Source organism: Cydia amplana, chromosome 5 (genome assembly GCF_948474715.1).
Source record: "Cydia amplana chromosome 5, ilCydAmpl1.1, whole genome shotgun sequence".
NCBI classification, from domain to species: Eukaryota; Metazoa; Arthropoda; class Insecta; order Lepidoptera; family Tortricidae; genus Cydia; species Cydia amplana.
The window spans coordinates 5,803,741-5,859,828 of record NC_086073.1 but is presented as its reverse complement, the minus strand read 5'-3'; the positions used below and the strand labels follow the sequence as shown (position 1 = coordinate 5,859,828).

At 36.6% G+C, this 56,088-nt stretch overlaps 2 protein-coding genes across 2 annotated transcripts; both read right to left on the bottom strand.

Moving 5' to 3' along the window:
* Window positions 1-15,861: 15,861 nt before the first annotated feature.
* Window positions 15,862-19,859, bottom strand: LOC134648431 (class E basic helix-loop-helix protein 22). Its single transcript, XM_063502950.1, has 4 exons — window positions 19,319-19,859; window positions 16,897-16,993; window positions 16,378-16,517; window positions 15,862-16,088 (listed from the first exon to the last, which is right to left on the bottom strand). Exons 1-4 carry the CDS (start codon window positions 19,516-19,518, stop codon window positions 15,941-15,943), a joined length of 585 nt encoding a protein of 194 aa, XP_063359020.1. The 5' UTR covers window positions 19,519-19,859; the 3' UTR covers window positions 15,862-15,940.
* Window positions 19,860-25,093: 5,234 nt separating this feature from the next.
* Window positions 25,094-49,773, bottom strand: LOC134648428 (ras-related and estrogen-regulated growth inhibitor-like protein). The gene is made up of 7 exons (XM_063502949.1): window positions 49,368-49,773; window positions 36,445-36,536; window positions 35,586-35,642; window positions 35,400-35,500; window positions 31,562-31,756; window positions 26,029-26,206; window positions 25,094-25,404 (listed from the first exon to the last, which is right to left on the bottom strand). The coding sequence occupies exons 2-7, from the start codon at window positions 36,515-36,517 to the stop codon at window positions 25,301-25,303; spliced, it is 708 nt and encodes a 235-aa protein (XP_063359019.1). The 5' UTR covers window positions 36,518-36,536; window positions 49,368-49,773; the 3' UTR covers window positions 25,094-25,300.
* Window positions 49,774-56,088: the final 6,315 nt, after the last annotated feature.

The window sequence follows — 56,088 nt, the reverse complement described above, 5'->3', positions numbered from 1 at the left end:
ACTACAAATTATATCCCTACTTTACGCAGTAATTTATGCAACTTGCTTAATATCTGCGTAAGTTGCTATCAGAAAGTTGTGTCATAGGATAATTTTATCAGCCTTATTAATATTTGATTGCAACGTGTTTGCAATACGCATTCCTTACACAAGCGATAAAAAGTGCATATTTTTTAATGATCAGAAACGTATACTCCGATTATTCCTTAAAAATTCGGGAAATACAGTAGAAATATGGCAACCCTAACAGCAATCGCACACAACCTTTAGCTGTTACTTGGTTGGGCGAGCTCTACATAAACATACTTACTCCATCGCACCATGCCAGCACCAGCTACGTCATTGTCGTTCTATACCTAATGCTATTGCTATATGTATGGAACATAATAGGTACAGGTAGAGCTGAATAAATATAGTAATTGCTTTAGCATTCAGATTCTTTACAACAAACATACGTTTTTATCCATGTTGCAGTACCTACTTTAATTTGTTAATAATATTGTACCTACCTATTGTCTAAGGAGCCAGTCAAAACATTTAGCACAAGCAATCATTGTTTTCTTTTGTTCAATTAATAATGTTCACAAAACTTATGTGATACTACCTAAACCTTTCCTGTCGAATATTCAGGCAGTTTAAATAACTTTTTCATATTTTAGAGCACTGCCTCAAAAGGTCTGTAAGCAATTTTACCAATAGGTATAGGTTACGAATGAATCATACTTGTTTTTAGGGTTCCGTACCCAAAGGGTAAAAACGGGACCCTATTACTAAGACTTCGCTGTCCGTCCGTCCGTCCGTCTGTCACCAGGCTGTATCTCATGAACCGCGATAGCTAGACAGTTGACGTTTTCACAAATGATGTATCTCTGTTGCCGCTATAACAACAAATACTAAAAATAAAATAAAATAAATATTTAAGGGTCCCATACAACAAACACGATTGTTTTGCTCTATTTTTTGTTGATGGTGCGGAACCCTCCGTGCGAGTTCAAAAGCTTTCGGGCATGGCTGGCAGTCGAACTGTCGATGGGGAAACTCCCTCCTGGGGCCTCCGCGCCGTGCTTAACGTAGGTACTCTGCCCGCTAGTTAAGTCGAGTTTCTACCCTCAATTCACCCCAGACCTGCTAGCATGAGTTACGTTATCGCGCGCGACTCCTTACATCTAGCTCGGCTTCAAGTATGGACTCGCGCGCGACAACGCAACTTATGCTAGACTAAGCTGCCAGATTACGATATAAAAATTATCCTATATTATTAATGCAAATCGCACCAAAAACGTGTTCATGTAAAATGTTGCCAAAACAAAACCGGCTCGCACTGTCAAACAGTTATCAGATCTCATGTAGAGCCAAACTTTTAACTCTACACGCCCTAACTCTACAAGCCCTACCTTCTTAAACCTTAGTTAAAATATGTGGCTTGGCCGTTTCGCTACCGTTACATGGGCCATGGACGACGGGTGGACCATAATTACTTTGTAATAATGATTTAGAATTTCTCAGAGCTTGTGTGAACTTAAAAGTATGAACGATAGTACAATCACTTAGAAGCTTACAAAATATCTCTAACAGCAATAAGATTAGGTCTGGTCCATTTACACGAAACCAGAAGCCGCGATTATCCGCATAAAATCGATGCGGAGCTCATGCGTATGCGGATGTCGACCAAGTCGGTAACAGGAAGTACCAAATCTTGAGATCTGCATCCGCAACATCCCTGGTTGAGACATCTACTTGGGCTTTCTTAAGGAATTAAGAACTATGGGACATATTTTTGAGCAAGTTGTATGCACCCATATTTTTACACTTGACCAGGTACATTCTTTTGTAGAGCCCGGCCAATTCTGCACAGGCTTTGCAATAACAGAATGTGAAAGTCATACTTATTTGACGGCCTGTCTCTACGGGCTACGGGGTTTTGAAATGTTCAAACTTTGTATGTTCGCCAATGAAGACGACCTATATCTATATCCGCAGTGGCCTGCTCTGGTTCAACGCTTATGATTATTTCTAGGTATCAGGTAACTGTTTGTTGCCTAAATAAAATAAAAATAAAAAAACAGTGCATGGTGGGTAATATTATCACATGCGACACCAATCGTCCATAGCCTATCTATGGTTGGTTGCTTTTTATTCTACTGTCATTCAGGTTTGGTTGTGTGTTTGTTTTCCACCTACGAAGCACCCTTACCTGTATATTTTTACAAGTTTCAACCTCGGATACCTATGAAATACTTATGGGAGTTATGGTGACGGTGATGATAATTTGAGTTCGTTTTCAAACAACGTGAATTACAAGAAATCACGGCATCTAGTGATAAAAGCCTGAGCTACTTGGAAATAAAACGTAACATAGAGGGCGTTCCGACCAATCCTATTCGAGAAATACGGAATAGACGCAAAGATCCCGTAGTTACCTAGTTGTATTTATCCCGGTTGTACTTTTACCTAATCAAATTTATTAGTGACTATTGAGTGAATGGTAAAAAAGAAACAAAATAATCATTACTTTCATTACTTATACATTGTATGTCACATAAATGACTTATTGACTTATCTTTTGAAAATAATCATTTTTTCGAGGATATTGTAACATTTAGGTACAGTCTGTTCGTCATTTACATCAGCATCATCATCTTTGCGTACATTTTAGAAAACTATGAACTAGGTAAATAAAGACTATTAGAATATTGAATTAAATATTCTTTATAAAGGCACCTACTATATACCTACCTACTTGCAGTAGAACTATAACTTTTTAATTTATGTTCTTAATACCAGCCGTACATAATATGTAGAATACAAAGCCTAAAACATTAAGTTTCGAGCACTAGGTACACTCAGCAACACAAAATGTCGATCGTCGATTGCTATGTTACTTTCGCTCTCCATATATCAAAGCATTCCCTGAAAGAGACGGCATCACCGTGATACTACAATCCTCGTTAACAGGACCTACTGCCGTATTCGAACTTCAAGATATTCACAAGAGACGACACGTACTAGATCCATTCTAGATACGTTATAGTTTAGATTTCAACTACGAGGGGCGTTCAAAATATTCTCGGTATTGATATCTTACGACCTCTTCTAAAATTTCTTTCGTTACTGGCCGCTAAGGTTTATTCATTGACATTAAAAAAAAGTATAATTCGAACCGAGATAGTCTTTTGTTTTTCTGCAATTGCTGAACAAACATGAACATCATGTGCGAATTGACAATGTTAACTAAATTAGAACATCGATGCGTGATAAAATTCTTGACAAAACAGGGTAAAAATCAAAAAACCATAAAAGAGGAAATGGATTGTGTTTACCGTGAGTCTGCTCCTTCTTTATCTACCATTCAAAAGTGGTCAAGCGAGTTTAAACGCGGAAGGGAGAGTATTGAAGATGACCCTAGACCTGGCCGGCCTGTAGTAGCTACTTCACAAGAAAATATTGATAAAGTGGAAAAACTTATATTGGAAGATGGTCGAGTGAAGGTAAAATCTATAGCACAAGTAACCAATCTCTCTATTGGTACCGTACATGATATTATACATGACCATCTTAATATGTCAAAAGTAAGTGCAAGATGGGTTCCGCGAATGCTGACTCGGCTTCAAAAAGACATGCGTGTAGCTTGTTGTTCCGATTTTATTGACCTGAGCGGTGAAAATCCTGATGAGGTGCTGCAAAGAATAGTTACTGGAGATGAAACCTGGGTTCATCATTATGACCCAGAGAGTAAACAAGAGTCCATGCAGTGGCACATTAAGGGTTCAGCTCATCCCAAGAAGTTCAAGGTCATCCCTTCAGCTGGCAAGGTCATGGCCACGATTTTTTGGGATTGTGAAGGAGTATTACTAATCGATTATAAAGAAAAAGGTGTAAATATCACAGGACAGTACTACGCTAACATTCTACGTCAATTAAAGGATGTAATTAAAGAAAAGAGGCGAGGAAAGTTAACCAAAGGTATTCTGCTTCTGCATGACAACGCCCCCGTCCATACTGCTCATATTGCCAAGGCAGCTATTGTTGAATGTGGGTTTAAAACTGTTACTCACCCACCGTATAGTCCGGACTTAGCACCCAGCGACTTCTTTTTGCTCCCCAATCTTAAAAAGGATCTGCGTGGAAATAAATTTTCTGACGATGAAGCATTGAAGGCGGCAGTGGAGGAGCATTTTTACACGAAAGATAAAAAATATTTTTACGAGGGATTAAAAAAAAATAATTGATCGATCTTTTAAGTGTATGAACATAGGGGGGGAGTAAATTGAAAAATAAAAATATCAAACTTTTCGTACTTGTTTGTTTTCATTCTCATACCGAGAATATTTTGAACACCCCTCGTAGTTCTCTTTTGCAGCGCAATTCGGGCAACCAATGTCATTTTTACGATAGATCGTGTTAGATATCTATTAGATGTGAGTAATATCTTGTGCAAATCGTTCAAGAGTAGCTCCAGAATCGCGGAAATGTCAAATTTGACAGGTTAGATCTTAAAAATATCGTTATCGTATCTTGGTGATGTCTAAAAGATATCTAGTACCTAGATGTCTATTTCAAAATCAGAATCGGGCCCTGAGTATACTCCTACATAGAATGAATATGGATAGGTGTTTGAACAAAAAAGATTTTTAGGTCAGAGTTCAATAACACCCGTAGAACTGAAAAGCTTTGTAAATAAATACCCACTAATAAAATTAGTTCGTGCCAAACTGAAACAGAAATTACTATTTTTCACCGTCACCGCAACTATTTTTAACGTGAACGCGCTCGTGGGAGTCGATGACGTTTGCCATCGCCATTGCAGCGGATAGTTAGTCCGTTGAACGTACCTACTTGAAATAAATTGGCACTCCACGGTACCTAGCCGCCGTAGCGTACCTACCACAGGGCTAAGAGCCCGCTATACGTACCGCCTTGTACGTATACGATAATCAATAGATATTTTCAGGAGGCTTTCGCGGAGGGCGAAAGCGACGCTTGCATAGCACCCTTCTCGCTCACTCGTAATTTACTTGACACGCGAAAAAGCTCGAAGAAACATTTACTGGAATTGGTTTCTTGATTACTTATGTGGTATACTTTACTTAGAATTGAACATAGGAATCACAAAATAATGTTTTACTTCGATGAATTACAATATAATACAACACAGAAAACTTGATTAAGATGTCGTAATAGCTTAAAATGTACGCCTAAAACGGTTTTGTGTTCCGTTAGTTATTAAAAATAACAACGTTTTTTCATCCCGTCCGTCCGTAACGGTAAGCTACGTCGCCGCTGCCGCTACTTGTGTAGCAACTTGTATACTCGTATTATAGGTACCTAGCTACGTCGTGCGCATGTAGTGGTGCTCTCATATCTACTGGGTATAGACAGGGAGCCGCGTGTCATTTCCCACCACTTTCTGGAATTTGAAATACCTATCTAATGTGTTGAAACAAGGTCATAATGCGTCAAGAAAAAAAAATATTTTGGAGGTTAATTATTCAGAGCCCACTGTGTCCCCCTGCTGGGCAAAGCCCCCCCCCCTTCCTCTTCCTCCACTCGTCTCTATTTAGTGCAATAGTGCAATATCTGGAGGTTAAACCAACGGTTTATTTGAACACTGATTATTTATTATTTTCATAAGTACGCATACCAGAGCGTCCAGAGCCCGTACCATGAGTCATTGACAGTGTCAAAACTGACATAAACGCTTTCGAGAACGTAATTTACTTTCTACACATCTCGCTTGCACTAATATGCGAGTACGAGTGAGATGCATAGTAACTAAATTATGTTCTCGATGACGTTTATGTCAGTGCCAAACTGGTGGACTACCACCAGTGGTGGTGTACCACTAGGTACAGGCCATTCCACGGGTTCGTCACGACATCTGTGGGTAGTTAAATTTGAACCCTAAACAATAACAAAGTGTAGTTAACATTAGGTACTTAACACGCTGTAAGCACTTGCGCACTCGGGTATGGTATGGTAGCTGTTGCAAAATTCAATCTAGTAAAGTCTCATTGTTGCCAGACTCGAATTGCGTAGTGATAAGTTACAGGAGGATCTCCCAGCCTACACGCTCTCACACACGCAGGTCACGTCTAGCCCTAAGCTCGCTATAGTTACGTATCACCAAGCGCTAGAAAACGTAATCGTTCACATGGAAACGTTGAAAACAAACTCACCGTAACCTTATTACAGTAATAACCCTATAAGACCTGGCCACAACCATGAATAAATTATAGGAGAGTGCACAAAGCTCATATACATAGATACACATAGGTACATCTAATCTATTATGTGTGAGTAGGTAGGTGCTGTAGGTAGGTAGTCGCTAGGTCGTCGGGCGGGCGCAGGGCCGCGTGGGTGGCAGACAGGGGGGTAGATTAAATTTCGTACCACACCGCTAGCTGCCTCAAGCTCGCTTATATTCATCACCGTTAGGGTTGCAATTGCTTCCCTGTATATTCCAGATACAATGGTCCCCGCATACATCCATACTATCCCTACATACGTCGTGGGTGCCCCTGCGATGCAGGCTGTATAAACGTATCTACATGGTTGCTGGATAGCTTACGGAATCAACATCTCATTTCATTTTACTTACAGTCAGGGTAACGTACGAGTACAGGGACCAGGGCCGGATTAAGCATGTCGGGGCCCCTAGGCAGTGCAATGCTCGGGGCCCCCGTACAGTTAATTCTGCATACATAAGTTCAGTTGTTCAGTACAGGCAAGTAAGTTTGCGTTTTTAATTTCAACCTTCAGGTGTCGGTTGAGCCGATCCGAACATGCCGAATGTTTTTTTCGCTCTTGCGTGGACATAAAGGTTTTTTATATTAGTTTTTGCCGATTTCTTCTTGCGTCCAGTGTGGGGAGAGCTCTTTTTTCTCAATAAGTAGTTAAATATTTGAGGCTGAACAGCGATTGTCCGACCATATGAGCCACATGATTAAAATTAACCTAATAATAAAGATTTTACATGTGTTTAAATGATTATTCATTAACCAAACTAGCATGTAAGTACAGGGTAAATCGGAAAAGCAATAAAAATCGCGAACGCAGCGAGCGCGAAATTTTTTGTGATAAAATTGTGAAAGCGTGTTAAAAGGCCTAAAAATCCGAAGTTATTACCCAGTGAGGTGAGCTTTCATGCGAGGTCAAAGCCGTGCTTCAGGATAAGCTCAGCTAGATCACAGACGACAACCAATGTCCATTGTATTAATAAGCGAGACCGCAGGCCGAGCTTGGCGCAGCAAGGCCAAAGGCTAAGCTGAAGAAGAGATTTGGTAGGCGAACCAAAAATTGAGGTAAAAAGTGAGGCTGAAGGTCGAGCTCAGCAATCTCCACATAATTAACAAGCCCGAAGCGTACTTCACCAGCGAGGTAAGCTTTCATGCGAGGCAAAAGGCTAAGCTTCTGAAATCAATGAATCAAAGCAGCGCTCTGATACGAACCAATCGTCAAATGTTACTCAACAATAATATATGTGTCATACACGAGTTACTCGGAGGGCCGAAGTTTCATTAAGGAGGTTTTAGGACCTCGGGAGCCTGAAATTCGAGCTCGATTTACAGACTTTAAAAGCTGTAAAATAACATAATTTACATAATCATTTGATGATTGTGTGTCTGAGAAACTGATATTGGACATTAGGTATAAGTAGGTAACATAAAAAATTATTTGTGAATTTTGGCCATATGCCAAACTTGGCAAACACATTTTTTTTTGGCGCGCGCGGGGCCGCCGGGGCCCCCTAGTCGAGGCGGGGCCCATAGGCAGTTGCCTACTCTGCCTTAGGGTTAATCCGGCCCTGACAGGGACTATTCTATTTTTGGTGTATACAAGAAGAGTGTTCCATTCCATTTATCGCAGTTTATACATATGTAGTTGGTATATAGATGTGATTTATAAGTAGGTACATATTTGGCCTGTTTTGGAGTTAATAAGAATTGCATTTACAGATTCGTGATTTTATTCATCGAAAGACAAAACGCACAGTGCACGGTGCCCCAAAGCCGCAGTCGAAACATTTTAGCACTTAGAAAAATCTACTTCTGTTTTTTTTTTATTTTTAAGCCTCCCAAGAACAAATGTAACTGTTTCTTATTATTTTTGATTTAAAGTGCCATCTTACCTATTTTAATGCCACCACTAAACATGATCTGCTTCTACTCGTAATCTTGGGACGGATCATTTTACTTGAAGCCAATAAAATCCTCAATCACCTCCCGATACCTACACATATGAAGCCTATCGTTCGTATAGATTGCCAAGTCGGTGTATGTATAGTTGACGGACTTCTTAAGAACGTACAAACCATTCGTACAAAGCGTTTTTTTAGCATTAGAAAGAACTTGAAAGAAGGTAAGCGATTTTGACATGTCTTTTAATTGAAAAACACTTTTTAAAAATCAATAACTATTACTTATGAAAGCAGAAGACTATAAAAGATCGTATTAGATTCATAATTGTTACATATTTACCGTAACTTATTTTTAAAATGTGTTTTTCAATTAAAAGACACATCAAGATTGTTTACCTTATTTCTAATGCAAAAAAAAACGAACTATAATATCAGTGCATCTTATGCGGTCAGCGCCTATTTACTTTACTTACTTTTATTTACGTGAAAATCGAATTCTCATCACATGTTACGTTTCTGAACACGCCCCAAACACAAGGATGATCGCGGAGTGTTTGTCAGACTCGAAGTCTACATTGTAGGCTTCAGTAATCTCTTTGAGGAGCAGTCAAGCTTTATGCATGGCATCGCATAGAACGATAGTAAAGCTTTCATATAAAACAAATGAATGAATATTTTACTCGCACTGGCGATTAATACGTCAAACAAGTTGTGTTCTAAAATTTGTAAACACGACTCTATTTTCAAGTTATAGAGTCCATGTTGACATCCATCCACATTCCGTCTATGTCCACGAATACTTTAGAGTATGCTGTATAGTATAAATTTGAATTGCTTCATAAATAGCATAATTATTCTATTCTGAGGGCCTACCGCGAAAACCGAAATTCGCAAATTGCGGGGATCTTTCTCTTTTACTCCAATGAAGGCGTAATTAGAGTGACAGAGACAGATGCCCGCAATTGGCCAACTTCGATGTTCGCGCGGTACCTACTGTAAAGTTCTATTCTAGCCCTGTACCGTAAAGTTCGAATGTTGTTTATGAAACGAATTTACATGTGACATAAGTTCTTACATTTTTCGAAAGCAATGATCCTTATGACGCTTATTATTATGACACGAAAGTTCATTATCGTTAAACTCTCTCGCCTTCGCCAGGTTCCAAAGTTAGCTACCTGCCCAAAGGCGCCAGTAAGGATCATTTAGAAAAAAAATTAAGGATGAGTAACGCTTAGCAGGTAGTTATTATTTATGTGGATGGGCGTGCGAATCTTAGTTTTGATAAGGATATTATTTGAGTCAATATTCAAGAAAAAAACCGTAGGTACTTAAATCTAGCGTAATAAGATGATTGAACTTTGCTGTGATCTGTGACCATCAAAACATAAAAGAGATAATAATTACTTGTACAGTCAGCAGCAGAAAGGGGTTACCCCCTCTGCATAGAAATTTGTTTGCAGGGGGGTCACCTCTCTCTGTAGCTAACTGTACAACTGACTGACACCATGGATCTTTAAAGCTTTTGTATAATTTACGCTAATCGATTTTGTCCTAGCTGCACCTTTTGCCTAGACTTTGAGCACTGATTTATTATGTACCTAACATTTGCAGAATAAAATTATGTGTCTTTCACAATGTGTTATGTACAAGAGAAATATGGCTTGTACAGGCCATATTTCTGTTGAAAGAAACGCTACTAACCAGGAGTGTGCAGACCCGTGCAGTAGCGTGACTCGTCGCGATGTGCGTGTAGAGGTGACGTCAGCGCAGAAGCATGTACAGACGGAGCTCTTTTTGTTCACAGACATTCATGCATTCGTTATTATTGGCTCTGAAGCCTTTCTATCTTGAATTCAGCTGGATCAGACATCTTCATGTATCTCAGAAGAATAGGTTCATGGCACGAAAGCCATGCATATAGTATCACACAGGAGGCTATCTAAAGTATCTAAAGGTCCCTTACTATATGGAGTACAGGGCTTATGCTGTTACTTCCTGGCCCATAACATGTACCGTGTATCCAAATCCAGCCGTCTTTGAGGAACACCACTCATAACAAACATAAAAAAGATTCAGACGAATTGAGAATCCTTTGAAATTATGAAAATAGTTACAACGTAGGTACTTTTTACGTTGCTTTTTGAAAATTGATCCCCGGCTATACAAATCTCATTATAGCTACAACCGAGTTCAAGAGCCTCAAAGAATCTACAACAACGAGTGAAACACCTAAGTATTAAACCAGGCAATGTCGAAAATGTTCAATCAATAATCAGCAGCCACACCTACCATTATCCGGCAGACTCTACGTACCTGCCTGCGAGACTGTTCAGTACATAATTCTATGTGCTTGCTTGCGACCTTATACCTACGCTGTTTAGCAGCTGTGGTTCGGCTGCGGAATATGGTATTTTTGATCATTGTAATAGACTGCAAAACATTCCCTTTCGGTCGAAGCGAACCGGAACGCTGGTAAATGGATAGTATATAAGGTAGGTACCGACCCGATTTTTATCTCGTCTTGCTTTTTGCAATAATTAGGTACAAAACTCTTTCGGAACAGGAATATCATGCCTCGTGTTACTAAACGACCATTTACTCTCGACCTTTTATATCACACTCGACGTGTACACCTTTCCCATTTTTGGTTATGGTACCTGGAGGTTTCAGAAAAAGTTTATATTTTTCGAAAAATTAATAACTCTTGGGTTATTTGAGCTCAAAATCACGAGGACTGTTAATTAGAACAAAGAAACAAGTGTCCCCAAAATATTATACAAATTGTCCATTTTTTGACTGTCCCCGGATTATAGGTGCAAGCGGCACAAAACTGTAAATTCTTTCGGTTTTTTTTGGTACCTATAACTCCCGCTAACCCTGCGTGAAATAATCCTTTATGGTAATAAACAGTGTGATGAAATAGTTATTTGTACAACAAGAGATCAAAGTTTGATATTTCTTCGAGTGCTTATTTTGAGTCCCGTGCAAGCGAAAGATTTTATACTAATTTAGAATCTTGAGCGTAGTAAGGGACTCAAAAGCGCACGAGATGTAAATAACTTTGATCTCGTGTAGTTCACAAAACTTTTCACCTCAGCAGTGAGAACATAATTAGAGAACCCGAAAAATGTATTCCTTCTTAATTTAGAATCTTGAGCGTAGTAAGGGACTCAAAAGCGCACGAGATGTAAATAACTTTGATCTCGTGTAGTTCACAAAACTTTTCACCTCAGCAGTGAGAACATAATTAGAGAACCCGAAAAATGTATTCCTTCTTCATCACTTACCTCTATTCACACATGTTTTCTTAAGATATACCAACAATTAAGATTTCACCTCAGCAGCTCGAACAAGGGTATTTTGCTACTTAAAAACAGTGAGCAAAATCGCATTTTGCTCACTGTTTTTTAAGTAGCAGAGTACCCTTGTTAGAGATGCTGAGGTGAAAATTTAATTGTTGGCATATCTTAAGAAAACATGAGTGAATAGAAGTAAGTGATGAAGAAGGAATACATTTTTCGGGTTCTCTAATATGTTCTCACTGCTGAGGTGAAAAGTTTTGTGAACTACACGAGATCAAAGTTATTTACATCTCGTGCGCTTTTGAGTCCCTTACTACGCTCAAGATTCTAAATTAGATTCACTCGCTACGCTCGTGAATCTATTATAGAATCTTTCGCTTGCACGGGAATCAAAATAAGCACTCGAAGAAATATCAAACTTTGATCTCTTTTTGTACAAATAACTATTTAAATCACTTTCTAATCGCAACATAGCTCTATTAAATACTTTACTACCTTTAACTGCCAGATGTCGTAATTCGTGTCATGGCTTTTAATAGTGACTAATTCCTATATATTAGATGTCCTGAGATCGCTACATTGTTTGTATTTTTTTTAATACCACATCGGTGGCAAACAAGCATACGGGCCGCCTGATGGTAAGCAGTCACCGTAGCCTATGGACGCCTGCAACTCCAGAGGTGTTACATGCGCGTTGCCGACCTTTTTAAAAACCTGTACACTCCTTTTTTGAAGAACCCCATACTGTAGACCCTCGGGAAAACCTCGGAAGGGAGCTCATTCCACAGCCGGAGCGTCCGCGGGAGGAAATTCCTGTTAAACCGCACAGTACGCGACCATTTAGGTTCTAGGGTGTGTGGATGAACACCCTGCCGATGGCGAGCGGTGCGGTGATAGAAAGCTGCCGTTGCATATCATGTCAAACAATTCTTCAGAGCACAGCCCCTTGTACAAGCGGTAGAACACACATAAGGAGGCAAGGTCTCTCCTCAGACTTAAAGGTTCAATACCGCTTGTGAGTTTGGGATCATCGACGATTCGTACAGCGCGCCTTTGGATTGAGTCGAAGGGTCCAAGCTGGCATCCAGGTGCTCCTGCCCAAAGGTGACAGCAGTACTCCATATGGGGTCTGACTTGCGATTTATAAAGCAGCAGTCTTTGCCCCGGAGTAAATGTTTTGTTATTGTTAATTAGTGATATAACGGTAATAGAAGTTGCGGTCGCAACGTAACCTTTACTTGCTGAGCATGTTGTGATAACCGAGATTGCGTAGGACCGATCTAGTGAGGAAATATAATATTAACGGCGCCATTTAGGTACGTGTAATCGCTTATCACTTATCAGATTAAATACCCAGTCATAATAATAACTTTTTTAATAATTTTAATAACAAAACTTCCGTGAGACAAAGACATAGTAAATATATTAAAAGCATAGTAAATATATTAAAATAATAACTTGACGTAAAATCTGTAGTCCGAGGCTTCCGTGAAGCGTACTACCTATAAATTGTATGTTCTCTTCAGAAGGCCTCTCACTTGTCGAAATACAATTGCACAAATTTCTTGTTCAGGCGTTTTGGTCTCTGGTATCCATACACCTGACTGAGAAACCCTCGCCTTTGCTTGCTCGTTTGCTTGACCACGAGCAGACTCCAGACTCCAGACTTTCCTGAGTGAGCCGTGTACATATTCCCATAGTAAGATAAATGATGACTGAGTAAACCATGCCTGGCGACTTTGGATTCTCAATCTTTAGTTATAAGTTAAAGATTCTTTGCTCCGAAGGCAACATTATTTTTGCTGCTGTTATTTACGTATTAATTTAAACTTTATTTTGCAAATAGCGGACTTTATGCCAACCGGCCTGCTCTTCCAGTCAACCATAAGACAAATGTTGTAAACTACATAATAATAGGTACCGGTATTAAACTAATTAATTTGTTTTCTGTCCCTTAATATGCGAAGGAGTGAAATGTTTGGTTTACCACACTATTTTTCAGTATATAGTATAGTATAGTAGATAATAGGTATGCTTTGTTTAACTATTGATCAAAACAGGGTGCTTTTCGACAGCACAGACTTTAAGCGCCATCTTTCAACGAGGGCTGGAACTTTATGACGACAGCATACATGTGGCCGTCGCTAAAGTTAAGTGGTTTCCACTTTTTCCACTGCATGGCGTGATAGTTAAAATGATTTCTAAAGTTCAAGTTTTGTGACATGATTTACACCCTACATTAATTGGCCATTCATCATTGGCTATTAGGTTTTTTTGTTATTAAAATGTACTGTAGTACTTTTTCCACAAATACAAAGGATTTTTTTTAAGTCAAAAAACTTCAAAAACCAATGAAAAACCCGTGATTGACTGGTGAAATTATTTCAAAAAAAGCTGTAGAATAACCTATTTTAAGGAATACGTCTAATTAAAAATCTCTTTGTAAATTTGCAGTATTTTGTTGCCAGTATTTAATTTCGGATTAAATTGGGCTTCAATTAATGTCTAAGTATACGTTTTTTATTAGTATTTCTATCCATGTTTTATAATCACTCCAGGTGTACACCTGTCGTGATTATAATTGTTGAGTGTTCAGGTGAAATAGTTTTATTCGTCTCGTATAGAAACAAATAGAAATGTTTCATCAAATCTCAAAAATATAAGTGTGTAATTGCCATAAACTCATATTCGTAAACTGGTAGAGTCCATAGATTCTATCTGTAGCTTGTAGTTCCTGGAGATATGAATTAACACTTTAATCCTGGAAGGTACTCACAGGAAACTTACATAAAAACAATAAAAATATACAGATACCTTTATTTTTATGTCACCTAAATTAAAATAATATATTAAATAAATAATTATTGCTATTAACAATCACAATTTCACTTTGGCTTATCAACATAGTGTGTTGAGCTTATTACCTATGATGGCTTACAATTAAATGTAACTATATACCTAGGTATGAAATAAAACAATAGAAAATTAAATCAAATTAAGTAAATATACAATCCACAATCTTGTTAGCTAACACACATATACGAAGTCTACAAAACTATTGAAACTTCTTACAACAATTTTCATCGTCGCTAAAATTACCTAGACGGTCCTTAATTATTTTGGCACGTTGATTCACAGTCCTCTCTTGTCTTCAAGAAGAGTAATAACATAATTTACTCGTATATCTAATGGTATTTTACCTCCAACTTCTTTAAAATATACATCTAAAAATATGGAGGGTTAAGTAACTAATACTAGCTACATATGTAATTAATTATACAGCCCGAAATTAGATAGCTGCAAGAAAATACTGACAAAACATTAGACAGGTATATCTGATGCTTGTAGCAGTTATAGGTTTAACAGTATTACAACAATGTATTCACTCATTTATGCTGTCAATATACATCATAGTTTATACATAATCTAATCAAAGGAATAAGGTAGTTATACCTAAATACTGGCAATGTACAGCGTCTTATTAGTTTTACTTGACAGACATTTAGGTATATTCTAGTCTGTAAACTTTAGAACTTGAGTACATTTAATTTCTTTATTACTATTGATAAAATTACTCATTACTTTACTATCTACCTAAATAAATACATTTAGAGTCAAAACTTACTTAACGAATAGATTGAAATAGTCGACATCAGACGGTTTGGATTAATCCGTAAATATTATTCTAATATCAAATACTATTAATTTATCCTGTATGTATAATACTGCCTATTTTGTATTTGCCCGTCTACAAAACCATCTGCTAGCCCTTTTTAAACATAAATAACTAGATATTATAAAACATGTTTAAAGAGGCAATTGGTTCATAAATAGGTACCTATATCAAATGTATGACAATATAAGTATTATGAGTAGGTACCAAAATGGGGGTCCGGAAAAACTTCCCAAAATATATTTTCACTGGTTCTGGGTTTCTCCTTGTGGCCGTCCACTGAGCGGCGCGCGCCGGCACTTAAGGATCCCCTTTGGTTTTCTTTAATATTCTTACTATTTTGTATGCACGCGATCGTATAATCGAATATTTTTCATTGACATAATAGTACAAAATGTATATTTCGCGAGAGTTCGGTCTGTTAAAAAAACCATGTTGCATTGCCATATTCGGGACATACTCGTAAGTGTACTATCTTATACACAAGGAATTGTCATTTATATAGACATCTTTCAGGTAAGCATGCTTCATCCCAGACTGAATCGGCATTTACCACCAGATGAGATTGTGGTGAAACGCTTACCTTTATCCAATATTTTTTTGTTTTTGTCATAAATCAAAGTATGGAAAACCACATTTATAACTTGTCGATTCGCGAGATACCTAAGTGCCGTAAAAATAACAAAATCTAGAAAAGAGGAGCTCTCTTCACATTTAAAGTCAAAGTTTACAGTTTAGGGGTTGGCACTACTGCGCCTCTAACATATTCGTATTATGTAACTAAGGGGGTGATGCGATGGGTTCTAGTTTGACGGGCGGAGGCAGATCTCAAGATGGTGGGTCGGGCGGAGCTGGCGGGCCGAGCGTTGGCGGTTGCAGCAACTTAGCGGCGGCTGGTAGCCCGGTCAGATCGAAGCCAGGAGGTGGCACCACTATGCCTGCTGCTGTCGCTGTGCCTTGAAGATATGCTACTAACCTGTAAAATATCGCGATTTAAAAACATTCTAAACGCACTTTGTTTGGTCCTCGTTTATAAGTACCAGGTGCCTAAGATTTTGCGTTTTTCCAAAAGTTAGTTACATCATATGTGTGTCACCTCCGAGAATCAATCGATAAAAAAACCAACAAAAAACAGACAGTGAGAAAATTCTGCCTGGGAAACTACCGCGTACCTTTTTACATCTTAAATATGCGAGGGGCATAGACAGGCAAATAAAGAAAATTTTGAAGTTCGTAAACATTGTAGTTTTACCCTGTGGTTTTACCTTCGCAATTCGTCCAAGGCGCTGGCCTGCATAAGGATGTAGTTCTTGGCTAATAGCAGAGTCGCGATCTTGGACAGTTTGCGGACGGAGGGTGAGTGAGCGTACGGGATCACGCTTCGTAATTCGTCGAGGGCATCATTCTGAAAAATCAACAACAGATATTAAGTTCCTAGCTTCTTTACTAGTGTCTAATGAACAGAGTAAGTTCTACATTTGACAACAAATAAAATCAGATTGAAAGATGCGTACATAAATTATATCGAGAACGTAACTTACTTTCTATGCATCTCGCTCGTACTCGACTACCACAAGTCACTGACAGTGTCAACACTGACATATACGCTAACGTCTACGTAATTTAGGTACATACTTTCAGTACTTTGAGTACCATATGCCAGTACGAGCAAGATGCATAGAAAGTAAGTTACGTTCACGCCAGCGTTTATGTCAGTGCCAAACAGCTGTACTTGAATAATTTTCATCATTTGAGTACAAAAAACATTGTAATCGATTTCTTACCAAGTCGTGCATTCTTCTCCGTTCCCTAGCGTTGATATTGAGTCGTACTGTTTTCCCTTGTCGCATTTTCTGTTTTGATTTTCCTTCGCCCATAGGTCTGCAAATAAAGAAGTTTCATCAGTAAATAAAAATAATACATACCTAAATGAAAAGTATTATTTACAATAAATTTCATCTTTATTCAATCATATTCATTCAATCTTTAAACATAATTATGTTTCCATGAAATACCAATATTTATTAATTTCTTACATACAAAAGAGTCTTTGAGTAGGCTAAAAATCAGTAAACGTCACAGAAATAAGTGTCTACGAGTACTTATACCTATTATTTAATGACGCCATCGCCATTTGTTCAGTTTTAACTTTTGATAAAAGGTTTCGTATAGTACGAGACAAGTGGCCGATTTTAGCAATGAAATTTGAACGAGTGCTATTCCCCAGGCTGACGCGCTTCCTCTCCGACGCAGGCGGCAGGGTCGAAGGCGAAGAGCATATGCTCGCCTCGAGCCCTAGTGGGGCCGGCGGGTACCGAACCTGCATTGCACGGCTCCACACACGTCGTAGGGGTGGGGATCAAGCGTTTCTGTTCCCTTCTGCATTGTGAGGGTGCCCTGGCGATAAGCCGGGGCTGCCGGAGGGCGCCGTGGTGGAATGATATCGATCCCAGTGTGCCCTCACGAACGGCAAAGAGGATGAAACGCCGGAGTGGGTTTAGTGGGTAGGGCCAAATTCTCCCCCCTTCTCGCCAAGAGAGGGACAAGGAGCGGCGAGTCCCACACACCGTGCGTAAATGCATTCCCACTCCGTAAAAAAGGGTATCTAGTGGGTATATTCTATGAAAAACCGTCTAACTATATTTAATCAAAGAAGATTCAATTTAAATGTATGCGTACGTTTAAATCTAGAATAGCTATTCGAAGTTCCTAATCTATTTTTCTCACATGAATCGTGTTAAACACTGAAATACTAATAATCGAATTTTTAACGACGTGCTGTATATCGCCTAAACCTAGAACCACAAAATCACATCGTTTTTAAAAATCTTATTCAGTCAATATGGTCTTGAACTAAATACTAAATAAATAAATCAGTAAACGGGCTATGATTGATTCCTGGACAACTATTGTCGTGTAGTGAACTGGCGAGCAGGCACTTGACAGGGGTGCGTAGTGGCTTTTGTGTACAGATGCTAACTCCATTAGAAGCACATCATTGTGCTACCCTTTGTATTTGCTACACATGTGCACATGTGGTAGGATTTATACGTGCAATCTGTGCATATTTATCAGATATACACTGCTATAATAAAAAAAAAAGTGAAATAAAAGGAACACGACAGTCTGTCTTCAGGATATTTTTTCTAACGGATGCCGTTGCTCGGAGATCACAGCCTGTATAGCTTAGCAAGGCGAGAAAGGAGCCCCTGATTATTTTAACAACAAAGACAACCGGTAGATGTTTAAAATATTTGTATAACGCAAAAATGATTTTTTTTAATCAGTAGAGGCTTGGCACAAAAAAGGCAAGACAGCCCTCCTCTAGCATAATACCTAATGAAGCTTTCTGTAGAGATTTCCCCAAGGGATTGCAGTACCTATGCGGTCACTCAAGTAATTAACAAGGTTCCCGTAGATTAATTAAATCACATTCAAAACATTATAATTTATAATTTACGTCTGAATCAGAATCGGTCTGATTATTCCGTTTAAAAACGCATACTTACGTATTTAAAAAAACGCATAAAAAAAAACTGCACTTTGTTATAATTTGATTGTTTATTTTTTTAAATACATTTTAGGTTAAAAGTTTTTTACCGTGCACAAACAAAACTAATGTATGATGTTAACATATTAAATAAAAAAATAAGAATAAATAAAATGCTTATTTTATACTGAAATATTTCCGCGTTTGGTTGAGTAAAAATCATTGTAGCCAATCAAGATAATAGTACCCATTTATTTCAAACTAATTGCCAAATACCCTAAGACGCATGCGCCATTGGTTGAAGAGATACAGCCGAGTTTGTAAACTTATGAGCCTAAACTTCATACAAATAAGATTGAAATTTGTCAGTGATGTGATGCTGGAGTTTCAAACGTCAAAACAGACTCGATTATGCAAATGTAGGCTATCTAGTTATGCTACGTTGGTTTTGTTTTAGCTGAGACACATTTGAAAATGATATGCACTACGAAATAATTCCGACATTATTAGAATTCTAAAAAGTGCGTGTACTAAATGATATCTTCGACTCTCTAACCTTACTGTTTCTTGGCGTGTTCGACTATAAACTTATCTCATGTACTACCCTATTTAAAATTTAATTGCGAACTTTAGCTATAAATAAACAAATACATATTTTGAAGTATAATAATATTAATAATGCCTTGTTCACTTCTTTGTTAAGCAGTTGCACGTACCTTTGACCGTAACTGGTCCCCGGTTCCGGCTGGTTCTCGTCAGTCTGATAGCAGTGCTGCGGCGGCGGGGGCTGCCCACCCTGCATGTAGAATCCTCCAAGCCCCACGGCTCCCAGCGGCGTCCGTCGCCCCGGCACCGACTGCGGTGGCGAGTGCGACTCCACCGGCACGCCATCCCAAGCCCTTCGCCCCTCCATCATTTAAAAAATTAACACATAACACTGGCCGAAAAAATATCTGTCACCACTTTGAGCTGGCAGGTTATTGCCTAGTACGGTCGGGATAGGTTAATTAAACAAATAAAAAAATAAACAAACACTGGTTGAAAGATCGGGACGTTTGAATTGGGAACCGCGTAGTCGGATAGTGCAGCGTGGCGAGAAGTTGGCGCGGTCCACAATCGATCGCGGTACGCAGCTGGGGTGCGCACCCCTCATCTCGCATTGTTCGAGATGCGATTGTGATTTGTTGTCGCGTGGACGATATCAAATTGGTTTTAAACGCTTATGATATTGATCGGTGGCAGCTATTGCATCTGGTCATTTTATGGTCATAAAATCTTTTTTAAACAACATTTGTTTTGGGCAACGATTTACGAGTAAAAGCCATATATTTATATTCTAATACAATGTTTTTTTTAAACTTTGTCAATAATGCCGTCAACATCTTAAACGTTTGTACAGCTTAACTTTATTACTGAGTATAAAGATTCATCCTAGAACTAGCTAATAACAAGTTAGAGTTTTCATACTTACAATCTGACTGAATACTAACAACTGTCTGAATTAAATAAATGAATTGAATTCAATTGAATTGAAATTGACCGAATCTTAAATACATCCAAAGTTTATAACTCTCTACTATTGATTTACTAATGATTATTTAACAAGGTTGCAGTTTTTAATCTTTTACTGACTTCCACACTAGGAGAGGAGGAGAGAACCTACCCTCAATGTTTATTTAAGTTTAAATACCGGCGCTATACGGAAGTGTTTCTTTATTAACGACCTAAATGACCTTGTTTCAAATATAATAAGGCGAATGAGCAGTTAGCCCACACATTCTTATACCCATTCGTAAATATCACCGATAATCCCTAGCTGGTATCTCAAAACGGCGCGGTCATTGCCCTCTAGCGCGGGTTCATCTCTATCTGAACATTATCCCGGACTAATTTATGGGCGCGCCAGCAAGTGGGTTAACTCTGTAGAGCCCATCAGCATATATCTTTGGCGTAATGATAGCAATGATGTTAAGGATCGAGAACGGGGTATGGTTATATTGGTTATGTTCTTTATTGCTCAATTTATGTGAAGTATGTGGCAGTAAATCATTTTAGCGAATTCTTAAATGTGAAATGTGTTCAGTACCACACCGTTGTAAAAGTAAGTACACACACGAAACACGTACACGTACGAAATTCTTAAATGATTTTAAAAATAATATTTTCATAAGTGTAAGGCCTGAGTGGACGCTCGAAGCGGAGCGTTCGGCGGGGCGTGCAGCGTGGCGTCGAGCTCCCAAAGGATTTGAGCAGCGTGAACTAACGCCGCTCCTATACGTTTGCATTTGTTTAACTTGCACGCCGCACGCCCCGCCCCGCTGCACGCCCAACTCGAGCGTCCACTCAGGCCTTACACTTGCACTTGTTCATATCATAAAGTATGTTATCCCACGGAGGCGTATGCAGCTATTCAACCCCGTCCCATAACTGATTTTACCGGCAAGGGAGTTATAGATTATTTAAAATTATTTCTTTAAAGGAAGCCAAGCTAAGCTAAGGATACAGTAGCATATTGTTTTATAATCAAGCTGTAAATAAATTTCACTGTAAAGATAGGTACATAATATACTCCTAATTTTCTAAAATTCATTTATTAAATTCGATTTCGATGTCATTATTGTCATTAGGCATCGCGCGCGCGCAAATTAACCGAGCGAGATGCCTAATGACACGACCGTGCTTGCATTTCGCGAACACCTATCAGCGACAGCGATTTTCACGGTCGTATCAAAACAAGATCCTTAACGAATTGTTAAATCAGCATCAGCCTCCTTGAATGTCGGATTGTAATAATTAATGGCGCTATTCATAAACGGCTGCAACTTGATCAGTTGATGATCGTCGTTCGTCCCTATCTGTCGTTATGCCATAGAGAGGGACAATAAACGACGATCATCAACTGATTAACTTAGCAGACGTTTATGAATAAGGGGGTAAGTCTTTAGCAATTTAATAGCTATTTATTTTATATAAAATATTTTGGACACTATTCTCACGTTTGTATGACGAATGGATTTTTAGGGTTCCGTAGCCAAACGGCAAAAAACGGAACCCTTATGGATTCGTCATGTCTGTCTGTCTGTCTGTCTGTCTGTCTGTCTGTCCGTCCGTATGTCACAGCCACTTTTTTCCGAAACTATAAGAACTATATACTGTTGAAACTTGGTAAGTAGATGTATTCTGTGAACCGCATTAAGATTTTCACACAAAAATAGAAAAAAAAAACAATAAATTTTGGGGGTTCCCCATACTTAGAACTGAAACTCAAAAAAAAATTTTTCATCAAACCCATACGTGTGGGGTATCTATGGATAGGTCTTCAAAAATGATATTGATGTTTCTAATATCATTTTTTTCTAAACTGAATAGTTTGCGCGCGAGACACTTCCAAAGTGGTAAAATGTGTCCCCCCCCCCCTGTAACTTCTAAAATGAGAGAATGATTAAACTAAAAAAAATATATGATGTACATTACCATGCAAACTTCCACCGAAAATTGGTTTAAACGAGATCTAGTAAGTAGTTTTTTTTAATACGTCATAAATTACGGCACCCTTTATGGGCAAGTCCGACTCGCACTTGGCCGCTTTTTTAATAATATATGATATTGGCTACCCCGAGATATGACATATATATGCTTAATTAAAAATTATTTTTGGCTACATTGTGTTGATTTCCTCCATTTTAATGTTAGGATTCTGTTTGCCTGTCCGTTACCTATTCCTCTTAAGCCACTAGTATTATTCATCCAAGCGTAACCTTAGGAAACTGATCTAATACTTATTTAAAAAAAAAATAGTATGTATAAACGTTATAGCAAATGTTTCGGTCTCATGTGTCGCTTAAAGGTTTTGGCCTTACATTTTTTTATATTAATATGAGATAAGTAGGTAATTAAGTTCTGCGATACTTCGTAAGTTCGTAACTCACTGTAGGTAATCTTATATGACCAAGGTTTCAAAGTCTTATATCCTTTTAAAATTAAAACGAATCAAATAATTCAATAATGTTTATTTTAAATATGTCATATTAAAGCTAGACAATTCAAAATTATTTACAACTTATTCCAATCAGTTCCGACTTTTTAGTCTATAATATATCATAATATCAACACATAAATGCAATGCACGCCCATGGAATTTGTACGTACTGGCGCCATATTATTTCCTGACGTTTTATGCCAGCTCACCATAATATTGTTATTCTTATGACCAAATTGTCACTGATGACAAAAAAGTTTATTTGAAGACTTGCATATTTTTTGGTATATTTTGAAAATAACATACATCAGAAGATTAGGCGATGTCATAAAATCGGCAGCAAATAATCACTTTTAATGACGACAACGTCAGTGGTCTGTCATGCGTTGTCTTATTTCATATCGATAATGATATTAATGATTCTCGATCAGTTGACAGAGTTTTAGTACCTACTTATACCGTTTAACATTTCCATTCCAAATCTCAACAGAACTTAGGAACAAACAAAGAGATCAAAAGAAACCCAAACTGTCATGATTGTTGGTATTATGTTGAGAAATATAGATACTTACTCATAATTTATAAATAAATATAGCTAACTATAAGCTTTATATTTAAATATTATTAACATTTGCCTTCTAGCATTCGTCAGGACTATTTTATGGGTTAACAACACTAGTTTTAATCTTGCAATTTACCAACAACACCAACATCTAGTGTAGACTAATGATGAATGTAGACAGTTTGACGTTTATTTTTATTTTTGAAGTAAATATATAGAGTCAAAGTAATTATTTGAGACTTACATAGCATATTATAATACTGTGCAAAAGTAGAAAACTAGTAAGAAAGAGTACAATTCATTTAGGCCAATTATTTAGAGTACATCCATATAGTCATACCTATTTTAGGCTACCTAAATAAGAATCAGAACACCCCTTTTCTAATACAGCACTTAGTGTAGATATCACACTTGTTCGCCTAGTATCCAAATAGTTACCATTTTTGGCACAGTTTCGAGCCTTATCTAATCCTATCAAAAACAATGTCTCACTAAATTCCAGTTTCGTACCCTTGTATTTTTTCTATATCAAGCAAAGACATCGAGTTATGAGATATATTTATCCATATATCCTTATTTCTAAATAGCATATATGGCAGACATATATTCAATTATTAAAAATGTTGGATCATTATTTTAAAGCTAGGTTCATGGTTTATAATATTTGCTTTACAATGAGTAAGACCGGGCCCGATTTTTGAAATTCGACAGCTCGTTTTCGTGTAGGTATTTCGTTTAATAATAACTCCACTACTAGGCATTTAAATTTTACTAATAGAATTGAAAACGAGTGAGCAATACCATTAGATTCCCAATTTCTATTGCTCGTATTTCAAAAATTAGCATTTCGCCGTTTCCTAAGATTTTCTAGTGACGAAATCGATCGCTCGAAATTAGAAAATCGGCCCCGGTTTTAGGTCAGTCATTAGAATTGAAGAATCTATTAAGATAATTACATATATTATACTATAATGATAATGATACTTTGGTTTGTATACTTTGAGATAAATATAAACACTGATATACTACAAAATCTTATTATTCCATAATTTGGAATATAAGATCATTTTAAGTGCGTACCTACCTACCTGTATAAATTGTTACCAAGACAATGAGAAGTTATTATTTATTAATTTAGTAATGGGTATAAAACGGAGATGAGAGGTAATGTTTAATACTCTCTTTTCAATGATTACATATAATAGTAAACTTTTGCAGGTATGGGATTTATTGTCTTATTTATTAATACTTTATTTACTGGAATTAATGCAATAAGGTGAAAAAATGTATACATATTTATGACATCGACTGTACGATGACAGAATTTAGCGCAATCGATAAAATAACCATCAGTTTCAGCAAAAGCGTGAATCATGCTGGATGCTTTATCGAATACGCCTGCACGAACAATACATTTATAAAATTAACATCTATCTACCTAACTTAACTCTCGGTTATCTTAAATGTTTATCTATAACTATAACAATTATTTACAATTTCATAATTTATTAATATAAGACTAGCAATTACATTACCATCTTTGGCCTGTGTGATGACTTGATGAGATAGCTAATGTTCAACAACGGTGCTTTCTTGTCCTTGAACTTCTTACTGCACCGTATGGATGAGTATCTCGAAATGTCACTCTCTTATATGATTAGTTACAACATCAATTAAGAATATATCTCAGATACGTCTATAACATTTTTTTCCTCATGATGTGGATTTTTCATTATATTACATTGTTCTCTTCTGGTTGACTTCCGCTTTATCAATAGAGATCAGCACCATGTTTTGTTACAGGTGCACTATTACTATTAGTACTTATGTCTCAATTAACTTCAATGTTTTTAACAATTTTATTCTTAAACAGTAGTTATATCCTACTTGTCTACTTGATAATTAGTAGACACATAAATTTCACAAACTCTTGCAGTTTTCTTTAAAATCCGATCTATTACAAATAGGTATATTATATCCAGTTCATTAAAATGTATATAAATTTAGGCCGACTGAAGTTCGGTAACGAGTAGCAAATCACATGGTGGCGGAGAGCGGCGCGGCGGCGAAGCGGGTGGGCACGGGCAGGCAGGCCAGCCATACGGCGCCCGCGCCGGCGAGGCATCAACGCGCGCGGTGCGCGGGCGCGGCGGGCGGTCAGGGCGCCGCGGCGGCCAGCGGCGGCCGCGACGGTGTGGGCACGCGCGGGCACGCCACCATCGACCCGCTGCGGCTCGCTTGGCTGTTGTTCGTAGCGCCACCTGTGCAAAATTAAGTAATTGTGCCATTAGGCGGAAAAGAATCGCCTCCATGCTGAGACGGGTGCGCGGCAGCAGCAACAGTCTTCTCAGGGTGTTGGCCGAGCGCCTCGACTGCCCGGTTACAAAGTTTTGGGTGGAGGTGGCAATTGGGAGAGCTAAATAGAGCATGGCAACCTGCGCTCCTCGTCTCGCAATGGCCACACATCTGCCAAATACGTAGCTTTTAGTTTTTAGTCATAAGTTTTTATTTTTATATTATACATATTTTTATTTCGTTCTATTATTTTTAGTAATTAACATAGTTTTTAAGATTATACCTACTAATAACGCTATGGATCAATGATCTGAAATAAACGATTTTTTTTTTTTAAATACTTCTGTTGAACATATAACTTATTTATATCCCGAATCTACAATATTTTCGCCAAGTTTACACCATAATGGACTTTTCGGCGAGTTACCATGACATCAGCTACTTATTTAGCACTTAACAAAATTACAATCCAATCCGACAAACGCTTTGATTTTGATTAGAGCTGTTATTTTTTTTATCAGGTCATAAACAATTCTATGTTTGACTTTGACTAGTTACCTAGGTAAAGTACTCGTAGTGTCTTATCTTACCTATGAGAGATCCCAGCATCTTGGTGACGGAGAATTTGCGTGTACGTATAGGCGTGCGCACCTCTGCGAGCAGCCGGTCCACGCAGCGGTACAGGTCGCCGGAGTTGTCGGCCACGCTCGCCTCGCTAAACGATGCGTTATGGGCAGCACTTATGGTCTGACCATCTTGAGTAGTTACCTGTAAGCCAACATTTCAATTTTAGTCTCCTTTTTTCGTAACCGTGAGGATTCGAACTTTAATATTCTTGTTTAAATCGGTTATGGACAGTGAAACGGTTCTTCAATCAGAAATGCCAATGCGGATAAGTGACAGGACACCTCCATAACCGTTTCTTAAGAAGAAATTACTATCTGAATAGGACAATATAGCGCGAAATTTTTTCATGTGATGCGCCTAGGTGCTACGAATTTTTTCCGCTGCTTGTGACCTTAGAATGCTACGCGCTACGCTATGCTACGAAGTACTCTAAATGAACTCACGATTACCATAAAACTGCATTATAACAACAGGAAGTAACTGAAGGGATGTTTACAAAAACAACATAACTGACTACACTGGTTGACACCTGAAACGATTAACAATGTTCTTAAAAAAGTGTCAACCGCTTTAAGCAGTTATGTTGTTTTTGTAAACATCCCTTCAATTACAATAGACCGTATTATTTAATTTTACAAAACATAATCGCAAATCTAATTTGAACGTGGTTATCCCACCTCTTCATTGGTGTAATTGGAGCAAACTTTTCTGTTCAATTCGGTCGTCCATTCGGGTTGGCCCCGTTACGTAACTTTGCCTGTCCGAGTAGAGTTAGACCGTAAATTGGATGAAAAGTCATTTAGTTACGAGTTTGTTATACAATTCTTTGATAAATGTGTCGGTCCCTGCTTGAATTTTTAGGACAATTAAATTATGCAACCAAGAGTTTTTAGGAATGAGTATTAGTGTGCGATGGAATAAAATTATAGTTGTGTTACTGTGTGGTACTCTGCATGGTGGTACCATAGAGAAAAAAATACATAGATTGCTCACTCCATACATCAGTTTTAGTACCAAAAAGATTATTAGCATCTAGCATCGAGTAGCGGAACTATCAGTACTGCTACATCTATTGTCAAGTAGCAGTACTGATAGTTCCGCTACTCGATGCTAGATGTAGACACTGAAATTAATAGTCTAACTGATGTATGGAGTGAGCACTCTTGTCTTATTATATTTCTCTATGGAGGTACTTAAAAAAGGCAGAATAAGCAATTTATGTACTGAGACAACTGAGCATTGCCAGTTTGGTGACAATAAAATTTGTAAACCTAATCGATTCAACTAAAGTTCTGAGAATGTATTTGTGTAACTTGTCATTGTTATCTACAGTCCTTTGTTATGCCTCATCAAAGTTGCTGTAGCCGAGTGCACAAAACGAGAAAGGGAACTTCACAGATAGGAGTTTGTGACATATGAATGGTATTGTTCGTGTTCTGAATGCTGACATTTATTTCATGGAGATGGCAGCAATGTCATTCGTGAATATTTGAATCGCGGATACACGTGGGTCAATTTCTGAACACGATTTTTTTTCTGTCCGTGATGAAAATCGGGGGTTAGCATCAGATAATACTTACCATTTTTTTTTTACATAAAGAAGCCACACTTTCACACCGGGTTCCATATGAATTCACTGATTAATTGGTTTTTAGAGTACACTTAAAAATACCTAAAGGCTCAAATTACTACTCCCGTGCCCTGTCCGGAATCTACTTTTGAGCATAATGAAAATTCCTACGAAAAATTCTACGTTAGTATCACAAATTTAGTGTCAAATACTTAAACTAGATGATATTTACTATCACTGAGCACATACACTATTAACTTCATTGTGGTAAATAACTCGTGATCGAAGTTTAAATTTTGTCCGAGCGCGCGAGTAAAATTTCGTCGGCAAAACTCAAAGGGCTCTGACAGCTGACGTCTGTATTTGACCCGCCTCGTGTCCCGCCTCACCTGTACTGGCAGTATTCGGTTGTCTCTCGAAGCAAACGGATGTACGTCAAGCCGTGGCGTGTTCGAGCAAATCGCGTAAGTATTTCGGAATCCGGGTGGGCGACAATTTTTTTCTAATTTCGATGCCCCTTACAAATTTTATTTCCCACATAGTTTTTCAATAACAATTGTCATATTTAGGAGCCCTTTATGTATCTTTATGTAAGCGATAACATAACAGTTTGGTCAAACACGGTTTCAATTTTTGGCGAATTTTTTTATTACGAATTCTAATTTCCGTGCCCTAATTCCCATGGAATATTTACCTAAAACAGCTGATTAAGTGGCACGGGAATTAGAAAGTATTACATATATTGTCAACAAATCTTTTATTGAGGGCACTGTAAGTTAATTTGCAATGTTTACGTCATATTATTATTACATATATATATATTTATATATATATATTGGCATTGAACATATATTATATGTAATAATAATATGAATATATCCTTCTATTTTACATTTAAGGAAATCTTAAAAACTGCACAAAAATCTGTGAACGGTCTTTAGTATAAGTACTATAGTACATACAGGGTGGACCTGAATAACCCGGGCAATTTTAATAGGTAAGGTAAGGTGGGGTAAGACGACACCGGGGTAAGATTATCACTTGTATGGAATCCTCGTACTGTTACTCTGACCCCACCTTACCTTATTCATTGATCAATGATCATATTATAACATTAAAATATTAAAATAAATAAACATAAAAAAATTGAAATTATTACATATTTTAATACCTATACCTAAGGTTACATGTTTTTTATGTTAATTTGAAAGCTGACAGCGTATGCCGTATAAAGTAAATATCTGGGAGACCAAGCTTTGCTCGGAAAACATATACCTACCTAAAAACTAAATAATGCGCGTTTTCCCAGAGATTGTTATCTCGCGCATAGCTAGATCGATTTTTCACCCCAGAAAACCTTCATATATGATCAAATTTCATCGAAATCGTTAGAGCCGTTTCCGAGATCCCCGAAATATATACAAAAATTGCTCGTTTAATGGATTAGTTGTTATAAATTATAATTCTTTCTAATAGAAGATAAGTTAAATATATCCTATTCTTACTATATTATAAATGCGAAAGGATGTGTCTGTCTGTCTGTTATCTCGTCACGCTTAAACCGCCGAATCAATATCATCTTGATGATATTTGGCATGGAGATAATTTGAGGCCCGGGGAAGGACAAAGGATCTGGGGGCACGGCAGTGCCGCCGCCGAGTCGAGCAAAACAAAGTGTCACCATCAAATCTCAATAACATTCTTTTTAAATAAAATTTAATTTGAACATGTAGTCTAAGAATTAATGCACTTTAAAATCCCTTAGTTTTGTCACTGACACAATCACTCACAATCATCATTATTCTAAGGTACTTCTAGCATACCCACAAGTTTCAAATTTGAAACGTTATTAGGTTTTAGGTTTTTAAGCCAATATAAATCCAATAATTCTGCAATATTAGTCACGTTCTAAAGATCTAATAACTGCATAAATAAGTTTGTAATCCTATAGAAATATATGGGATAACAACGTTACCTTTTAGTTCTTAAAATTAGTAGGGAAAGTAAAGGTACACTACTACTAGTATGAGGATTCCATACAAGTGATAGTCTTACCCCGGTGATAGTCTTACCCCACCTTACCTCATATTATTATGTGGTCAAACAATTTTTTGTGTTATGAATATATGAAGACAGCATAGTCTTCTTTAATTTATATGATTACACAATAACTTCTTCTCACTGTGCCCCTATTTATTTCTTAGTACCTATCATTTCCTTTACGGCCATATACCAGATCATACACCTTGTACCTATCTACATGCAGATCAATACAATGACACTTTTTAATGAATAGTCTTGTATGTAAGGCGGACAAGGTCACGCAACTACTCAAAGTATTGTTTTGAAAAATTTACATTATACTAAGAAAGAGTTTAAAGAGATTAGTTGCCATTAAAATAAAGGAAACGATAAGTCAAATACGTCGTTTTTAGTGTATCATACTTTCGTAGATTTGTCGTCCGAAACTAAAATTAAAGAAGGTAAATATGGTCGATGCCGGTTGCAGTATATTATTGTAGATTAAAATATACATAAATAATAGTTTTAACTAACAAAATAAGTTAAGAAGACAATTCCCGTGCCATGTTCTTATTTCCGTCCTAGTAAAATCTAATTCCCATGGACACACTAATTCCCGTGCCCTGACCAAAATTTTAAATTGAAATAACTTTTATAGTTTTATGAATATTTTTACCAAATAAGAAAATTTATGTTTATTATATTTTTTATCAAATTATCAGCATTAATTTTTTTGTGTAATGTTGGTATTTCAAAATTCCATGGGAATTAGACAAAAATGCTCGTTTGGTGAAATTGACCCACGTGTAGCGATATGAAACGTGCGTAAGGCGGATCGTAGAGTGATCATTTTTTTAGGGTTCCGTAGCCAAATGGCAATAAACGGAACCCTTATGGATTCGTCATGTATGTCTGTCTGTCTGTCTGTCTGTCCGTCTCTCCGTCTGTCTCCGCCTCCAGTGTTAATGGATGACGGTCAATAAAAAAGCAACTTTCACAAGCCCGCTGGCTGACTTTTATTTTTATCTAATCTAATCTAATAGGTACATTTAAACGAGTAATTCTTGTTTATTTATTTATTTATATATCTCGGCTCTAACGATTTCGATGAAATTTGCTATATGGGGGTTTTCGGGGGCGATAAATCGATCTAGCTAGGTCTTATCTCTGGAAAAATGCGCATTTTTGAGTTTATTAATATTTACATTAAATTAATCACTTAATATATAGGATTGATTTTCGGTCCGAGGATCTCGGAATAAATAATTACTACCCATAGATTCACAGCATATTCATTTGTTGTCAGTGGGCGTGACATAGAAATAAGTTGTATATATTTATACGTACCTATTGATACATAAAGTATTAAGTAATGAAAACGAGAAATAATGTATATAAATGTGTCTGATTTCATTTTTAATGTAACAATTACATTGATTCTGCCGCCCACATAGCGAACTGGCTGATTTTATTTAGCAAATTGTTAATCCAACTTTGCGTTGGTAGAGAAACTTAGTAGCATACGGTCAGATTTAAATTATCTTTAAAGGTCATAAGAGAAAGTTTTATAACACCAGTCAATTATAGTCCGTAATAGTTTTAACATTGTTTAAAGTACGTAGTATCGTATATACGTGTTTTTAGAAATTAAAGTCTGTAATTTTATGTAAATGTATGTAAAATGTTAAAGGAATATCTTACAAGAATAATGTTAATATGTAGGTACTCGTACCTAGTGATAGTCATTTTAATTCCTAACTGAACAGTTAGACTTCCAATTGTTTTCTAAAGCTGCATCGTTTTTAGTAATTTTTGTTTTTGCTACGGTATATACCGAAGTATATAATCTTGCCTGAAACCTGTAGACAATCACACACAACAATCTTTTTAATTGTTCTACTGACCTGTCTCAAATGGTCCAAGTCCGTCTTATTTCCTAAAAGGGCTAGGGGCATTGGCGTGGTAGCGCCCGAGGGCCCGTGCGCCGGGCTCGCGGTGGCGGGGGCTCTCCTCAGGGCTTTCAGGACTTCCGTGGCGTACTCGAAGCTGCTCCTGTCCGTCACCGAGTACACGACCAGGCATGCGTCTGCCCATTGGATCTGAAACAAAAAACCGATCATTAACGACCATGTTCTACAGACAAATTTTATTATGCTCCCTCACCCCCTCAGTCAGTACCCTCATCCAGGTAAGCAATCAACATAGCTATTTCAAGCTTTGATGCAGCAGCTCTGAAAAGCGATCTAGCATTTTTTTTTAAACCAATGGCGCAGATATCTTTTGGACGGCATTTATTTCACCTAGTGTCCTAAGAAAACTGTTCCAATTAAAATTAAAAAAAAAAAAAAATATTTCGTGTGGTTTACACACATATTTAGATATACAACTCAAACATACCAGCAAGCATTACAATGAATCACTGTCATCGTTTTTTGTTTTGACATCACGAAAGTCATTTTAGCACTCTAATATTTGAGAGTTAATGGATTACGAATAGCAAAATTTTACATTTACTGGTGACATCTAAACCTTTCCCAAGAAAAGCGATGTGACGCTGTTGATGTGTTATTGAAGTAAGTCAAATTGCCTCTTGTTATTGTTTTTCTTGTTTGTAAACGTGGGCGTTAATATACTGTGAATCACCTGTGTAAGCCGGTCTGTACCTTTATTAATCGTTCGGGAGATTTTGATTGATTATTTTCTAAAGTCTGAAGAAGCGCAGGCGAGCTATGCTATCCGTAAAAAGCTCAGAATTCAGACATAAATGATTAATTACGGGTGGAAGCCAACATTCCGTGTTAAAATTAGAGTGGCGGTTCACGGGCGCCCCCGCCGTCGCGACGGCGGACGACTGTGATTGGCGATATCGTCGAGGATAGTGCAATACCACGTAACTAGCAAATGCAGTAAGGACCAATTTCTTTGTTACATTGTTTGAATTTAGAACTTTATCGACTTTGTTAGTTACGCGGTATTGCACTATCCCCGACGATATGCATATTGTTGGGCCAAATGAAACCGAATTGCTTTCTAACGCTGATCGCTCACTCCCACATTTCGGAAATAGCTAATGACCTCGCAGCTCATTCATGAGACGTGTTGTTGACGCTTAGACCCATTCAGTGCCTATTTGAAGTGAGTAATATATTATATATTTTGTTTTCACTATTTCACGCATGTTAAATCTAGAAAAAACAGCACGAAAACGTGCACAGTTGCCTTAATTTTCGCTATGCAACGAACGTTGCCCAAAAATACATATATGTATTGAGTGACGTTTCATCATTTCTTAGATGGAAGCCTTTTAAATATATATTTAGGTAAACAGGGTGCCTAGCCAAGGTAACAATCGTTACCACTACGACAACGAAACGCTTTGTGTCTCTCTATCATTCTTCCGTATTAGCGACAGTGACAGTTTAGTTTCGTTCGCTACGGAGTGTAAATGATTGGCATGTTGGCTACGCACCCTGATCAGCGATTAACCCTATTCCTATTAGAACAAAATTAAGAACAGACTTTAAGATTAAATGCACTAATAAGCTTATTCACTCTTACTTAAAACAGACCTAGACACGCTACACAATGCAATAAACTTTTTAAAATTCATGAACGAATATTCAAAATGAAATCGATTTTTATTCTATTAAAATTGCACCCGTTATTGTCCGATTGTGTAAAATGAATAACTCTGAGCAAGCCTATAAAACTTAAGGTTAAGTGGATTATGTAGCTCTAATGTCACCACGGTAAGGACGTTAAGTATCCTCTTTAAGGGGTGAGTGTCAGAAGATAATGTTACCTAAACACATTTACCTACCTCATGTATATTAGTGTAGATAACAATAGACCCCTAATAATAACGGAACTAAGTAACAGCAACAAGAAATTATGGCCTATATTGTAATATTGTACTTACTACGGTAACACAACGACCCAAATTGAGTGAGTGGATATATAAATAACAGAACAAATAGTAAAATACTCGATCCTGCTTTTACACTGTATGATGCTTTGTAGGTAATAATGAATCGATCAACACGCTATTTCCTTTCAAGAACTTAATTTCCTTCCTATACAGGGTGCCATTTGAGTCGTGATCAGTAATATGTTTTTCTAACTCCATAAACAACGAGCCCCTACTCTTACTAAAATCAGACAAGATTTTTTTTATTTTTTTGTTTATTTTTTGTCATTTATTTTACTTTTACAAGTGGCAATGTGGTATTTAAACAGCTTTGTAAGATATTTCAAATTAAAAACTAAGTAAATTTTATTTCTAACTGGGACAAATGACAAAATTGATGTCAATGACAGTTCCAAATCAAAGAGTCGATTCAATTTACTAATTTAAATATCTTAATAAGCCGTTGTAATATCCTAAATCCACTTTTAAAAGTAAAATAAATGACAAAAAAATAAAAAAAATCTTGTCTGATTTTAGTAAGAGTAAGGGCATTAAATTGCTCGTTGTTTATGGAGTTAGAAAACCATATTACTGATCACGACTTAAATGGCACCCTGTATAGTAGGTTATAACAAAACTACCCCGAAGTAGCTTGATATACAAGAAAATCCTGCGTGGGTAGCATTAAGTAAAGCTTTGTAATGGATCCTTCTGATTCCCATCGATTAGATGTCTAGCCGCCGCGCCCGGCCCGCCCACTCCTGTTGGACGGGAATGACAAGGGATTTCCTTTTCTGATGTTTTTAAATATTAATAAATATTAAGTGGAACTGTTTTTATTCGTAAAACTTGTAATATCGCGTATTATGAATTTACTTACTTACCTACTTATAACAGGAGATGCACTTAAGTGCATTAAAACGCAATATAAAGTTTTATTTTGGAACAACGTATATTGTATTAGCATGTGCATTATTACGAATTTCTTTTAAAGATTTTTTTAAATAAAATAATTATTGGCAACTGTTTAGGTAAATCAATCTACATAAAAATAATTTAATTGGGCTTTCCCCTGAAGAATTGAGCATATGTCAGTAAATAATGTATTGGAGCGTAAACATTGTGAGTCATGGTGCAGCAGTCTAGCTGGTCACTGGAGCACTAGAAGCCATAATTCATTCCACTCGTATTATATTAGCGACGATTAACCTAGTTGCTAACTCATAAAGGCCAGTTTAATCTTCAGTTAATCTCCCATTTTGTTTGCGGAAGGCGATGCGGGATCGTTACTTCGATCCATTGCAGACAGAAGCCAGGTGCAGTCCGGGAGCGTATCAACGAAATTATTCATCATAAACAACATCAATCGAACAAAGTACAATGCCAATGATTCATGAGAATAATTATAACCGGGGCATATTCATTGAGACAGCTGATACGGGAGTTTAACAAAAAATGTTTTAATTTATATTTCGATGTTCTTGAATCTGACACATTATAATGCCTACCTACATATTACGAATGTTCATTATTACGTCGTAAACAGAACAAGATCTATGTATATGCAAGATCAAGGATAATTATTGATGTTCGAAAAGGCCGCCTCTAATCATCTGGTTATTTAGGATGTATTTGAGTTTAAATTAACTGTAACCTTCCCATAGTTGTTGAATTAACCTTTTAACGTGAAGGTGAGGTCTATTGGAGTCACGGCAAGGTCTCGTAAAGAACTGCATTAACCTATATCTTGTTCCAATTAGGTACACTGGAAAGAACTCGAGTAGGTAGCAATTTAACCTATTTATAAACAGCAGAGCACTTTATTGATCACTCACCTGTTCTGCTGGAAATTTGTCCGAGTTTGAGCCTGAGACATCTATTACTTCTAATTCCACCGGGCTGCTGTTTATTTGAACTGTCTGCCTGTATAATAAATCTGAAATAAAAATAAATATATTTTAATTTTAAATTATTCAAATGAGTTATTCAGCGATTTGTAAAGCGTGTCTGTTTGTTATTACCTGTATTTGAGTGATATTCTCCGATGTATCGCCTTGTTAGGTATCTTACAATAAGAGCTGTAACAAAAAAAGACAAAATGAGTTACAAGATAAAAAAAAGTGTTTTAGTGATAAAAGTAAAATTACATTACTACATTGTAAGCAATTTTTTTAATAGGTGAATGACTCATACAAATAACTTTTACAGAGTTTTAAATATTTCAATTGCAAAATATAAAAACGTCGACGGAAACTCCAAATTGATCTAAAGGTTTTAATGTCCATTTTAAATGCTGGTATTTAATTTTATATCTATATTTATGAGGTGGCACAGACATGATGTCTTGTCGACGGATCTTGATAATATTCCTATGAATCATCTTATATTTGGTTCATCTGTTGACCGACTTTAAGCAGGTTGAAGTACGAATTCACTAGTAGAGATTGATTGGTTGTTGTTAAAGAAAACAGTATTACATCACCAGTTTCGGGTCACTGGAGTATGACTTGCTGTTTATGTAATGCCGAGTGGGTCAGGTTGTAACACTTCTGCTAGTTCTTGATAAGAGCATAAAAGCATTTTATGTGTTTTCTTAGGGCTCAAGCGCCCACGCGCTGCGTGAGAAGGGGTATACTTTAATATTAGTTTAGAGTTCTATTTTAGCTTGTGTGTTTGCTGGTTTAAACTAACACTAATTACACGAAACAACGCGCTAGGGAATGTAGTATTTAGGCCACAAGATGTAATCAGTGATGAGAAAAAAGAATTTGACATGATACATTCTTGTATACGCGCGTTCTAAATATCTCAGACAATATTCGTTCGTCGTGTGTTAGTGAATTATATTTTAATATGAGCATTCAGAGCGTAGGTAATTACCTGACTTTCCCACTCGTGAGCTGCCGAGAACTGCGACGCGCACCCGCGGCGGACTCGCACGTTCGTCCTTCATTCTTAATATTTTCGAGTAGCTGAAACAATAAGAAAAAAACACATATCAGCACTTAGTTTATATCCCAATCAGATATAAACCGAAATAAATGTCATATATGTAGGTATTTACTAAGAAAATGTGAGGCCTTGATCACTTTTTCTTAGTGTATGACATTTATTTCGCTTTATTATTTGTTTAACACAGATTAAAATATTAAAAAAAAAAATTCTGATAGTGTCACAATTATAATAACTTATTATTTTTCCAATTATTCTACTATAGCTTAGATCCCTCAACGGTTTCAGATGAGGCGCTTATTGTCGCGTTTCAATCATTTGGCTTGATTTGCTTCGAATGACGTAGGTACGTTCTTAATCTAACACGCAGTGAAAGAGCGTCAGAATCGTAAAAGACACGAATAAATTCATTTTGTTAAACGACTTTCTAATATAAGGTTTCAAGGTTTTTCCTAGATCGTTTAAAGTTAATTTATTTGAAGTAGTTTCGTTTTACGACTTTCACTGTTTTAAATATTCCGGATGTAATTTTCTTTCGTTTCTGGATGTTGTCAATTCGTTAATCAGTGTTACGCAAAACGATGGCAAAAACAAAACATGCGGCAAGTAGTCTATATTTACAGCGTGGATGGGACAACCTGCGTCAGTACCGCACCGCACCGCGCGTCCGCAAATAGTTGAATAACCCTAAAATACGCTGAATAACACCATGGAGGCGGACGGCTTGACAACAATACTGACATTGACCACCCAGCGACCTATTATTCATACATAACAGGTGCATGTGCTAACTTATCGTTTTCTGTTTTAAGATTTATTAATCTGTTTGAGCATATTCTAAAGTACAGCTAATTTATTATAGTCTGTGCGGAAAGAGAAGAGTCGTGGAATGTATTGGGCCCCATACATTTCACGACTCTTCTATTTCCGCACAGACTATATACTCGTATAGTTTTTATCAGCAAAATTATTCAAGGTTAAATACATTTGCATTACCTATTCTAAAAATCATCTTGGATATACTTATAACTCATTACTTATGTGTAAACAGTTTAATCCAAAAAAGATTACGTCGTTTCATGACGCAGGAATACTAAATAAAATATACAATGTTGATATACTTAGTACATAAATACTTTCAGCGTTTTAAAAACGTGACGTAAAATATTTGTTTACCCCACACAATTTGTAAGCACGAGGCTGGCATAATAGTATATTACGATACGAGTGCGAATTACCTTTTCATACTCTACCATTATAACTTACACCTTAAATGAAATGTACAAAACTACACATTTGTTGAAGTCTAAAGTAGCAGGTACCTATTTTTCCAACTTCTATGAAATTATGACGTAATTATAACACTACACTGCGTGTGCTATCAAAATCGTTGCAGACTTATCTAGGTGTACTTAACCCTTATCTTGGCAAGACTCAAAACATCTTAAATATAATATTTTTTATTTATTTTGGTCACCTATTGAGCATACTAGACTATAAAAAAATAAGGAAAAAAATCCAAGTTTTCCCAGTTTCGAAAAATCATTTGTAATATATTTGATACAATGCCAATCCCTCGACAAATCAGTTACCTACTTTTAAAAAAAAAATGTGAATTAAAAAATAAAATACATGTAGTGCAACAGAAATCATCATTTAAGTATTGCTTATTAAACGCAATCTAAAGCATCAGATATGTTAACTATTACACCTGTAAAAATAAATTATATCTACAAATACCTGATCACATGGCAGAAAAATTTGATCCCGTAAAGTTTAAAAAAAGTAGTCAACAAGAAGTTCTGTCAAAAAGGAAAAGTTAACAAATAAATAAAACCTAAAAAAAAACAACTTTTTTTAACTTAGGGGGCATTTTTGGGCATACACAAAATTTTCCGTGCTACGAGCTACGGCGTAGCAATAATGCTACAGCGTAAGAATAAACAGTTAAAAAACATCTAGAACAATTAAAAAATCAAAGTTCAGTAACTAAATAATACGACAACTAATATGACATATTTGAAACATGTTTTGTAACCCCACAAATATAAAAAATATTTAAAAACCTGTAAACCTATTTTGATGACAACTTGGCAATGTATAAAATGTAATACAATCCTTTTGACATGTATATTTCTGAGTTCTTGGCAATGTATCAAATATAATACATTACAGTTTCATGTAAGATTCTGTGTACTTATTAAATGTTTTAAAATTCTACCGCAATGGAAATATTTATGCACTAACAGATAGTTAATGCATCAAAATATAGATTATGGGAAAGTACATATTAATTTAAGAAATAAGTGCAAAACTTCCAATACCTACGAAACGAAATTTGTTGTTTCCGCGGCTCCATGTTGATTATTACTAATTAATTTACAATGACACTTGTCTCCATTATTTTTTTCTATAATAAAGGAGGGTAGCTCGACATATTTATGGCAGAATTATTTTCTTAGGTAATAAAGTTAACCTGCTAGATTTTTTAAAGTTCAATGTATCACGGCTGTTACAATGCCAAGATAAGGGTTAACTTACCTACCTACATACGAAAAATAATACACATACAAATACCATGTATGTTATACGACAACAATGTGCCTTTCGTTGCCCTTGCCATATTCAGAGGCACTCAATGCTAACATATTACATTCTGGCGGTATCCGAGTACCAAAGTAAAAAATAGGATTTATGAAAGCTAATTTGTCGTTTAAACAGTTATTTTTACAGTAACATCGTGAAAGAAATACAGTGTACACTAAAATATCTCTAAACCGGAATACTGATAGTGAGCCGCCTCGCCGGCGGCGACACTTTTTATTTATGTTTGGCGCCAAAATTAATAAAATTAATCTATCAACCGGCTGTGATCAGTTGCTGCCAAAAAATCACACACTACGCAGTGAAAAGGTAGCCAAAATAAATTAAATTTAAGCATTGATGACCATGCAGCAGAATGTGGATATCAGGCGATGAGTTTTTAACGAACTTTTCCTCTTCTACCTATATCCGTTGTTGTACATGTGATAGATACGCGAACGTTTTTTTTGCAAATAAGATAAATTGATGGTGATTGATGTGTAACAAGCTTGTTTGTCGTCGGTTTTTTCCTGTTTATTTTCCAGTTCATCGCAATAACAAGCAGAGGCGCGTGCGTGGAGTGTAAACTATAGCATATTCCTTGTTACGCCTTAGGTATTCTGTGTTGCGCATTATAAAATGAATCCACCTAATCTTAAAATCCGCTGCAAAAGCGATTGTTACAGCGCTAGCAAATTTGTTTATTTACTTTGATTTTTAGTACGCATTCGATTAATATTTATATACTTAGTGCTGGCAATTGTTTATGTTTACTAAGATACAGTTGGCAATTGTTGTACCTACTACGACGCTTATGGAAGTACGGCTCGTGGGACGAGGTCGTCACGTAAAGAGTTATTGGCAGAACTGCCAATAATATTCTATTGAATATGTCTTATTTAAACCCAATAATAATATTCAAGTCATAAATCACATAAAAATACATTTGTTATTTACAAGCTGCCTGTCTCTTAAACCAATTAATATGAAGCAAGCAAAAGTAGGTCGTAAGCTACTAATTGAACACTCTATGTAAAATGTATGTATATACTTTAAAAAACTCTAGGTACGTATAAAGATGAACATACAATACTTCGAAATTACACAGGTTCTAGCTTGTAAATATCAGGGTTTCGTCTACAATATTAAAACGAATGGAAGGAAGGAAGTCGTAAACTCGTAATGAATAAGTCAAGAGACAACAACCTTTCACGGGGAAAAGGTTCGTCACCCTTAAACACAATTTTCAAAAGCAGGTAAAGTCCACGACATTTCTGGAAGATATTGAAGAATTTGTATAAAGGTTACTTAATCTTTATTTAGTTATATTTTGACACGAATTATCATTTATCATCATTATTAGATCAAAGCCGTAAAGGTTGTATGAACTCAATAATTTGAGAAACAGTTCAGGTCAAAGCATCTGATGGCACGAGAAATGCTATTCTGTTTTTTTTTTCCCCAATAAATAGTACTCGTATTTATAGTAAAGACTCTCAACACTTACAAACACCTTGTTTACATAACGCCCTTCATCTTAGGCGCTCAGTTAAAGGCCGCGACCTTTGGGTCAAATAGGCCCTTCAGGATTTTCCCATAGGGGTTGAAGGCAAGAAGCAAGGACGCGTCACGCTGACGCGATACTGGCGAAGGTCAAGACTCGCATGCCAAGCAGCCCTCGGCCTTGGTGGAGCCGAGAATAACTAATGATCGGATTAATCACAGTTATCCGTGAAGAATGGCGGTTGGCAATTTGGAGGCGAGTCAATTACTAAACAAAGTCCAATTAGACGTTGTGTTTGATACTGAAAATTTAAAATAATTTTGCGGTTACTAACGCGACATCAGTCATGCTATATATGAATCGATAGGTCCTGGTCCCCCAACCAAGTTGTTTGCTAATTGTAACTAGGCCTATTGCAGCAAAAGATTTCATTTTTATCAATGTGTAAGTTATAGTTTTGTTGCTCACTCGGTACCACTAGCGTTATTGGTATTACTCACTCTTATTCAATATCCTATCCCAGTTACCTGGTCCAGGTATGTAAAATAAGCATATCGTAAACCTACTGATCGAGTTCAAATACCACAGTTCATGGCTCAAGTTATTTATTTAGGTTAGCATGCACTGTGTTGTTTTATACAATACGAGAAACCTTGGAGCGTGGTCTACTTCACACGTGCCAAACGTAACGTTTACCACGCCGCAACAATTTTACGACCACTTTCTTGATATCATAAGATTCGTAAACTTTGTGTAGTTACAGTAGGTAGTGGGCGTACGATTTTACCATTTTATTGTCGATTTTATTGTCAGATGTAACTACATGTGGCATACTGTAAACAAATATGACTAACTGGTTTGAGATTTTAAATTTTACCGAGAAGGAGTTCTTTAACACGAAAGTATGTATCTACAAAAGTAAACAAGGTATCAGAAAATCTCCAGCTCCGTATTGCTGTGACAAAATGCGAAGCTTCCGTTATAGATCTAGTAGGTAGTTAGCGCGCTAGCTCAAAGCAATTTCCTTATTCCACTACACGCGACGTTGTGGAACCTGAGCGTATCTATTTATGGACATTAGTTTACCTGACATAAATAGCAAATTTGATAAAAAAAAATTTTATAATAGCGTCGATTCCTGATGAACGTAGATTATAGTTTACTTTTAATGTATTTTGTAATACAGCTTATTAATATTATTTCATCAAAGAAAGTTTATTTTTTGCATTTCGCTTTGTCTAAAGTTATTTGTCTGAGCGTTAATGAGGCCGGCGACCCCAGGAGTCGTTGTGCTCTAAAGTGTGTTAACATTTTATAAATGGTAATGATGAGACCCCGAAAGTTCTTAAGAGCTTTTACTGCCATTTAAAGACGCATCTTTTCCCAAATGAAAGAGGAAACAACTTAGGTAACTCTTTTCGATTAACAATACAATCAGAATACCCAGTATTTGTATTAGCTGGCCCGCCTCGTAACTGTGTCCTTAAAAAATATTTTAGCATTTCAGCAGCAGCTTGCTTAAAATTGCCTCTGACGATCGAGTTTCGAGAGATAGAGATATTCTATTTGGCTTTTCATCGCCATAACGTATAACGTATGATATGTTCGTGATATAAAGTTGGCCGGATGTATTTTTCAACTTTCTACAACTTAATGCACTTTGAATATTAAAATTTGGCAGTTCGACGATATTAGCTATAGCTACGTTTCTGAGAGTTTAATTTCCTGTGATGAAATAAAGGGGCCCACGGCGGTTAACTGAAGTATAATTAGACTATTTTTAAATATCCTATTTCTTAAATACACTTCTTATTGCTGTAAAACTCATTTTGCGAAGTGGTCTGAAACTTTAAATTGACACAACTTACACTAGTGCTCTCGGTGGCAGATTTGAAGATCAACGTCTGAGTGTTAGTGACCCACTAATCCTTACAATGCTGTTATTTTCGCGATAATAAGAAACCTGGAGACTTATTCTGATTGTAAGTCAGGTAAGTAGGTCAGATTTTCCCTCAGGCTGACAAAAATCAAATAGGTACATTTTGATGGAAGAGAAACTCAAATTATATAGCGTACCTACTTTTCCTAAGGCTGCATTTAATTAAATTTTCTGGTTGCCTTAAAAGTAGGTTAGCGAGGGAAGAATACATTCGTGTCGCAGACTAGTGATATTAGAAATAGTATAGTAAAAGAGGAGCTCATTTTCTTTGTGAATTTATTTATAGGCGAGGAAGGTGTCAAGTAAATATTTCGTACACAGCAGCTAGCGCAACTGTCGAATAATTCAGAAAATATTTAAAACGTGACCATTAGGTCTAACTAATCATGTCAAAAGTATTATTAATTATTTCATTAGGTTATTTTATTAGGTTACCCATTGTTACTAACATACTTAAATCATAAGCTATAACTAACAAATGTATGGACCATTGTTGTCTTAAATAAAGAATTTTTAAATTTGAATTTGAATTAAGGGTGCTTATAAATCCAAAAGATCTGGCTTGCCAATAAGGTCGATAACCCTTCAACCTAGTGTAACTTTACTGTGTCTACTAAAGTTTCTAACGGAATCGAGAACAAGGTACTTTATGTATTTATGTGTCTACGTTAGGTTCGCCTACAAATACCGAACTGTTTAAAAAGGGACTTTGACCCGGTCATTTAGGACGTCTGGAATGGAAATCCTAATTGATCGTTATGTTACATTTGCTGATTTTAAATTACCAATTTTCGTCGTAAAGAGCATAATAGTTGCCGTAATTATGTATCGTTTCAAAGTACGTATATACGCTTTAAGTACTTAGGTTTTAATCAATAACATGAAGCACTGATAACCAAACAGGTATAAAACTTGCTATTGATTCGCTCGGTGCAGCCCGTGCGTATATTATTCATCGCTCATCAGGTACTCTGTACTAGTTGTATGTTGCAACGTTCTCCCAAAACGACTCGTACTTGACCTAATATCCCGTTATAATAATTAATCTTCGAAGCAGCACACAGTTTACAAGAAGTGTAGGGCACATCGGTTGCGAAACCATTGTTGTGCACCGGCTGGATTTCATAACACCCTTTGGCGTATATCTTAAACGTTCGGCCTTGACTGAAACTATCGTAGAACACCTGTTATACATTTTTTAGGGAGATTTTATTAACATTATGATACTTACATATTTTTACCTCGATATCGTTTGATTCTTAAAGAAAATTACTACGTAAAATATTGTTTAAAATTCTTCTTTGTTTGACAAATAAGAAAAACTTGATATATGAGGTCATTTTCTCAAGAATGTGTCATAAAATGACAGACACTCTTGCGCAACTGAACCATCCATCAATATCAGTATTTCTAGTAAACTTGACCCAGTTCACTAACAATGTTATGAAAATTTCACAACCACGGTGAGTCATGATTGTCATGAAGTTCACCGAGTATAAGTACAGTCAGAAAAACTATTAGTTTAGCATCCCTTTTACTATCCTATTAGTTTTGTTGACAGTACATATACTTATGTAATTAGGCTAATGAGGATTCTCATTAGGTAGTTATGCCTGGAGCACATCATTCATTTACTTTTTTCACGTACACTAAACATAGGTAAACCGTAAATTACTTTATAAGAGGTTGCAAGGGCACCAAGTGACCACTTGGTACGGTGTGTCACTCATTCCCTGCACCGCACTAGACTCATTTCCAGAGTTATCTTCTTTACAAAGCGTTACGTATTTGTACTATTATGTTCGTGCCATTCACATATTGTTTAAGCTTAGAAATAAATTAAAAGTAGAAAAATTCACTGTCTTGGGTGGAACTTGAACCTACGACCACTGGATCATCACTAGTACAGTGGTCGTGGGTTCAAGTCCCACCCAAGACAGTGATTTTTTGTACTTTTAATTTATTTCTAAGCTTAATAGCATCGTTCGCAGACGTTTCTGCTTAATACAAAATTAATTCAAATATTGTTTATTCACGCACTTGTGGCTTAAATCACGCACAACATATGCCAATATTATAAGACGCGAAAAAATATATTGCAGGCACCTTTTAATGTATGCTGCTTTTTCCCAGATTGCAATACAAGATAACCTTTAAAAATATTTTTAGCAAGCAGGATAATAATTAGACATAGCTCTAAATTACTCTAAAAAGTTAAGAGCAACATCGTCTCGAAATGTTTTCATTATGTCTCGTACCCTATTCATTAATGTGCCACGTGTAGCGTAAGCCGAAGTTACTTAAAAATTCAATATAAAAAAAAATCATAATAATAATTTGTTTATTTCAGACCATGGGATCCATATTTTTAACAAGCTTTTATTGGGTCGACCTGTATGTAACTATGTAATGGAAGCTAAGGTAACTAATTTAACCATCTTCCAAGGATCGTAGCGTCATGAAAATTAGCAGCTGTATGTAGTTCTGATGACAATACAATAATATGGTACTGTCGGACTGATCTGATGATGGAGACAGGAGGTGGCCATAGGAACTCTCGACCTGTATGTAACTAACATGTAATGGAATCTAAGGTAACTAATTTAACCATCTTCCAAGGATCGTACCGTCATGAAAATTGGCAGCTGTATGTAGTTCTGATGACAATACAATAATATGGTACTGTCGAACTGATCTGATGATGGAGACAGGAGGTGGCCATAGGAACTCTGTGATGAAACAACGCAACCTAATTGTGTTAGGGGTTTTTAGAATTGTCTCGATGAGTATTAGTTGTCTGTCGTAAGAAAAGTACAGTCAGCGATAAAAGCTTGTACCAAAAATTAAATTTTTGCCATAAACTTATTGTTAGTTAACCAGAAAAACTTACATCCTATCTTAGTACTTACATAATAGTATTTTATACAATCGTGATATAATGGAGAGCTTTTTAGTCGAGTACCGTGTTTAGGCAACGAAGCTTGCTGAGTTGCCTAAGTAAGGTACGAGATTGAAAAGCTTGATTATATCACTATTGTATACAATACTTTTTCTACGAGTCAACAAAAAAATACTTAAAACTAGTAGAAGAATCATATATGTAGGTAAAAAAACCAAAAGGATACATCTAAGATGCGCGAACAGCCGCGATACCTTCATTCATACTCGTACGCGACCCGGCTCCCGCGCCCCGCGCCCCCTGCCGGTTGGTCAACGACACCTTCTCGTAACTCATGAGGCCCTGGTACTTGCTTTGCGCTTTCGATTGGTCAATTTCATTATAGTTGACTAAACTGTATCGAAATTAATATTATAGTTGAGAGTAGAAAAAAACACTTATAACTATTGACTATTTACTACCTTACTGCGTGCAGAGAGGAACACGGGGCAAGATGGATTATTTAGCCCAGCCTATCACCAGCTCTACCCAGTATTTTGTGAGGCGGCAGTCCAGACGTTCGGACAACGTCCTCAGCAGGCTGTTGCCACTGGTACGCACGCGCTTCAGCAGAGACGCTATTCTTTTACGCCTAATTGTGTAAAAGTCATCTACTCGCGCCTCTGCCAACATGCCCGAGCCGAGGCACTACAGTGTTTCGGCAGTTCCAAAAGCATCCTCAGGACGTTGTTGTACTGAAATCTCAACGTGTTATACGCCCTCTGTGTAAATGTTGCCCACAGACTGCACGTGTAAAAAGTTTGACAATATGCCCTAAAGAGCGTTAACTTTACTTGTGTATTACAACGTGCAAATCTGCGGGCAACCATATAGCCCCCTACCGCCATAGTCCTGCTCTCACGCTTCACGATATAAACGTGCGCAGATAGCTACATATTAGTTACCTATAGTTTAATCATGAGGTTTGAGGAAGTGAAACTAAGTAACACCCTGCTTTTTATTGGTCACCGATGATGTTCGGTAGAGAAATGCAATGTATTATTAAATACAGTGAAGTCGTTATAAGTGCGCTTTTCTTAATCTAGACTGCTTTCTAAGACTATCGTTAATTATACTTATAGCTTAAACAGATTGATGATCCAAGTGATTAAGAATTCCTAGAATTTTTCATCAGTTTGGACGTCAACGGATGTTTGTTCGGTATTTTACTGTAACGATCTATTGAACGCTGATCGTTAATCACATAATCATCCCGATGGTGGACAGTCTGCTCCTAATATGAGAGTATCGAATGAGTTTCAAATATGTTTTTAAAAACTACAGTTTAGTTAATTACAGCTGAGCGCCAATTCAGTAAGGTATCCTAGGTACTGCGACGCCATTACTTACCAAACTGTGTCGTGATCGATCTCGGCTCCCCAGACACTTTTTATGGCTCGGAAATTTTCCAGTTAAATAAAAATTCCGCCCGGAAAACCTGTGTCCGTGGACACCCCGTGGGCTACGTAATGAAAATGGATGAATTCTCGGGGTTTTCCACCGTGAGCTGCAAACTACGCGTATAATTGTTATTTGTCGTCGTGTTTCGCCGCTGGGAGTTGAGGTGTGTGGTGTAAGAGTAAATGCGGTCGTGACCAGATAACAGTTCACTTTATCTGGTTACTATGCGGGAATTTGTTACAAGATATTTTCAGACTTAATATTTCCGACGGTAAATTGTTTTATATAATCGCTTTAAGCATATTGTAATTCTCATTTTATTTTCTTCTAGAAAATAAACTTCTACATAATTTCTGTTATTTAATGAACCTCCCAGTCGATAGAGGTCGCTGACATCTTAGAAGGTGTAAATAGGTAAGTACAGTTAATTAGTAATAGGAGGGTCGTGGGAAGATTGGTTCGACACTTCGGCGGATAGTTATACTTAAAGGACAAAAGGGAGGTTAGCCATTTACAGCCACTTAAGTAGAGTAATGGCTCCAACGGGCGGAAGAAAATGCAAATAAGCGAGCTTTCGGGGGTAAAGTTTCACTGCAACATGTTTTGCTAGTTTTGTGAAACTTCAATACCTACTATGCATTGCAATGCAAATTAGGCTCGCAGATAACTTCTCAAATAGAAAAATATACTTTTATTTGATCTATACAAGATATCATTTTAAACTAAATATTTCACTATTAGTTTGGAATTAATTTCCCTTCATAAATGATCAACATATTTTATAACTGACGTCGTACTTCGTTTTTTCAATTTATATTATTTATATTGAAAATTAATGTAGCCATTTAACCATTTGTAATGGATAAATGGCGTTACACAGGATATCCGAAAATAACGTGATCCATGACAGATACATACTATTAACGCCGGCGCGAGAACGCTACGCTGCGCCTACGTCTTGCTCAAATGATGAATTTCTTGAATATTTGCGTAATTACGTACAATCCGTCATTTTAGATTCTCGAAATCATACTTCCTATAACGCATGGGTGAGATGTACCGCGGTCGATATTCTATTATATATCAAGTGACCTTTATGTAAATGTATAACGAATAGCAATATTTCTTGATCATATATTTAAGTAGTGACATTGCTAATCGTTAGTTACACCATTATATGAAAACACATTCGAAACGAAAATTGTACATATCAGTGTTGGTCTTATAAAGCTTTAACTAATGGTTATTTGCATCATTAGTCTCTTGACATATAAAGCCATTCTTACCCGGCGTACTGTATATCAGGGATCGGATACCGGTATTTTTTGTATGGGAACGGAAACCGTATTTTTTCGTTCTTTGCTAATTACTTCATTTCTAATTGGGCAATCTAATAATACGAAGTCGTAACCTAAAAACACAACCGAGTCCTACATTTCGAGTATAAAATAATTCGAGAAATATGGTTACTCCTAAGTTTTTGCAAAAAACCGGTTCCGATCCCTGCTGTATATTGTCATACATATTTTCTGGGTCAACTTATGCTCTTTTGGTTGGTGGTAAACTACCCCTGGCATTGACATTTTAATATCGAGAATACTCGATATTGAAGTATTGAGATTGGACATAACTATCAGTATACCTCGCATTCGCTTTTTTTCTCAGTCATATAATGCAAGAGCATGCCCATCTGATAGTCAATTGTATTTTAATAGAATAAAAAAAACCGGGCCTCCTTAGTGTTTCGATACGACCCCTAGAGAGCCGCGCTTCTGTGTTTGGAAACTCATGATCATCCCAAATCCAGAATCAATTTAAACATCCATAGATAAAACTGCCAAAGTTGTAATCAACAGAGATCAATGGAAAACCACTAGTGACGTGTGTTTATGTCTAAACATCGTTGAGTTGATCGAAGCAGCTTTTTAGTGTTAATATTGCATCAACATTTATGCTCATGTAATTATTAGCTGTCGATTTCCTTTTATAGAAATGTTTTTTTTTTGTTAGCCTAGTCTAGTGTCCCACTGCTGGGCAAATGCCTCCCCTCCTTTCCTCCAAGTGGAGAAATGCATAACGTATGATAAAATCTCATCATAACATGCACCTAATATGTTACCTGTGTCATCAAGCACAAATCACACGCATTCAGTGCTATCCTAATATCAATATTTAGTCTTGTGTTTCTAAAGCTACATATTCGTTGAAGTTATCACTTGATCAGATCTAAAAGTATCACCTATAAGTATGGTGTCACTGATAAAATCTGTGCTTACTGTGAGCATTTTATAGTTGCATTATTAATTACCTCCGTTTTTGGTTTACTTACAAAAATTCCGGTCCGAAAATTACTTACAAAATACAAAAAGCACTACAAATATCGCCTTAAACTGCTAATCAAACGAAATAGTACATATTATTGAAGGTTTTCAGATGAACTACATTTGACGTTAGCTGAAAATATCATTTAATGAATGAAAGCTCACCTGGCGGCGTGAACAATGGCAGACACCCTGGGCAGCTACAGGTCGGGTAAAGCACCGGCGAATCACAGCAAACAGTCTCAACCGATCCACAAAACACACCAATTTATCCCGACCTACACAATGTTCATCAGTTCAGTCTTTTCAAGAGATAATTGTGAAAATGTAATAGAAATGCTAGAAATCTGTCAAAGCGCAAGCTCCGATATGGGGCACTGGCGAGCGACGGCAAACGACTGGGCGCCGCGCAGCCGTCCCGTCTATATATACGGCGTTGTAGCGAGCCGCGCCGCCCGCCCTCCGCGCTTTTTGTGCATACAAAAATATCAAAGGAATCCGGAGCCTAATTTTCGCTGTCACTGCCTTAATACCGCCACAATGAGAGCGTTGATCCCCGGGGCGCCTGCATGCTCAGACAGCTGACCAAATTCCTTGAAGCTGAGTGATGACCGGCTCGACGCGTTATTCGTGAATACGACTCCATAATTTATACAACCTTGATTTTACTTAATCGCATTCCATATAAAACATAACTTTTTAATATCTAACAAATCATTGTTGTTTAGGTCAAAAACAAATGCAAAGTAATGAAGAGCGTAACTATAAATTCTACTAAAGTGTCATTCAATAGAACTTCCTAACTATGTAAACAAACCGCCATACTAAAATTGACAATGAATGTCAAATTACTAGTAACTTTTGTTTACATAGTTAGCAAGTTCTATTAAATGACACTTTAAAAAGAAACAAGTTCAAGGACTGCATCGATTTGCAATGAACATGAAATTTATCTCGATATTTATTGATACTACCTATATACGTAAGCTTCTCTACCACGTAGGTACCTACTAAAAGTTAACGAGTGGAATTATATTGTTTTTAATAACGGCCTAATGAAATATATTAAAGTTCTTAAATAAAAAATAACCATAAATAAAGTAAAATGTTAATGATTACTTTCAATTGTTTTATTTTTTAAAGCCATGGTCATTATAAATCCACTTTACCTTGAGCTCAAAAATTTATCGTAGCTATATATATATACATATTACCTCCTTCTAAAATCGTCCGCCTGCGTCGGTATGGAATAATATTTTTTTCTGTACATACCTACTCAATGTATAGTTTGATGACCTTAACTTTCAATGCATAAACAAACAATACCTCAAACAATTTTATTTTATTTTTATTTTATTTATTGAGAAACAAACGGTCATATACAAAAATCTGTACATAAATAGTTAACTCCCACAAGACTTACAGTTTCCTTAAATTGTAACTGTGCTAAATAGGTACTATATAATATAAGTGCACATACATTTACACTACAAGTATAACTTTAACAAAAAATATTTGAGAAGTTACACATTATGTCATAAACTTTAATATTTAATCTGAAATTTAATGTAATCTAAGGGTTTGGAACATTGGTGAATTGTATCGCTAATCATTGGAACATTTTCTTTAAAGATATTATACTACTATTAAAAATATCAAAGTCTGTTAGTTTATCACATTCATTAAAAAGTCGGCAAGCACGTCTATTAAACATATTACGGGCATAACATGTTCTGCTAATAGGAATAGAGAACAATTCCTTTCTGCGACACTGACGTATACGGACACGAGGGACCTTGAGATAAACCATTTCAAGTAAGGAAGGGATTTCTAATGTTGAATTTAGTATTTTGTATAGTAAAACAGTATCTGCACAATCACGCCGGTTGCTGAGTGACTGGAATTTATGGCGCTGTAAAGAGTCGGCGTAATTAATATACTTATTACCGGTTCTAAAATCAAGTGACTTTATAAATTTATTTTGGAGCTTTTCAATTCTATCAATATGTATAGAATGAAAAGGCTTCCAAACGGCACATGCAAATTCAAGACGACAATGGCATTATTGACGTTTTATTGACAATGAACCAATAATGTGAACTATTCACGACAGAAGACCTGGTTATTTAGGCCAAGAACGATGAGATTTTTTTACAACCTTTGTAAATAGCGGACTTGATAGCTTTCAGGTTCATAACTGTAAGCTGCGACAAAATCGAAGCTCACCTCTACATTCTGGAATATCAATAAAGGAAAAAGAAACTGTCAGTCCGTCTGTTACCTCTTAACGCTCAAACCTTGGCAGTCTACAGAAATGAACATTCAATTGTACATTTGTTAGGTGCCATATTTAGTAGGTATTGTATAATATCTGCCTAATTTAATGTTATGCTTATTATTGAGTGCAGCTTATGATATAGTTGGAGTTATCCACGTAATAAAACACCCATCACTTTCAAAGCAAACACACACTGAAGCTAATTCAAACTTGAATTTTGACATCAAAATGATTTCATTTTGTTATCATTCCCCCCGCTAAGTCTCGTTCGCACCAATTTATGTACGAAGCGAAATGCATGCGAGAACATAACACATACAGAATAACAGAACGACATTATTTAGTTTTCATAATGGAGGACGTTTGAGTTGGCCTTACTATCTCTATGACGCTGCCACCTAGTCCCACTATCATAATTCATAACCGTATAGTTCTATATTTTCAAGCGTCAAAGTATTATCATATTCAACGTTTTTGACCACGCACAAGCCTGCTTATAATTTTCGATTGTCGATCATCGTGTCGATCACGGCCAGGTGGCTTATTCGAATTGTAATAACATTATAACAGATTATGAATTTGATCTGGATTTGTTATGGGTAATATAATCTGTCAGTGTCAAAAATGACGTTTCTGGTTGAAGAAAGAACGGATTTGTTGCGTGAGAAATAGATAAACTATTTGAGTTTTTTAATGGCTGTACCACCAGGTGTAGAGTCGGACCAAGGTAACTCTGCATGGCATTAGCATATTATAAGTGTGTATTCAAATCGGTGCAGAGTTAGCTTAGACGGGACTCTAGTTTTGTAATGTGTGTAGGACAGAAATCGGGCGTTAGTAACTCTATCTCGCTATCATAATGCGCTAGTACTTCGCATCCGCACTTTATGTGGCCAAGCGTACGAGGACCCGCAAATAATACATTTTCATTATGATATTTATTCATCATTGGCCTTAGCGTCTATTGCAGACAATTTATAGTGTAAAACCGGAGAAATATATACACCACCTGGGACGAAATTAAGGAAACGCAGGGATGCCCAGCACCTGCATTACCCTCTCGGCTTCACTGTCTTATCCCACAGGAAAGGCGAGCCAATACGTGTAGAGACAGGTCAGCTGCAGGAATCTGCCGCTTATTTCAGGTTGGACCCTACTCGCGCCTTACGGAAACTCCATCCCGGGTTTTATTTTGGACTATATAGTAACAGCACCAGTCATGGGACATTTAAGAGGAAATTTGGAGTATTTGTGATATTTCCCTGATACCGGCAAAAGTTCTACCGCTTAGCGTGTTTAAAGATGAAAATCCTATCCATCTTTTATGTTTCAGGCGTGTTATATCAAAGATACTGCAATTAGTTTCCACATAATTTACAAATTAAAACTATGCCTTTTTTCTCCAGTAATGGTACCCCGGTAATGGACGTGGATCCAGTAATGGGCCCCCTATAATGGACATACCCTATCAGTATAAGATATTGGAACAGGGAATAAATTTTTGGCAAAAAACTAGTTATTAGTCATATTTGGTATAAGCTTTTATGTAAGAATGTATTTTTCTTTTCACAGCCAACTAATACTCATCAAGACAATTCTAACAAACCCAAACACAATAAGGTTGCGTTTATTACAGAGTTCCCATGGCCACCTCCTGTCTCCATCATGAGATCAGGTCAATGTTATCATAATATTGCATTGTCATCCGATTTGCTTACGTATCCAAAATTTCAACTCAATCGGAAATCCGAAAGTGGCTCAAATTCAACTTCCAAGATTTGAACCACACTAACTAACAGGCATGTTAAATAAAATTTTGTAAAAACGATATTAATTTTTTCTACTCCCGTACTTTTATTTGTCATTTAAAGGGTCGTGCACACACCTTTAAACCCCTCTCTTATAGTTGTCAAGACAAGTCTTTAGTCTATTCCCCAAAAAAGTATTTGTGCATACACGCAGTATCTTTTTGGCACTTTTACGATACTTCGTGTAATCACCACTTAAAAAATATTGTATGGAATACATTGTTGCCAACCTAATTTTAATTGTCATTTCTGCCAGATGAGTGAACCATAGACATGTTTTGGTCACATCATCATCATCATCATCAGTTTTCATCTTTATAGGGCTGTATCTCCTAAACCGTGCGTCGTAGCGCAAAAATAATCAAATTTTCGTTCCCCTTTGAATCCCAGTAATATTTAAAAAACACGAAAAACAAAAAAAAAATTATAAAAAAGAAAGAAAAATGTTTATGGGTTGTATCTCCTAAACCGTGCGTAGTAGCGCAAAAATATTAAAATGTTCATTCCTCTGTAAGAAGCCCCTAATTAATATAAAAAAACACAAAAGAGAAATAATAAAAAAAAACAAAAAAAAAATTATAATGCTGTATCTCCTAAACCGTGCGTCGTAGCGCAAAAATAATAAAATGTTCATTCCTCTATAAGGAGCTGTCAAAGCGCCTTATAGAGGCTTCTGGTGACCAGAGGGCTGGCCAATATTTTGCCCAGCGGATCAGCATTGCCATCCAGCGGGGCAATGCGGCCAGCCTTCTGGGTACCCTACCGAGCGACCACGACCTAGGCCAAATTTTTTATTTATAAGGTTTTATTTTAAGTGTTTTTATTAGTTTATTTTCTTTGTCTGTGATTACGAATAAAACCACTTCCTCTGTAAGAAACTCCTAATTAATATTTAAAAAAAAACACAAAAGAGAAATAAATAAAAAACAAAAAAAAAACTTTATAATGCTGTATCTCCTAAACCGTGCGTCGTAGCGCAAAAATAATAAAATGTTCATTCCTCTGTAAGAAACCCCTAATTAATATTATAAAAAAAAAATTAAAAAAAACAAAACAAAACTTTATAATACTGTATCTCCTAAACCGTGCGTCGTAGCGCAAAATAATCAAATTTTCGTTTCCCTTTGAAACCCCAAAGTAATATTTAAAAAAACACGAAAAACAAAACAAAATAAAAAAAAAAGAAAGAAAAATGTTTATGGGTTACATCTCCTAAACCGTGCGTCGTAGCGCAAAAATAATAAAATGTTCATTCCTCTGTAAGAAACCCCTAATTAATATTAAAAAAACAAAAAAAATATATATATATTTATAAGGCTGTATCTCCTAAACCGTGCGTCGTGGCGCAAAAATAATAAAATTTTCGTTCCCCTTAAGAATCCCACGCACTGAACAACCTATCACATTAGGACATTAAACAATCATTATCATCTATTCTTATTATTATTTCATTGCATTTCAAAGTAAGTGCTTGGTCGTAGAAAAAGTATTGTATGCAACGTTGTTTAACTGAGTCAAAAAATACTCGTGGCGTCTTTATTAACAATTTTCGGCTTCACGTCACTCGCCTTTTTTGACCCCTCTTAAACAACGGTTGCATAAAATACTATATCCGAAGTCCGAGAAGACTTCCTGACATAGTTCGTAACTACATTATACCTACTTCTGTATTATTTAAACATGAAATTACGCCATGGCAAGCATCATTATGTAAATTGTAAGTTATCCCATCATAGGAGGTATGCAGTTTTAGAGCTCCTATAATGGGATTGGGCAAAATACCATTATTTTTTATACATCTCTAGAGACACAAAATAGTGTGTTGTGTACCTTATTTCATGGTAAATGCAATTAACAAAACACATTCTAGTTTACACCAAGTTATAATTAATTACAATTTAATATATGAACTCACCTCTCTTAGCGAAGTTGTTAAGAATTCTTACTAGTTATATTTTTCGGTGACACGACAACTTTTGGGTTGACGCCAATTTCTTAAAAAGTAACCGAAATTAATAAAAAATCAAACTTAAACAGCTCTATGACTCTTATTTATGGTAAAATATTTCCAGTGTTCATAAACTACTTTTAGATACTTATTTTAGAGGATTTGTGGTTTTATGTCCCATTACCGGTTCCACGTCCATTATAGGGTCCATTACATTACTTCTCCTAGATGGATTGCAAACCAATGCTAAGAAGACGACCATCTCCCCTGTAACGAAATACTTTCTTGCTTCGTTTGTGGACTTAGTCGCCTCGTACGACACCCTTATCCTATGTGAGGGTTGGCGCTATTCTAAAGCCGGCCACCACACGGCAAATGATATTTATTATACCTACGTCAAATGATCATTCAAGAATAACGCTCCAAGTTTCCGAGAAGATGCAAAACGTGGCGCTTCCCATTTGTTTACTTAAAACATATGCCGCTGCTGCCGGTTCATCAGAAGCATTGTTTAACTGTAACTGAAAACTCTTTAAACATACTGTTATCAATAACTGAAATGTTTAATAGAAATGGTAAAATAAATATACTCGTGCGTATGATTCTGGTTACTGCGTGCGTGTTTCCGTTGTTATCATTTTTAAGAATGGCATTACAATTCGGAGTTACTTGTAAGTACAGGGTACAGGATGTTCGGCGAGATGATATGATCAGGCGAATTCGAATGAACAATTGTACACTGACATCAGTGCCCTATCCCACAAAACTTTACAAGTGTACAATTCGACAAAATTGTAAACAAAAAAATGTACCACAATAATTACAAATATGTATTCGTTACAAGTCTGCAGT

Coding starts and splice junctions, on each gene's coding strand:
- LOC134648431 (XM_063502950.1), bottom strand. CDS start 19,518: ATGATGGAGGGGCGAAGGGCTTGGGATGGCGTGCCGGTGGAGTCGCAC. Junction 16,518..16,896: donor GGAGAAGAATGCACGACTTG/GTAAGAAATCGA, acceptor TTGATTTTTCAG/AATGATGCCCTCGACGAATT. Junction 16,089..16,377: donor GCCTTGGACGAATTGCGAAG/GTAAAACCACAG, acceptor GATATTTTACAG/GTTAGTAGCATATCTTCAAG.
- LOC134648428 (XM_063502949.1), bottom strand. CDS start 36,517: ATGAAGGACGAACGTGCGAGTCCGCCGCGGGTGCGCGTCGCAGTTCTC. Junction 26,207..31,561: donor ACTTGGACCATTTGAGACAG/GTCAGTAGAACA, acceptor GTTGGCTTACAG/GTAACTACTCAAGATGGTCA. Junction 25,405..26,028: donor GATGCTGGGATCTCTCATAG/GTAAGATAAGAC, acceptor AATTTTGCACAG/GTGGCGCTACGAACAACAGC.